This window comes from Emys orbicularis, chromosome 10 (genome assembly GCF_028017835.1).
Source record: "Emys orbicularis isolate rEmyOrb1 chromosome 10, rEmyOrb1.hap1, whole genome shotgun sequence".
NCBI classification, from domain to species: domain Eukaryota; kingdom Metazoa; phylum Chordata; order Testudines; family Emydidae; genus Emys; species Emys orbicularis.
Window position 1 is genome coordinate 55,812,140 of NC_088692.1, and position 55,806 is coordinate 55,867,945.

The window sequence follows — 55,806 nt, forward strand, 5'->3', positions numbered from 1 at the left end:
ACTGATGATACGTTGGAGAGGTTTTAGCTGGGGACTGTATGTGATGGCCAGTGGAGTTCTATTGGTTTCTTTCTTGGGCTTGTCTTGCAGTAGGAGGCTTCTGGGTACACGTCTGGCTCTGTTGATCTGTTTCCTTATTTCCTCGTGCGGGTATCGTAGTTTTGAGAATGCTTGGTGAAGATTTTGTAGGTGTTGGTCTCTGTCTGAGGGGTTGGAGCAGATATGGTTGTATCTCAGTGCTTGGCTGTAGACAATGGATCGTGTGGTGTGTCCCGGATGGAAGCTGGAGGCATGAAGGTAGGCATAGAGGTCGGTGGGTTTTCGGTATAGTGTGGTGTTAACGTGACCATCACTTATTTGCACCGTGGTGTCTAGGAAATGGACCTCCCGTGTAGATTGGTCCAGGCTGAGGTTGATGGTGGGGTGGAAGCTGTTGAAATCGTGGTGAAATTTTTCCAGCGTCTCCTTCCCATGGGTCCAGATGATGAAGATGTCATCAATGTAGCGTAGGTAGAGAAGGGGTATGAGTGGACGAGAGCTGAGGAAGCGTTGTTCCAGGTCAGACATAAAAATGTTGGCATATTGTGGGGCCATGCGGGTGCCCATAGCGGTGCCACTGGTCTGGAGGTATATATTGTCATCATATTTGAAATAGTTGTGTGTGAGGATAAAGTCACAGAGCTCAGCAACCAGTTGCGCTGTGGCATCATCAGGTATAATGTTCCTGACAGCTTGTATTCCATCTGTGTGAGGGATGTTTGTATAGAGAGCCTCTACATCCATGGTGGCTAGGATGGTGTTTTCTGGAAGGTCACCAATGCATTGTAGTTTTCTCAGGAAATCCGTGGTGTCACGGAGATAGCTGGGAGTGCTGGTGGCGTAGGGTCTGAGTAGGGAGTCCACATATCCAGACAGTCCTTCAGTGAGGGTGCCAATGCCCGAGATGATGGGGCATCCAGGATTTCCGGGTTTGTGGATCTTGGGTAGTAGATAGAATAACCCCGGTTGGGGCTCTAAGGGTATGTTGATTTGTTCCTGTGTAGGTGTAGGAAGTGTCCTGAGTAGATGGTGCAGTTTCTTCTTAGTGTATTCCTCAGTGGGATCTGAGGGAAGTGGCCTGTAGAATTTGGTATTGGAGAGTTGTCTGGCAGCCTCCTTTTGGTAGTCAGACCTGTTCAAGATGACAACAGCACCTCCTTTATCAGCCTCTTTGATGATGATGTCAGGGTGGTTTCTTAGGCTGTGGATGGCATTGCGTTCTGCACGACTTAGGTTATGAGGCAAGCGATGTTGTTTTTCCACAATTTCTGCCTGTGCACGTCAGCGGAAGCATTCTATGTATAGGTCCAGACTGTCGTTTCGACCCTCAGGAGGAGTCCATGTGGAGTTCTTCTTCTTGTGCTGTTGGTGGGAGGGTATCTGTGTATCAGTGTGCTGTTCAGTGTTATCTTGAAAGTATTCTTTGAGTCGGAGACGGCGAAAGTAGACTTCCAGATCGCCGCAGAACTGTATCATGTTTGTGGGGGTGACAGGGCAGAAAGAGAGTCCCCGAGATAGGACAGACTCTTCTGCCAGGCTGAGTGTGTAGTTGGAAGGGATATAGACAAACACTAAAAAACACTTTAAGGAGATCAGAAGCCTGTGAAAGAACGGGTGGCTTCAAGAGAGCAATTAAAGATGACAAGGACATTGCTGAGAAGCTAATATTTGTGTGTGTGTGTCTTCTTCCTTTATCACACAGGTTGCTGGAGAGAGATCTGTCCCAGACCGGTTCTCTTCTAGTAATAGAGGTACCATCGGGGCTTGAGATAGCAGCAGAGGCGGTCCCGGACCAAGCTGATAATTTACAAAGTAACTCCCCCAAACACTTCTTCGAGCTGGACTTCATCCTGCTCTTAGTAGTATAAGGGCCCTACCGTCAAACAAACCCCAACCCCACCCCATGACCCCTTAAACTCCACCCCTTGACCCCTTAAACCCTGCTCACCTGTCACCGGAAGTCCCGCCCCATGGGGGTATTACTTCTGGGGTCAAGGTGGTGGCCACCTTGACTGGAAGCAAGGTGTGTCATGTGACTCCTCTAGGAGCTCCTCCCACTGCCCTCTACCAATCAGGATGAGCTTTGCTCCCGTAGGACCGCCCGGAGAGGAGATTTGACCAATCAGGGGGAGTACCAGGGCAGGGTGACCCATCCAGAAGTGGGTCATATGACCCTTCTAACAACTCCTTCCACCTCCCTCTACCAATCAGGATGGGTTTCAGCTGTCGGGGACCACCCCTGAGAGGAGATTTGACCAATGGTGAGGAATTCTGGGGCGGGTGACCCGTCCGGAAGTGTTTCGTGTGACCCCTCTAAGAACTCCTCCCATCACCCTCTATCAGTCGCGACGGGGTTTCGGCTGCATAGGACCGCCCCGAGAGCAGATTTGACCAAAACAGGGCAGGTTCTGGGACGGGGTGAACCGCCCAGAAGAGGGTCGTGTGACCCCTCTAAGAACTCCTCCCAGCGCCCTCTGCCAATCAGAGCGCAGCACTATCACCCCATAAGTCCCAGCGCCGGGCAGAAGAGTCCATCTTTTACCAAGAACGCATGTTTTAGAAATCGTGGAAATATGGACTCCTTCACCACCCCGATGAGAACTTTGGACTTTGTTTTAGCCCCAAGGGTCTTCGACCATCCACAGAGAAAGCGCTACATCAGAGACAGTTCCGAGGAGGAGGCGGGAGTGACCGAGGGGAGCCCTTTGGCCCAGCCATTGATGGACACGCCGGAACCCAAACGCTGATACAAATTGTTGAAGAGGACTCCGAGGATGACGGCTATGAGAAGTTTAGGAGGAGGCTTGGCATGGAACTAACTGAGCCAGTGCCACGTCGTGAGCGTAAAAAAGTCATGCGGACTATTGTACGCGTTACTGTTTATGCTGTCCTTAAACACTGCCTTAGGGAAAAGCTTTTAGAAGATTGTGAGGGCTGTGTCATAGATGCGCCAGCCCAATGGCACCATGCCTGTGTGACTTGGACTTCAGTGGATATAAAGTGCAAGCTCCGGGGCCTGTGTGCTGAGCTGTGTTTGGAAAGTTTATTAAACATTGTTATTGCCGTAGGTTATGCTATGCAATGTCTGTGCCTGACCCAAGAACATTTAGCGCAAGGGGTGACCTTGTTAAATGCTGTTCAATTCAGTGGAGACCCTGACGGTGTTTTAAAGAAAACGACCAAACTGGAAGATGCCTGCTTACAGCGTTATATTGACCGTCTAGTCTGCACAAAAAGTTACAGAACCCTGCTTAAGAAAAAGACTATTTGTAAGAAATCTAAAGGGATTAAGTTAGAGAATGGTGAGGGGGCAAACATGCGATATAAAACTTGGTAGCTGTAAATTTAAAAAACAACAACAACATTGAAAAGGGCTTTGTGACTATCTGTGTTTCTGTTAGAAGGTCTCTGGCCCTTAAGTGAGCTAAAAGTTTTAATGAAGCATCTTAGTTTGTTTTCAAGAAGCTGTATGTCTTTTAAATAAAAAATAAATTGTTTGTGAGAACGTAGCTCTTGTGTTTTTGTTTAAAAGAGAACCATTTACCGCAAAAAGCTGAAATGTATGTTGTGGGAGGGAAAAAATCCTAAAAATGTGTTTACAATAAAACAAAAAACAAAACAAACAAACAAACAAAAAAACCACCAGGGATAGTTTAGACATGTGTTTGAGTACAATAGAGCTGACTTATCCTGTTGAACCAAATGGTTTTAACCACACCGCCACTGAATAGCCAGGGTGACTGTGATTACTCACCCTTGTTGTCATAGGGTTACATTTGATGGGTGTGCACCCACAGTAAGGGGAGTGGGTGGGTGAGGATGGTGAGTTCTGATTAATATGAAATGAAATAAAACCTCAGGAATTCGCAGATGCTATTGGACAGTTTAAATAGGACCCCAGGAGTTGGTAGAATGTTATGGGTCATTCGTTCTAGAAAACACCCCCACCCCAAACTTGAAGCATGAAAGAAACATGTTTTTAAAAAAAAAAACAAGCCCCAAGACGTTCATTGATCTCTGCAAAGGGACCCCACTTGGAAATGTTTAATACTGTAAGAAGGCCCTACAGAAAAATGTATTTTAACTAAAAGGAAAAAAATAAAGCCCAGTTGTGCAGACAACTTGGTTCCCCCACCCCAGATGGCAAAAGGGAATGCTAGGGGAGGGGTGCCTAAAGTCCTTAAGTATCTATTATTTCAGAGCTGTGGTGATTAAATTAACCTGCTAACTACTATTTTGAAGTCTGTTTGAAACAAAGAGTTAGATCAGGGGTCTCAAACTCAAATGACCACGAGGGCCACATGAGGACTAGTACATTGGCCCGAGGGCCGCATTACTGACACCTCCCCCCCACTGCCCTCGGCCCCGCCCCCACTCCACCCCTTCCATGAGGCCCCGCCCCCATTCCAACCCCTTCCCCGAAATCCCCACCCCAACTCTGCCCCCTTCCTGTTCCCAGGGGGTGCAGGAGGGGTGTGGGGTGTGGCGGGGGCTCAGGGCAGGGGGTTCGGCTGCAGGAGAGGTTCGGGGGGGTGGGCTCCAGCCCGACGCGCACCGGGGGCAGGGCAGGCTCCCTGCCTGCCTGTCCCCACGCCGCTCCGGGAAGTGGCCGGAACTTGGGGGAGGAGGGGCACAGGGGTCTGTGTGTTGCTGTTGCTTCAGGCACCACCCCCAGCAGCTCCCATTGGCCGGGAATGGGGAACCGCGGCCAATGGGAGCTGCTGGGGGCGCTGCCCGAAGCAAGAGCAACACACAGACCCCTGTGCCCCCCTTCCCCACGTTCCGGCCGCTTCCCAGGGAGCCTGCCCTGCCCCCGGTACACGTCGGGCTGGAGTCGCTCTAGGTAAATGCTGGGGGATGCGGTGGGGCCACAAGGAGCTTGCAGGCCGCAGAAAACAACCCCGCAGGCCGCATGTGGCCCCCGGGCCGGGTGTTTGAGACCCCCTAAGTTAGATGGTATTAAAACCTCAGGTATCAACAGAAACTCTCTTGAATTGCTGCTGGACTGCAAGAGGAGGAGCTTTGCTCCCTGTTTTTAACTCTGAAAATATATATTCTGTAATGCCACTCTTTGGCCATGCTGTCTTAGTAAATAATGGTGCCTGTCTTTATTGCAGTGTGATCTGTTTAGCATGGAACCAGTAACTTTAAGCAGCATTTCACAACTAGGCCAAGGTAAAAAAAAACATTTTTCACTATAGTTGTGCTTAATAATGTTAAATTAAAAAAAAACAAAAAACTTCAGGTATTACACAGGTTGTATAGGGATTAGGGGGTAATACTAACTAACATTTTTGCTTGTTCTTTAACCTGAAGGCCCAAACAAACATGGGGGGGAACAGAACAACCATGTGCCTTTTAAATGCATGTGGGTTTATTAAAAAGTATTTGGTTGCAAACTTGGTTTGGTGTGTTTATAAAGCTGCTGGGTTTTTGTGTGTGTGTTTGTGTTTGTATGTGTATGTGTGTGAGATAGGGGTCTGTGCAAGACATAGGTGTGACGGGTTGGATCACAGAAACCCTCTGGGAGCTGCCACCTGATGTGCCCAGACTACTTCTAGCCCTGCTTTCCCTGCCAGCTCAGGACTCCAGCACCCTGTCTTGCTGAGCCAGATGCTCCCGTCTGCTCCAACAAAGATCCAGGGTCTGAATTACTTGCCCCAAAGCTGCAGGTTTACCTGAAAGCAGCTAAGAGAAGTGTTCCTGTCTTTAACACTCAGATGCCCAACTCCCAATGGGATCTAAACCCAAATAAATCCGTTTTACCCTGTATAAAGTGTGACAGACCCAGACCAGTGGTGTACAGGAGTCTGGTAGAGGGCAAATATACTGGTCACTGGATGAGTAGTTTTCTGTTCCCTGAGTGACCAGAGCAGGGGATGCACTAGAGTAATCAGGAACCTGCTAGAACCAGTTAAGGCAGGCAGGCTAATTAGGACACCTGGAGCCAATTAAGAAGAAGCTTCTAGACTCAATTAAGGCAGGCTAATCAGGGCACCTGGGTTTTAAAAAGGAGCTCACTTCAGTTGTGGTGGGAGTGTGAGGAGCTGGGAGCAAGAGGCGCAAGGAGCTGAGAGTGAGAGGGTGTGCTGTGCTGCTGGAGGACTGAGGAGCACAACCGTTATCAGACACCAGGAGAAAGGTCCTGTGGTGAGAATAAGGAAGGTGTTTGGAGGAGGCCATGGGGAAGTAGCCCAGGGAGTTGTAGCTGTCATGCAGCTGTTACAGGAGGCGCTATAGGCAGCTGCAGTCCACAGGGCCCTGGGCTGGAACCCGGAGTAGAGGGCGGGCCCGGGTTCCCCCCAAACCTCCCAATTGACCTGGACTGTGGGTTCTCCCAGAGGGGAAGGTCTCTGGGCTGTTCCCCAACCCACATGGTGAATCTCTGAGGCAAGAAAATCCGCCAATAAGCGCAGGACCCACCAAGATAGAGGAGGAACTTTGTCACAAAAGCTTATACAGGGTAAACTCATAAATTGTTTGCCCTCTATAACACTGATAGAGAGAGATGCACAGTTGTTTGCTTCCCCAGGTATTAATATATACTCTGAGTTAATTAATAAGTAAAAAGTGATTTTATTAAATAAAGAAAGTAGGATTTAAGTGGTTCCAAGTAGCAACAGACAGAACAAAGTAAGTCCCCAAGCAAAATAAAATAAAATGCGCAAATCTATGTCTAAATGAACTGAATAGAGATAAGATCCTCACCAGGTCCAGAATGCTCCCTTTTACAGACTAATCTCCTTTTAGCCTGGGTCCAGCAATCACTCACACCCCTTGCACATTGTCCTTTGTTCCAGTTTCTTTCAAGTATCCTGGGGGGTGGAGAAGCTCTCTCTTTAGCCAACTGAAGACAAAATGGAGGGGTCTCCCAGGGGTTTAAATAGACTTTCTCTTGTGGGTGGAGACCCCCTCCTCACTCCTATGCAAAGTCCAGCTCCAAGATGGAGTTTTGGAGTCACCTGGGCAAGTCACATGTCCATGCATGACTCAGGTTTTACAGGTAGCATCCATTGTTTACATGCTACCTTGAACGTCCTCAAGTAGACTTCTTATGTGGATTGGAGCATTCCAAGATCCATTGTCCTTTAAGTGTTTCTTGATTAGGTACTTAATTTCAACATTCCTTTCTCCAGGAACTGACCAAATGCTCTACTAAGGTTATTTAGAAATCAAGCCAGTACACAGCCAACATTCATAACATTCATAACTTTGAATACAAAAATGATACATGCATACAAATAGGATTAATACATTCAGTAGAGCATAACCTTTACGGAGATATGTTACATGGCATATGTAGCATAAAACACATTCTAAGCATATTTCCATAAAGCCTTATGGGAGGTACCATCACAATAGGTGTGGGTATTTTAAAAGTATTGGTCTGATAACTGCTGAGCTGGGTGTGAGCAGGCATAGGTTCTTTAACATCTGGAGCAGAGATTCCCATGATGCAGTGCTTCCCTGCTTTTTCTGGTCCCAGAGTTCAGTGCGGTTCTCTGTTCTCCATTCTGTATGCAAATTGAGATGTCTCCCTGTCCCATCTTTCATGCAGATGAGGCTAGGAGAGTTGTCTCTGTTCTTCATTCTGTATGCTAATGGAGACGTCTTAATCTCATCACCCTTGTCAGGAGGGGTCTAGGTGTGACATTGTCAAAAACCCCAAACACGATCATATTGACGGTGACCCTTAAAGCCTTCCCAAAACGTATTTCTGCTCTCAGGTTCTTGGTTTTAATCAGGGAATAGTGATTGGCGCATTCCTGGTTGGGAGACAGGTCAAAGGCAAACAAGGTGTAACCCTGTGCAAACTCCTCACGGTCGATTAACAGAGAACGATCTTTCATGTGTTTACCAGCTGTCTGTACCAGATTCATGCAGGGCTGGCTCCAGGCACCAGCCCTCCAAGCATGTGCTTGGGGCGGCACCTGGAGGGGGGCGGCGCTCACCTGGGGAGAGCGGGGCCGCGGCGGGCTCGCCGCCCTCCCCCGGCGCTCCGGCCGCCGGGGATAGCGGGGCCGCGGCGGGCTCGCCGCCCTACCCCGGCGCTCCGGCGGTCGGGGAGAGCAGGGCCCCGGCCGGGCTCTCCGCCCTTCTCCCAGCGCACCGGCCGGCCGGGGAGAGCGGGGCCGCGGCCGGGCTCGCCACCCTCCCCCCAGCGCTCCGGCTGGCAGGGAAGAGCGGGGCCGCCCTCCCCCGGTGCTCTGGCCGGTCGGGGAGAGCGGGGCCCTGGCCCGGCTCTCCGCCCTTCTCCCGGCGCTCCGGCCGGTCGGGGAGAGCGGGGCCCCGGCCGGGCTCTCCGCCCTCCTCCCGGCGCTCCGGACGGCCAGGGAGAGTGGGGCCGCGGCCGGGCTCGCCGCCCTCCCCCCGGCGCTCCGGCCGGCAGGGAAGAGCGGGGCCTCCCTCCCCCGGCGCTCCGGCCGGTCGAGGAGAGCGGGGCCCCAGCCGGGCTCGCCGACCTCCTCCCGGCGCTCCGGCCGGTCGGGGAGAGCGGGGCTGCGGCCGGACTCGGTGCCCTCCCCTGCTGTGCTCCCCGCAGGGGAGCGACGGGAGGCTTTTTTGCCTGGGGCGGCAAAAAAGCCAGAGCCGGCCCTGGATTCATGTATTCTCTTACGCAGTGTCCTGCCTTGAAGTCTGGTTCCAGAGGCTTGGTTGGTATCTGTTCACCATCCACATACAAAGCCACAAAATTAATATCATAATGTTTAAAATGAAAGGGATTTTTAGTGTAACTTCCACTAAAGGCATCATTACCCACAAACCCTAGGACAAGCATATTGGGAACTGTCCCAAGAACAGGTTCTCCTGGTTACTGACCCTGCTGCTCGCGGGGATGCTAAACACTTTCATTCCCACACGGTCCACAGGGTATTTAGCATTAGCGGTAAGCAGGGCCTCCGCGTGCCCCAGATGGATACTCGGGGCCACCTGTACTTTCTTCACAAAAAGGGACGCTGATACAATGCGCAGTTTAAAGCATTCAGCCGCACTGCCCATTAAACAGAAAGCGTCTTTACTGCGCGTCAGTTTAATTTTCACATCTACTCTGTTCAACAAAAGTTTTTCTTGGAAAAACAGGTCGCTGTGTAGATGACCCAGCAGCTCTACCGTTCTGCTCTGGGCCGTCAGCTTTGCACGCCTCACAAACCCTAGATTCCCGCCATCCAACTCCATTTCTTCATGTTGTCCAGCAGTGTCTTTGTAAAACAGGCCGGTGGAAAACTGCGTGGCGAGGGTGTCGTCGCTGTAATTGAGCACCGATTCTATAAAGGCCCTGTAAGGGTAACAGTTGTTGCTTTGGCTTAGGAGGCGGTCTCCCAGCGTGACATCGAACTGACTGAAAATAGAGGCCATGGGGTAATTCACCAGGCCCACCACGGCGTCCTTGGCAAGTTCAGTTCCGTCTCCTTTTACAATCTTGCAACACAGGTACAGCAGCGTGTTGCTTAAATCCATATAATCTATGCCATTCCCTGCTATAAAAAAGTCAATGGGGGCAGTCTCCGTAAACAGCCCATAGAGGCAGCACCTCGATGTAGATGCTTTTCTCGATGCTGGTCTGCGCAGGGGCTATTTGGAACAAGTCTAGTTCGGATTTGGTGCACTCTTCAGACCCGCAGTGAACAAAAGCCATGTTGATTAAAATATGTCTCTTTTACCAGGCAGAGAGCGTCTCCTCTTTCACCCAGGCTTCCTCTTGGACCTTCGCTTATGGCCAGCCCTGCGTGTCAAAGCCCTTCTTTTAAAGGGTTTCGGGGGGCCTGTGCGTTGCGGGTATGACGCATTTCTCTTTCTCTTCCTCCTTTTAATGTACATCAGCCCCAATCCTGCCTGTGAAACTGTATTCCCCACCTTCTCCAGAACAGCACGGGAGACGTGACCTACCACGTCTTTAGCTATGTTCTGAGCGGCGGTTTTTACGTGGGGTTTAATAATCTCTAGCCCCCTCCTCAAAAGCGGTAGGGCTTTTCGAAAGAGGCTACGAAATATTCCACCCACACCAGCTCCATACATCACAGGGGCCCCAGGATATCCAGGAAGGGCATATCCAGCCTGGGCTTTATAATACTTCCTGTAGATGGTGGGGTGGCCGTAATTTTTTAGGATCGGCATAATAGTGTTTTGCTTTTTAGAAACCTCGCTCTCTCCGCGGACGCAGATGCAGCTTGACGATCACCTTGCCGAAGCGAAATGAGACGCGTCTGTTCTGATCTGTCTTTATTTCAATGGTGATGGTGTCGATGTGGTGTTTACTGACAGGGACGTAATGAGGTTTATCGTAGGTGATGGTAACAAACTAGTTGTTCCTTCCTCGGACAGGGACGCAGCGTAACAGGGGAACAGAAAAGTCCCCCACAAACTGGTGTTCTACGATATCCGTGTTCAGATACAAGGAGTTAAAACCCCCTGTGATGTTTGCTGAGAAGGGGAATTTTTGGATGCTGCGCTTGGGGCCCAAACCCAGAATGTTAGCTAGCTCCCCACCGGCAGAAAACATATATGTAAAATCGGCATTTAAGTCTAACTTTTCTACCCACAGGGTCGTAGTTCATGACCACCTCAGGGGGTCCGGGATGACGAGCCACGGTGCTGTGCGTATGATCCAGTAATTTGGGTGTGGTCGAGTAATAACCTCGTTGTAGGATGAAATTCCACGTCATATCTCCAAAGGTGATTTCGAAAGGGGTGTCTGTTGATAGTATTCCAGCTGTGCGGGTATTGTATTTCCACTAACCTCACCTCCCAGGCACCCGGGAGATCCAAGGGCTTAATTAGCCATATTGTAAAGTTCGAGCTGGTGTTTTGGGGAAAAACTGCAGAGCTGGCATTGCTGGGCAAAGTAATGTAAAACCCGCCATCGCTCATTTCTCTCTCTCTCTCTCTGTCTTTGCAGGAGGAATAGTTTTTGTTCATGTCTAAATGTCACAGAGTTGAGAAGCTTCCACCCAGCTGTTAAACTTATCGGGCCACCCCAACCATTTCACCAGTAGCTGCTTTTTTCTCCCTTTTCCTTTCTCCGCTAGAACTTTTTCAATCCTGTAAATCCTATCTCGTTTGGGGTTTACTTTTTGTAATTCTTCAGGGTAAAAAGATCCAGTAACTGTCTCACCCTCGTAATCTTTTAATCGGTATACAGGTCTCTGGCCCCTGGTTACAGCTTCATCCATTATGAATATCTCATCAGTAAACGTCTGTTCATAACCTTTTTCAAAAGCTCCTTTGGTTTTAGATAGTCTTACGTGGTCACCTTTTCTAAAAGGGGCAACAACTGGTTTTATTTTAAAACCATCTCCGTAAACCGTTTTCCATACCTTCAGAGAATTTGAAGGATTAACATCAGCGGGTCTGGTATGTATAGTTCTGTGAAAGCTCTGGTTGTAACTCTTTATAAAATCAGGTAACACGTCAATGTAGCGAAAAGTGTAATGGGCTGTAAAATATCTCCACATCCTAGTTTTTAAAGTTCTGTTAAATCGCTCCACAACCCGTGCTTTGACTTCATTATTAGTAACAAAATGGTGAACTCCATGCCGCTTTAACAATCTGCTTAAAGGTTTGTTTAAAAATTCTTTCCCCCGATCGCTTTGTAATTTTTGAGGCACGCGACCTGCGCTGAAAATAGCTTTAAAGGCCTTGGATACCTCACCACTCGTCTTGTCTTTTAGGCCTAAGGCCCAGGCATATTTGGATAGAATGTCTATCACTGTTAACATGTACTTAAAACCGCTGTTGTGTTTGGAGAACCGGTGCATGTCCACCAAATCTGCCTGCCATTGCGCATCCACATCTGAAACAATGGTCTTGTTTCTTTTAAAACGTATTCGAGCCGGTTTGTGTAAAGTGTAAGCATCCTGGTTTCAAAGCCAAGCACTTACCTGTCTTCTATTTAAAGTTTTACTATGCCTTTTGATCACTTGAAAAAGAGGGTTCACCCCGCCGAAGCTCCCAACTTCCCCGGGGGTGTAATATATTTTCTTTAACAGAGCCGTGTGTGTAGACATGACTGTTACTGGTACCGTCTTTTACTAACACAAGTATGGAGGGGGACACATTCATATTGACACATTTAAATAAGTTTTATTAATGGCCTGGTTTAACACAACCTTTTACAGCCGCCTGTAAAAATGGACGCCATAACCCCTACCATAAGGGAGTCTGAGCTGGTTCATTCTTCCAGTGTGTAAGTTCTCAAAGGCCTCTAGAAAGGCATCGTCGAGCTGTTGAGAGATTTTTCAGAAAAGAAACAGTGTAAGCACCCCCACTGCTTGTTTTTAGATTTACGTAATCCCGGGTCGGTTCCTAACCCCATTACACCCCATCCTCAACCATCACTTCTTAATCATTCCTTTACCTGAGCAAAGTCTTTTCCGTTCACCTGTTCCGCCGGTGACTCCTCCAAGCCATGATCGCCTTCCACCTCTAGGGGGGTGGACAATGAGAGGCCGTCACACTCATCGGGGTGCCTCACGAAGGTTTGGGTTTCGGGTCGGGTTCCTGCGTATCCATCAACGGTTGAGTCAAAGGGCCCCCGTCGGAACTGTTGCTGATGTAGCGTTTTCTCCACACAAGTCCAAAGGTGCTCGGGGGTAAAACTAAGTCCAAAGTTCTCACAGGGGTGGTGGAGGAGTCCATGTTTCCACGATTTCTAAAACACGCGTTCTTGGTAAAAGATGGCCTCTTCTGCCTGGCGCTGGGAGTTATGGGGTGATGGTGCTGCGCTCTGATTGGCAGAGGGCACTGGGAGGAGTTCTTAGAGGGGTCACACGACCCTCTTCTGGGCAGTTCACCCTGTCCCAGAACCTGCCCTAGTTTGGTCACATATGCTCTCGGGGCGGTCCCATGCAGCCGAAACCCATCGCGATTGGTAGAGGGCGATGGGAGGAGTTCTTAGAGGGGTCACACGAACCACTCCTGGACGGGCCACCCTGCCCCCAAATTCCTCCCCGTTGGTCAAATCTCCTCTCGGGGTGGGCCACAACGGCTGAAACCCCTCCTGATTGGTAGACGGAGGTGGGAGGAGTTGTTAGAGGGATCACATGACCCACTTCTGGACAGGTCACCCTGCCCCGGAACTCTCCCTGATTGGTCAAATCTCCTCTCGGGGCAGAGCTATGGGGGAGAAACCCATCCTGATTGGTAGAGGGCAGTTGGAGGAGCTCTTAGAGGGGTCACATGACACACCTTGCATCCAGTCATGTGGCCGCCTTGACCGTGGAAGTACTACCCCCATGGGGCAGGACTTCTGTGACAGATGGGCAGGTTTTAAGGGGTCAAGGGGTGGGGTTAGGGTTTGACTGACGATAGGGCCCTTCCTCCTGATTGGTAGAGGGAGGTGGAAGGAGTTGTTAGAGGGGTTACATGACCCACTTCCGGACAGGTCACCCCGCCCCGGTACGCCCCCTGATTGATTAAATCTCCTCTCGGGGCGGTCCTACAGGGGGCGAAACCCATCCAGCTCGAAGAAGTGTGTGTGGGGGGGTTACTTTGTAAATTATCAGCTTGGTCCAGGCCCGCCTCTGCTGCTATCTCAAGCCCTGATGGTACCTCTAGTACTAGAAGAGAACCGGTCTGGGACAGATCTCTCTCCAACAACCTGTGTGATAAAGGCAGAAGATGCACACACAAAAATATTAGCTTCTCAGCAATGTCCTTGTCGTCTTTAATTGCTCTCTTGAATCCACCCGTTCTTTCACAGGCTTCTGATCTCCTTAAAGTGTTTTTTTAGGGTTTGTCTATAGCCCTTCAGTTATTTGCTCTTCACAAGCCATCTTAGCACTTCTACTTTCCCGCTTACATGCTACCTGCTGTAATTTAGGCTTCTGTTTACTCCCCATCCTGCATCTTTTAAAGAACTTGTTCAGATCAAATAAACTCTTGATTCTTGCTATTATTAGTGGCCTTGCTGGTTAGGAGCTCGCTTCACTACAAAGCCAATGTAAAGAGCTCAAACTCCCTCTCCCTAAGCAAGAGCTGGCCCCCCGCAGTTTGTCCTCCGAGGGGGAGGGGCAGGAGAGTCGCTTTTTAAAGGGAGTTTTCTGACAGCCAGGGTCACATGTTGGGCGAGCCCAGGCCCTGCAGCCGGAGTGAAGGAAATTCTGGCTGCTGCAGCCTTATTCCTCTCTTGCTCTGGATTGGGGCTGTGAGAAGTGACGCTGGGTCTGCTTGCGGCCTGCAGTTCAGCCTGCGACTCTACGCCACCCCCTGCCCACCCTTCTTGGGCTGACTGCAGCCTCTCCAGGTATTTAAGCACCAGGCCTAGGCTAGCCTGCTCAGCACCTGGCTGGGTTCTGCCTAGTGAGCAGCTGGCAGGGTCAGCCTCTAACAGAACTAATGCCCGTGATGCGGGGGAGGGGTTGGACTGCACACTCCAGCCCTGGGATGTGTTTCCTCAGCACCTGGCTCTGTTTCCTCAGCTCTGGTGCAGCCCTTTGGGGCACGATCAGCTGTTGAAGACAGGGAGGCTCAGAGCTAGAATTTCGTATCCCCATAAGCATAGCTGGGGCGGGGTGGGGGGTTGGGGTGGTGTCAGCTGCTCCGTGCGTGCAGGGGCTCTTGGAGCTGCCACTTGCAGGGGGCGGGCAGCAATCCAGGCTGGGTTCTGCAGAGTTAGCACCAAATGAGGCTCGGAGGAACCCCCGGCCTCGCCCTTGGCTGGGGCTGCTCAGAGTCCCTCCCCGCGGCACCGCAGCTGGTGAGGGATTAGGGGGAAAAGTCTCCTCCAGCAGCCGGGTCTCCCACAGGAGGTGGTTTCCCTCCCTCTTGTGGAGTCCACCCCCGCTCTGCTTGCCACTGCCCCCTGCCTGCCAGGAACGACTCACTTCTGACTCCCAGATCCTGCTGACCAGCCATGGCTCCTGCCTGGGCCAGGATGGGGACACCCCACAGGGCAGGGAGTTTCAAACTATAGCCGGGGAGAAGATACCCCAGAACCAGCCCCGAGGGTTTTCTCCCTGCTCCTATGCTCTGCAGGTCACTCCAACTGGGTTCTGGCTCCCAGCCACCGTGTGATGTGGCTGCTGCCCCCTGCCCCTAGAACCCTGCCCCGATTTCCCCCCGCCCCTCCTCCCAGCACAGCAATACCCCTCAGCCGTGACTCACAGCAGGGTGGGTGGTCCAAGCCTCCTGCTCTTCTCTGGCTTCAATTGCCCATCATGTATCCTAGGGGAGGCAGGCGGGCCTGGTTATTTAACAGCATGCAGGGCACCAGCCACCGCTTGTATTTCTGTCTTTCAAGGTGCCCCCCACCCCCAATCCATCCGGGCAGAGGAGGGGAAGGAGCTGGGTGGAGAGTCAGTCTCCAAGATTATTAGGATCATTTTGCCTTTGGCCTCGTGCCCCACAAAGGCCGGGAGAGGTGTTGTGCACACAAGCCCCACTGGGAGTTGGCGTGAAGCACAGTGTGGCAGAGCTGCTGCCCTGGCTCTTTGCCTGCATGGCTGGTGGTAGCTGGGGTAGGCAGGGCTGGGGCTTCCTGTGAATCTCTGCCCTCCCTGTACAGGCTGCAGGGGGACCTGGCTGGGGCCAGTGCCTCGTGCGGGGTGGGGTGGGGTGGGGGGAACCAGGGTGAGACCTTTGGGAGGCAGGATCTCTCCCTCGGGCCTGCTCCTGCTGCAGGTGCCGGGCTTGCCCAGGGCCAGGACAGAGGAGACCCTCTGGCCGCAGAGCCCTCTCGCATCTGGCTGCAGGGAGTCTTGGTTCCCCCTTTGTCCCAGGGAGATGGGAAGGGGTGGGGGGGAGTTGGGTGTGTTTGTGTGTGGACAGAGGAGGCCAGCCCCTCCCCCCTGTTGGCAGTGTGCATGTGGCACTGGGCCCCGGACTCATGGGCCAGGGAGGGATAATAGGAAGTAGAGCTCCAGCTCTTTTCTTACCTATCAGCTGCTGGGCAGCTGCTGCTCTCAGGGCAGCCTTCTTGCTCAGCCTCCCTGGGCAGTCCTGGAGCTGGGAAGCCAAGAATCCAGTTAGTCCCAAGCCACACATCCTCCCCAGGCTGAGGGGAGCTGCCTGCTAGGGAGGTGAAGAACCCCTGGCTGTCAGAGCCCTCTCCCCCTTGACTCCTCCCATGGGACAGAGATGACTTGTACAGGAGCCATCCTCAAGGCTGGGGGATGGGGCTGAGTCAGTGAGGGGGCTCCCTGGAGCAGGGAAGCTCCCTGTGTGCTTAGGTCCTCCCACCCCCCTGTCCTGCAGGGCCCACACCCCAGAGCTCACTCACCAGGGTCCTGCAGGCTTCGTTCAGGAAGGCGGGGAAGGCGGGGGCCACCCCCTCAGCTAGCTGGCTCTGCACGAGCGTGCGCAGGGGCTGGTAACTGAGGAAGGGTGCGCAGTGCAGCAATGCCACCCTGCACGCCTGCCGGAGAGGGCGAGAAGGGAGCTGGGTGAGTTCCTGAGCGCAACGGGCTGCCAACTCGCAGGCTCTGCGTGGCTTGGGGAGACTCCGCTGTGCCGGAGCAGCAAGGAGCCACCTCTTTGCAGAACCTCCTCTGGCCTGACGGTTGTTCCCCAGGCCCCCACAGCCCCCATCTCCAGCTTAGCTGGGTTGAGGGGTTGAGGGGAGCCAGGCCCGAGTGCTGGGGCCGGGGAGGGACACTCCTGGAACAGGGAAGGGGCCATTCCCTGTGGGTCCCCGGTGGGCGGTTAACAGCACTGCCCAGTGACCAACGTACTTGGCCTCCCCTCAATCCCAGGCACTATTGGGGGCTGCTACTCGGCTGGGGCGCAGGTGGTGGTGGGATTTCTGCAGGAGGCTGGTCATTCCCAGACAGAAGCTAGCACACAAGTGAGGGCAGGGCAGCAGCAATGGAGACCCAGTCGGCCTCAGCGACCTGCCCTTCCCTGTGGCCCTGCTTGGGTTAGGTCACTTGCTAGGGGCCAGAGATAGACCTGGACCTGGCCACTAAACAGGGCAGGATGTAAAATGGAGCCACAGCTGTGGAGAGGCTGGCTGGGCAGGGAGGCTGGAGGTGCCTGTGGGGAATGGAGGAGGAGACGGAAACCCCACAGATCTACCCCACAGCTACACTCTGAGGGCTGGCAGAGCTCTGTGTGGGGTAGGGGAGGGCTGGATTAGTGGGGGGTCCTGGGTGCCACAGGGCAGCACTGAGGAGATCTGGGGCTTGGAGGGGGGAGTTTGCACCACCCTTACCATGTTGTTAGAATGCCCCCAGCCACTCCTGCCCCTATGAGCCCTCAGCTGCACTCACCTGGGCCACCTGGGGGTCCCCGTCCTGTAGGTGGATGAGCAGCGTCCCCATGCTCTTCTCCACCTCAGCCCCAAAGAGGGATGACTTCTTCGAAACAAATTTGCTTAGGTGGCCAAAGAGCTCCATGGAGGCCCGCCTCAGGTCGCTGTTCTCCTGCAGACAGGGGGCGCAGCGTGGTTAGAGGGGACAGGCTCAGGCCCTCACATGCTTTGGGAATCAGCCTGGCAGCTGCGGAGCCCGGAGAGGTTTCAGCTAGTTCAAATGACAGGACAATTCTTTGCAAACTCCCCTCCTTCCTGCTGGGCCGCAGGGCTGCTGAACAATTGTGGGCCCAGGGCCCAAGAATGATTGTATCCCTGCCTTCCCTAGCAGAGGAGCTGAGCTGCCCCACAAATCCAGGAATGTGCCTGCATCGGACACTGAGCCCCCTCCACGTGAGGGCAGGTCCTGAGCATCTCCCCCTGTGGGGTGCCCTATAGTGCCATGGGGCCTGCCCTGCTTGGTACTTACATCCTCAAAGAACGTTCTCGCCTGCAGGGCCAGCGGGACGGCGACGTGAGCCTTCAGAGGCACCTTGGGGTCCCGCAGCATCCAGCAGAGCCCTTCCATGGCTTCCAGAATGGTGCGGGGGTCGCAGCATTCGCACACGGCGCGGACAAAGCTCTCCAGGATCTGGTCTCGCTTTTTCCTGACCTGCAGAGAAGGGGTTGGATGCCGCTCGGTGAGCAACGCTCTGTCAGCCTGAGTGTAACCAGAGTCTGGGCAAGTCAGCCTACAGCCTAGTCTGCTCCATAGAAGCCACAAGCTGGGGAGAAGGGGAACCAGACGCTTCCTACCCAGCCCTCTCTGCCTAGTCTCCTGCCATTCCAGACCCACCTTGTCCGGGAACTCGGTCACTGCGTTCCTGAGGCCGTGCAGCGCTCTGCCTCGAACGTGGATGTTGCTGTCCTCTGTCCGCTGCAGCATGGCCTTCACAACCTGCTTCCGCATCGCCTTGGGCTCATTCTCCATCAGCAGGGGGCTGCCGAGGAACTAAAGGGACCGAAAGGAGCTGTCAGAGAGGGCTGGGCAAGGCCAGTGGGTCCTAGCCCAGCAGGAGCAAGGGGAAGGGAGTATGATCAGGGGCCAGGAGGTGACATAGATCCGTACCGACTGCTGTTCACGAGGGGGTGGCTTCAGCTGAGCTTAACAGAAGTGACATGTGCAGGGCAGAGCGCTCCCTCTGCTTCCAGTGGGGTGCTCCCAAATCCCACCACAGAGCCCCCAGCAGAGGGATTAATTTACAAGCAATACACCACCAGGACCATCTCTCATTGGCTGACCAGCTATTGGCCCCCTGTTCCATCAGCCTCTGGGCTTGGCTAACCCTCCCCCCGGTCTTCCAGGCTCACCTCTGCGAACAGGGCGGTGCAGGCCATGCGTTCGCCCTCCTGACTGGCCTGGAGGCTGGGAAGGAGAAGCTGTGGGATGCTCTTCAGGGCCAGGTTTGGGTGGGTCACTATGGCCCTGGGAGAGAACAAGAGTTCGTGTTGACGTGTGCATGACAACCCTGCACATGCCGGAATCCGGCCCGGTCCCGGCCACCCCCTCCCATCTCTGCCCCACTGGGCTCCAGAGCGAGAACGTGACTCCTCCAGCCTCTGTCCTCACCTGCTAAGAAGAGTGAACCCCTCGGGCTGGGCCTCCTCCAGCAGCTGCCAGCCTCGCTCCTGGTCCATTAGCTCCACAGCTGGCTGACTGCCCCTGAGGCGCAGCACCCGCGCCAGGGCCTGCACGGCCATGCTGGGAAGAGAAGGAGGCAGGAGATGGTGATGCGGGGATTCCTGCTCTCTGGGCGGGGTGGGGGGGGCAGGACTCCCTTGCTGCAGCACTGAAGGGATCAGGGTGAGCCTAGAAGCTGCCCCACTTCTGCCTTTGGTTCTCCCCCCGCAACTGTGGGAGCAGGGGGGAGTGTCTGCAGATGTGACCTTCACTCTCCTCCAAAGATGTGAAAATTGCCCCCCCCACCCCACCCAGGAAACTGACCCTGGGGAGAAAAGTACATGCAGTGCCCCCCTGAATGCCCTGCTGCCCTGAGCCCTGCCCCCCAGGGCCCACTGTAGAAAAGGGGTGAAGTGGCTCAGTGACAGGCCGGGCCTGTCCCAAAGCCTTCAAAGTAGACAGTAAATAGAGACAGCAGCCAGCTCTGCCCTGCTCCCCAGCTCTGCTCCCCCTCCCCCCGACCCCGGCTCAGCTCCCTCATCACCCTGCTGAGCTACCCACTCTGAGGAGCTCTCCGGTTCCCTGAGTATCCGGGAGCAGTTCTGCCCGCTCCTAAGCACGAGAAGCCTGGCTGATCTGAACCCTCCGTCCCCCGAAGGTGTCGGGGGTCCCTGGACAACGAAGGTCCAAGCAGGAAGCTTCCCCCTCCTAGGGGCTAGCCCAGACACTGCGTGGGTGCTGGGATCCATCGGCCCCACACATTACCTGCGTGGACTGGTGTCACTGGGCAAGTCCTGCTGGGCTCCCGAGAGGTGCCGTGCCGGGGGGCAGGCGATGGCGAGGAAGCAAGAGGCGAACAGATCGTCCTCGCGTCCCTCCAGCGTGTCCGCTTGCCCCAAGGCCCCGATCAGCTCCCACAGGCCGCATGTGGTCTGGAAGGGAAAAGATACAGTCAGAAGACCGTGGCCGTGCGCAGAATGCAGCCGGGAAAGAGGGCTGAAATGCCAGCGATGGGAACTTACCGCCGGGGGCAGCCGGGCTGGCTGGGGGCAGCTCCTGTCCTGGGTCTGTCCAGGGTTAGTCCGGCCCTTCTCCGGGCTGTCGTACAGCAGGATGTGCAGTACCTCCCTGGTCAGCATGGGGTCTGCACCTAGGAATCTCCAGATGGCCTTGATGTGGCTGTGACGGACAGAGGGACGGCAGGTAAGGAATTCACACAGAGGACGGGCCCAGTTGGTACACACCGGGGATGATGCCCTCCGAGGGGTGACAGGCCAGAAGCAGCAGGTTGAGCCTGCTGGTGGCTGACCTCAAGGCCCTTCAGGCACTGTCCAGTCCTAAGGGGTTCATACCCTCCTGCCTGGGCACTGCCAGGGGGCGCTGTGTCACAGAAAGGGATGGGTGGACGTGGCCAGACTCACTTCTCCCAGCTCGGGGGCCCCCTCCCTCCCTTGCTGCCTTCTCCTGATGGGAACCAGAGGGGCTGGGGTTAGAGCCCCCATGGGGGAAAGCAGTGACTCTGGGCTCAGGGGTGGGGGCTGGTGTGAGGAGGTGCCCACCCTTGGGAGGGGCTAGGGCTAGGTGCTGGGCTGGATCTCCTGAACTGGGGGAGGGGGGGCACAGAGTGGGAGCTGCAGCCAAGGAGAGCAGGAGCTCCTTCCCCATGGGGCAGAGAGTGGGGGGTTCAGGAGGAACAAGGCTCCAGTTCTGGCCACGCCATGGCTCTGGGGTGGGGGGTTTGGAGAAGGCTGTAAAATGGGCTCTGTGCTTGTCGGCTCTGGGCAGGATGCAGGGAAGGCGCTGCTGGCCCAGGGGAACCTGGCAGGCTGATGAATCGGAGAAGACCAGCCCCTAGGGGTGGGATGAGACGTCTAAAAGCGTGCGGTGATGGGGAAGATACCAGACTGGGATTCCAGGGGGGAGAGGGCATTTCCCAGCTGGGGGGAGGGGGTGCCCCTGCGGGAACATGCTCAGTGTAGGGGCGTCTGGGGGCAATGCAGTTAGGTTGGCCCCTCTCCTGCCTCAGCCTGGAGGGATGCCCTGCCGGGAGCGGGGGGCCATGCTGACAGAGGGGGTGACCCTGCTCACATGGGGTCTCTCCTGGTCTGTGTAGTGATGGGGGGGGGGGGGAGGCTGGAAGACTGTTCTGGCCTCCAGCCAGCCAAGCCATTGCACAGCCGAACCGGGATGGGGTGGACTGGTTAGCAGTGCACAGAACGAAGTGGGGGAGGGTGACAGCTGTGTTAGGAATAGCTCAGCTGGGGGAGCCCTGAGCCGGGGGTCCCAGAGCACACGGAGCCCTCCAAGGGACAGGGAGGCTAATGGTGACAGCATGCCGGGGCAGGGCTGTTCCCTGGGGGCCTGTGTGCAAGGGGAGGGGCTGTGCTGCATGTAACCGTGGTGCTGTGGAGTGACCCCATTAAGGGGGGGCTCGGAGGCTGGAGGGGGGTGTTCTATCCTTTCCCTGGGGCCGGCGCTCACCGTTTGTAAGGCCAGGGCATCTTCAGGAGGATGCTGACCGCGGTCTTGGTGTGTTGTCTGGCCAGTAGGTGGAGAATGTCTCTCGTCCCATCACTCAGCCGCCCCCCCCGGGGTGGGCTCAGTGTGTAGGAAAGAGCCGCCTGGAGATCCTGCACCTGCGGAGGCAAAGCAGGGGCTGAGACCCTACCCCCGCTGTGGGTGGGTGGCAGGCAAGGGCCAGGAGGAACTGGGCAGGCTCAGAAACAAGACAGCGGTCACATGGCCCGGCGGAGGCCATGGATAAACTCTCCTAGCGAGTGACTGAGCCGAGGGGGGTTCTGGGTTCGGTACCTTGAAACCCCCACCCGTGATCCAGCACCGTAGAACTAAGGGTCCCAATCCCGCTGCCCAGTGACACCCCACCCCCCGGATATCCTGGCTGTACCTCCCCTTGTGACAACATGCCTGGGCTGCTTCAGCACCAGAGTGGGATCTAAGCGTCTGGGATGCATTTCCATCCTGTACGTCAATCCATGCCCACTGGGCAAAGAGTCAGTGGACACGGGGGACCCCACCGCAGGCTCTGTTCCCCCAGCTGGGGGATGGGTCTGGAGATAGGGCACATTTCCCAGGGAGTGAGCTGGGCAAGCCAGACTCCTGGGATCAAAGCCTGAAAACCATTACAGGGCCGTGCCCAGCGGCCTCCTTGCAGACAGGGCATGGATGGGTCCCATTGATCAATGATGGTGAGAAAGGGATGTCTCCCCTCCACATCCTCCCTCGTGCCCCAGGAATTCTAGGCACGGGGCAAGATGGAGCTGCCCGAGATGTCAGCATGGTGCCTCCAATGCCCAGCCATTACTTGGCCCTGCAGCTCTGATTCTTGCTCTCCAAGCACCGCCTCCATGACGCCCGCCAGCTGGTCTGCACACTCCTCCTTCTCCAGCAGGCCCACCAGCAGGGTGAAGCTGAAGGGCATGAGGTCACTCGACTGCAGGTGCTTCGCGATGAGCTGCAGGGAAAGGCACAGGCCGAGTGTGAGCAGCGAGCCCCGGCTCGGGGAGGTGGGTTTGCTCTTCGGGGAACGGGGACAGAGGCACTGGCAGCCTGTGCCCAGGGCTATGTGAGTGGGCACTGGAGCCCATACCCAGGAATTTCCATCTGCCGGCTCCTCATCGAGGGAAGGAGACAATAACCCCCCTTTCCCATGTGTGTGTCTGTCTCTCCAGCCACAGTCTTTTACTCACCATAGCAACATGGACAGGGTTCTCTCTGCAGCTGGCATCCTTCTGCGTCTTGCTCAGCACGCTCACCACCGCCCCTGTCTTGGTGTAGACGACAGCTGCACAAGAAACCAGCAGTGCTCAGGCAGAGCTCTCGGGGCCGGATTCTTCCCCCTCCCCTTCGAGCCAGATCAGAGGTGCCAAAGAGCCAGACTCCGGCCGCAGCTGGGAACGACCAGCTAGGGTGAGCTCTCAGCTGGCTTCTGGGCCAACTGCCCACCCTTCACCCTGATGTAGAAGGTGTGTTGGGGCTGGAGTGGGATCAGTGGAGGTCCCAGATGGTCCCAGGCACCTGGTGAAGGGCAGATGCCAGGTCAGCCCGGTAGGTACCAACCCACTTCTGCTCTGTGTCCCTCTGGTCAGGGCTGCGATGAAGGCGCCATGTTCTCTCTGCAGCCCTGCTCGCTAGGTAACGGCCGGGGCTGTGAAGGCTGAGAAGTGGCGACTGCTTCCGCTCTATCTTACCTTTGCAAGGCGTGAAGAGCCAGTAGAGAGCCTGAGATGCCCAGTATCTGGTGGCCTCCTGAGCATCGAAGGCCTGGCTTGTCAGCAGCCCGGCCATGTAGCCCTGCTCTGCCATGGGTTTCAGGTCCTAATGGGCCACCAAACAGAAATTGAGGACATAGGTCGGGGCGAGCCCAGCTCTGTCTGTATTCCCCCCCCCCCGCTTCCCGTGAGTGCTGGGAGGGGGCGGGGGGCAGCAGGGTCTGCGCTGCTCACCTCGGTGATGGCTTTGAAGCGGTAGAACATGAAGAGCCGGGCGCTGGCTCTCACAGCTCGGCTCCTCTCCTGGGCCCGGGGAGAGCAGATCCACGGCTGCAAGTGCTGGGGAGCAGGGAGAAAGTGGTGTGAGCGGCAGCAATGCCGGGGCGACCTCCAGAACCTGCTTCCTGCCCCAGCAGGAAGAGGACATGGAGCATTTAACCTCTTCTCCTCCACTTCCGGACACTGGAACTCAGCGCTCCTCTCCTGTCTGGGGGGCGTTGGCACAGGTCTGAGGGTCTTGGGCTCAGCGCTTTGAGGATTCTCCCCATTGATCCTGTAGGGTCTCGGGGCTGTTTCCTTCAGGGGAACAGGGGCTCCAGGCCAAATGTAGGAGGCCAAAGTGACACCCCTGGAGCAGGACTAGGATTGTCTTGCTGGATCCCAGGGTTGGGTGTATGCCCCATGGGGACTGGCTAGTTCACAGCAGCTGGGAGGCCTGCTCAGCCCCCTCGGGATCAACTGGAGCCTTCCCTCTTGTGGTTCGGGTAGAACCTGACCAGCCAGCCCATCCCCAGATGGCCAGTGCGAATGGGCCCCTCCCCCCTCCCTATCATACCAGAAAGAGATGCAGTAGCGTGGTGGGGGTCAGGTGCTGCTCCAGGAATGTCTGCAGCACAAGATCCAGGCCCTCCCAGGGCAGTTCTTGGAGAGACTGGAGCAGAGAGAAGCAGGGAAGTAAATAGCAAGGGAGGTGGGGTGCACGAGGCAGGGGGACGAGTGGATCCCCCGGTCTGGAGCCAGGTGCTGTTGGTATTCGGGGTCCCTTTACCCAGGTGATACTGATCCCCCTGCACATAGACATGGGTCTCACCTGGACCACGGGCTGCCCTACCCCAAAGAATCCTTCCTCCCACCTGGGCTCCCCAACACATGTACTGAGCTGGGCTCTGGAGGGAAGGCCTCCTCCCTCCCGCTCTGGAGGGGCCCCAGCTGCCCCCCAACACCCCGCTGGCTCCCCAAGGGCTGAGCTGTTCATCCCGCTCCAGCCAATCTCTGTTTCTGTGGCAGGGCGAGTCATGGCCTGGCCGTGTGGCTGTCCCGAATCCATGCTTTGCTCCCTCTGCACCAAATGCTATTTAACGCTCTGGGCCAGAGCCTCAGCTGGTGTAAACTGGGGGTAGCTTCTAGTTCCCTGTGCCAAGAATCCAGGGTAATTCTGTACAGTCTCACAGACACTCACCTCTACAGCTGTTCTCCCTGCCAACCCCACTGCAGAGTTAACTGCGTAGCCACTTGTCACCAGCCCTTTGGAAAATAAACCGAGGGGCTGGATTCGGCTGGACACGCAGCTCTCTGCATCGGGCCAGGGTCCAGCTACTCAGCCAGGGGGGTGGCTGAGTTTCCCAGCCAAGGAGGCAGGTGGAAGCTGCAGCTTTGTCCATGCCTCACTAACCTCTGCCCGGATAGCGGAGCTTTTTGCCACCTCAGTCCCTCTCAGCTTCGCCAGGGCTGGGCGCTGAACCATGGTGCTGGTGATACAAGTGCTGATGGTCTCAGCCTCCTGTTCCTTAGACAGGCGAGGCTCAAATTTCCTGATTGGAAGGAACGGAGCAGACGGGGCCATTAGAACGGAGACAGGTCCTGGCATGAGTCAGGTTGAGTTTGATGGCACGAGGGACAGCTCCCTCCCTTAGCAGCAGAGCTCCAGGGGGCATCTCCAGCAGAGCCACCGCCTAGGGAATGGTCCTGTCTGGAGATGCCTATGCCCCCTGGGCCCGGCAGGGGCTCTGCTGGGGAAACTGCTCTCCAGGGCTGATCCCGGGCCCTGCTCTGTGGCTGCACCCATTCACAGCACTTCATGCTGACGGGAGGGGCTCCCTCTTACCAGGCAATACGCAGAGATGGGGGCTGGATAAAGTGACCCGGAGGCCGAGGAGGGTATGGCCCGTTAGTGAGCCACCAGGGAGAAACATCCTCCGGTTCTTATTGCAGCTCGTCCCTCCCCCACTTCCTCTCCCTCCATCTGCCCCTCCCCGGCTGCTGGGCTCCGCAGCTGAGTCAGGCCCCATGGACGTACCCTATATATGAGATGGCCAGCAGGGCATGCTGGTGATCGGGGCTCTGCAGCCGGGCCCGGTCCTTGACTCTGAGCATCTCCTGCAGCACAAAGCAGAGAGTCAAAGGCAAAAGAATTTGGGGGAGCCCGGTTCCTCAGCAAGACGTGGAATCTCCAAACGCTGTTTGACGCCCCCACCGACCCTCAGCCCCAGCGTGCAGTGCACTGGGGCACGGAGCTGGGAAGATGGCCTGGGAGCGGCCATGTGGCCAGAATGCAGGAGACATTCACCAGAGCCCCTATTTCGCCATTCCTGACGGCACATCTGGAAACTTCAGCATCTGCCACGGAGTAGGGAAGGGGGATCTGGGCAGAGGCGATTTTGTGACGGGGAGCATTAGAGTCCTGAAAAGCTGAGGTCAAATATTTTCCTGCAAACCAAGGGAGGGCTGCGCCTGTTAACTCCTCAGGATCATGTCCCGGAGTGAAAACCCTTGGAGTTAATCCCCAGGGCGCTTTCTGGGTGTCGGGCAGATCCCTCAGAAGTGGGATGGGGAATGGTCCCAGGTGTAAGCAGCATGAATCCGCTAATGGAAAATAGTGTCATTTCATTCCTTGGGCAGGAATCGCACCAGAAGAATCTGGCATCAGCACTGGGTTTGCAGTGCACAATGTAGAGCCCTGGGCACCGGGTCGCAAACCCAGCACATGGCCTTTAAACGCCAGAGACTGTGGCATGTGCATCTGCCCTAGGGACCCCTCCCAGGACCCAAGTATGCTCACTCACCAGCAGGGGGGACAGCACGGTGTATGTGTCCTGGCTCACCAAGGGAATCCTGCTCACTTGGGTGACAGCTTCTCCCACCAGCGCGAGGCTTCTCAGAAAAGCAGATCTCACCAGTGGGTCCTGGGCTCACAGGCAGGAGGGGGAGAGAACAATGAGGAAACAGCCACAGGCAATAGAGAGCTGAGACACAAGGCTACAGGGCGAGTCTCTACAAGGGAGCTGCTGTCCTAGGCGGGATTGCCCTCACGCCCTAAGGGAAAGGACCTGGTTTGCCGAGTGGAACATCTTTGCATTGCCTAGGGCTGTGGGTCTCCAACTATTTTTACTGATGACCCCTTTCACACAGCAAGCCTCTGGGTGTGACCCCCCTAATAAATTAAACACCCTCTCTAATATATTTAACACCATTATAAGTGCTGGAGGCAAGCGGGGTTTGGGGTGGAGGTTGACAACTCGCGACACCCCATGTAATGACCTCGTGACCCCCGGAGGGGTCCCGACCCCCAGTTTGAGAACCCCTGGCCTAGGGGAATATCTCTGGAGATGAATGCAAGGAACGGGCTGATTCCCAGAGGTGCTGAGCACTTGCAGTTCCCAGAGCTGTCAGTGGGCCCTGGGGCTGCTCAGCTCCCCTGACACTCAGGTCGTAATTGTCTGATCTGGGACAGGAATCTGCTGCTCTCTGCAGTTGGCTGGGCTCTCCCTACCAAGGCATCCGTTCTCCAAGGAGAACATTCAGTTAAACCAAAGTAGCATCCCCTCTCCTTTTCGCTGGGACGCGCATATGGGCATCGTAACCAGGGTAGGACTGAACGTCGGCCTCAAACCTCCGATGGCAAGAAAACAACCTAGAGTTAGCTCAAAAATCCCCCTTCAGCACCAGAGCCTGTCAACCGGGCTAGGGGCCTGAATCCCTCCGTGCGCCTTTTGTGCCCAGCTACACCATCGACTGCAGTGTGTGGGGAAACAGGCCCTAAATCTTTATCTTCTGATCCCTGAGTGCAGCACAAGCCTAGAGGTACCAAACACGGTACAGTCGTCTCTGGGACAATAGCACCAAGTGATGCTCAGTTACACTCTAACAAGGCCCAGATAGGAGTCCTTCCATTAGCTTCCATGGGCCTGGAATCAGAGAAGCTAATTGAGATGGGGCAGTCACAGAGAGTGGTGCTGTTCCCATGTCTCCTGTCCCTCCTGGGGCAAAGGGCCAGCCCTCTGAGCTGAGTTTATGCAAAGACATAGCTCTGTGCTGCTGTGCATAGTCCGGGTAGGTGCTGTGTGGGCGGTCAGGGGAGGGCTCTGACTTACGTGTGGGCTCAGAAAATAGTGGTGTCGCATGGGAGCCAGGATATTGAAGCCTATGGTCTCTAGGATGAGATCCGTGGGGCCTGAGTGGACCACGTGCCCATAGGTGAGGAGCAGGAGGCTTCTCAGCTGCTCGATGGAAGCTGGCTCCTGAGAATTGCAAAGGAAAGAGTGAGGAGAAGGGATGGCCTCCAGCTGCTCCTAACTTACAAATGGGGCCAGGGGAGGATTTTTCATCCAGCCGGCTTAGCCACCAAAGGCTACTCTGCTGAGCTGAATTGCCTGGACTCCGAGGCCCTTCCCAGCTCCCCAGGATTGGGTGGTTGAGGTGACCCGGCAGCCGAAGGGGACGCACTAGCAGCTGCTTTAATTCAGCCTAGCTCCAGAGATGTCACTGGGACTACAGTGGATTGCACTGGCCCAGAGCGTTACTGGGAAGGTGGTGGTGGTGGTGCGGGGAGAGGGGCGACGCAGGTTAATGTCAGACATGCCAGCCCTGGTGAGTCTGCCAGGAACGTCTGTGAAATAGCCCAGTTCAGGGGAAGACCAAGGGTCTGTTCTGCTGAGAAATGTGTCAGCTGGAGCTGATGGCATGGCAATGTCTTTTGGGCCCTCTCTGAGCCTTGTTTATGGGGCTGCGTGGAGCATGTCTGAGCTCCCCAGGAGATACCCTGGAGAGCTTAGACAACAGGACCCACCTTCCCCCCTGGATCCACCCCATTGTGCTGAGATTGCAACTCCACAGAGGAGTAAGGAAAGGGCTCCCTCCACGGAGGCTGAGCCACTGCTTGGAAATTCAGCTCTTCGCTGAACAGGCTTCTGGGAAGCAGGGTCCTCCCTGGCAGGTCCCTTTACCTGCAAAGGCTGGTGAAGGGATGGATGAAAGAGCAGAGATGCTAGGTGGGACCGTACCTCCAGAGAGCCACCGGCAGAAGGCTGGAGCTGCACCCTGCTGACAAACTCTTCCCAGTGCTCCAGGATGGCGAAAACCTCGTATAGCTGTTGCCTGGCACACAGCCCAAGCGCTCGGGCGAATCCCTGAGAGACAGAAAGATGGAGGTTGGGAATGCTGAGCAACAAGCCAAGGGGCCAGGATGGGCTCTCCAAGTCATTGCCATGGGCATGGGTATAAGGAAGATCTTTTCAATCCACTGGACCTTGTCCAAGGCAGAACATACACATGTAGCATCAGGGGATTGACAAAGAATGAGGGATCACTTGACAGTGGAGGAGCAAAGACCTCACCTCTCTTTCCTCTTCTTCTCGGAAATCGACCATCTCCACCAGAAGCCATAGCTGGGGCTTGATGCTCTCTGCTGGAAAAAACATCAGCACGGTGCCCCAGCACTTGTAGAGAAAGCTCTGCGAAAGAGACACCATCATGCTGGATGCATTGGGCACAGCCTGGCATGCACAGAGCCCACTGGGTATAGTTGTCTGCTTCACTGACCCCAAGCTGCCCCTGGTTAGCGACTGCTGTTCTGAACTAGGCACTGAACCCCAATTCCTTCCAGGACACTGACCTTGTCACCGGGCCGCTTATCACCGTGGGCCAGCTGGCGCCTGATACTAGTGATGAAACAGCCCAGCCAGGTGTGGTCCGAGATGAAGAAGAGAAGGTCTTCCAGGAACTGCCAGGGAAAGAAGAGCCAGTTAGAACTGAGAGGGGCCAAGAAACTGGTCCTCTCAATAGCTCCAGCCAGGAACCCACCACAGCTGGGAGGGGAGGGGAAGAGGGAGCGTGCACTGTCACCCCCCACGTCTCTCCTAATGCTTCTGAATCCTTGTGAGCTGCCCCTGGTGCTTCTCCAATTGCATCTGCTGGACTCAGCCGCTTCCTCTGTCCCACAATGTAGTGCTGCTGAGGGGCCTCTTAATCCTGCCTCAGCGTGGAGGGGGCTGGACTAGATGACCTCTTGAGTTCCTTTCCAGCCCTCCATTTCTCTGACCCTTACCTGCAGCAGCTGCTGCTCCCACTCCCTCTGGCAGAAGCAGGTCTTGTGATCTGGAAGAGATGGGCAGGTCAGTTTCCTTTGTGTTTAGACCCTTCTACTGAGGAGCAGCCTTCAACTTGGCTCTTATTTGGCAGGGGGTGGGGAGGAGCTGCCGACTCACGGGCCCCGAGGGGACCCATGGCTCTTTGAAAATTGCTGATGGACAACAATGCTCCTCAGACCCAAACCCCTTGATGTGAAATACCCAGGAGTTCTGCTTTCCAAGATCCTTCCCCAGGGTGTGAGATGTCGAATGAAGGTTAGATACGGTCCTGGAAAGGATCCTTCCTGTCTAGGCATGGGGGGCTGGGCTAGATGAACCAAGGGATATGATCCTGACGTGATCCTCTCTGATTCCAAGGTCACAGCATCATATTATACTGGATTCAGAGGGAGGCCCTGGCCTCTCCCTCTCTGAGCCCAGCATCACGGTGTCCCCTCCCTTTGCTCCTGCAAGGGGAGACACTCCCTCCTCACCTTCCACATAGAGGAGCATTTCCGTCTTGTAGCTATTCCAGAACCAGCCCGACCCGGCCTGGAACATGCTCATGAGCTGGAAGAGGAGGAACATGGCTGCCCTTCTGACCTGCACCGTCATAAACGAAGACGCACCGAGCACCTGGCGGACAAAGAGGCAGAGGTGGCTGTACCCCTCCCTTGCGAGGCAGTGTGAGAAGGGAGCTCCCTACAGGTGCAGGGGGAGAGCTCAGTGATGGAGGGACGGAGACAGCAGGGAGGTGGAGCTGACAACCAGGACAGGATTGAGATGGATATTTCAGTTGATCAGGGACACTCCATGGACCAGCTATTGGCTCCTTCCATCCTCTCACTCCTGGGCTGGCTCTAGCTCAGATGAAGGGAGACAGGATTATCCAGAGGCCGTCAGGCAGCTGCTGGGTCAGATCCTTGGCCTAGGTTAGAGCAGCACAAGGGGAGCTTGAAGCAGCCCGAAAGAGGCAGCTGGGCCATAAAGGGAATCCCCAGCTGCCCCTTGGTAAGGGAGGATGCTGGAGGCCAGGGGGCAGGAGGGGGCCTGCACAACAGTCCCTAAGGGCTCATTCCAGCTGCCTTCTATTGGAGCCGTCCGAGGGCTGCACTAACTGGTGCTGGGGGACCTGGTCCAGCCCCAGGATCGGGGAGCCAGGAAGGTGGCTGGCTCAGAGAGCTCGCTGGTTCTGTTAGATGCCGAGAGGCGCTGGGTCGATGTGCAATGAACGCGAGGAATGTGACGAGCCAGCTCCTCTGGGGGCTGCGGGGAGAAGAGCCACCACACACTGCATGCCAGCTCCAGGAGCGGCCCCTTCCCACTGAGCATAAGGAACCTCCTGGCGGCGGGTTACTCACCAGCAGCCGAGCCAGCAGCTCCTGGGGTAGAGTGGACTTGGGGCTTGACCGACACCCTGTGAACAGAAAGGGGGGGCATCCCATCAGGCTCTGGAGGGATCTTTTGCATTCATCTCTGAGCTCTACCTGTGCCCTTGACGGCTGGCTGTGTCCTTGCAGTGAGCCGGAACCAGAGCCAAGAGCTGATCCCCACCCTCACCTGGGGGCAGACGCCTCTCGCTACAGAAGGACTAAGAGCGGGTGGATAAAATACTGGGACTCACCTCTGTTCGCCTTGCCACACCTCCTGGCCAAGGGCAGCCTGCCTTCCTCCTGCATCCTCTTTACCACCTCGACCGAGGTCTGCAGGAGGAGAGGCAGGGCTGGCCCATGGGCTGCTGGGCTCAGTTGAAGGAGCAGCCCAGGCCATAAAACCTGCAGAGCAGAGAAAAGCCATCTCAGTACGGAAATAGCCTTTTCCTGCACCAGCTCTCTCTTTCCTACACTAGACAGGACCCCTGGCCTCGCCACCACCAGCCAGACCTCTCTACCCAGCCTGAACCATGCAGCGATCCCCACCCCCTCCCCCTTCACACCTATCAGTGTCTGCCTCCAGCACCAAATCAAGTGACACATGACTGACCCCCCGCCTTTTGTTGAGTGTAGCATCATCATTGACAGCACAGTATTTCCTAACTCCAGTCCCACTGGGAAAGGCTGTGTTCTCACGGCAGGAATGCAATACACCAGCTTGATAAATAAAGAGGAGACTAGGAAACCCAATACTATCAAGTGAAACCATGACAGGCGCTCAGGGAGGTTTGAGCTCTGACCTTCACATCCCCACACAGACCTGCGCCACTTGAAGCACAGACGCAATTGCTGTCTGCTGTGTGGACAAGAGGGGGACTTAACACACACTGTGCCAGAGGGTTACACAACTCTTTGCTAGACAGTATAGAACAGTGGAGATCAGGAATCCCCGGGGGTCTATCCCCACCTGTAGTAACTAAAGCACGTATATTGGGCATGCTCAATCTGAAAGACAGTGTAGCTGAGTGCACAATACTTGGGTCTGCCTTATTAGAAATGTGGCTTCTAGTCTCAGCTCTGCCTGAAGTGACCGTGCGCAACCTCGCTGTTAATTTGTTCAGTGTGGGAAGGGGGCTGGCTAATACTTGACTGCTTAGGCTTGCGTTCTGACGCCTGGGTCAGTAATCAGGTCTGTGCAGTGTGTGGAAACCTAAGCAATAGTCAGCAGAGATGAGATTTGGATGTAGTGTCTCCCAGCTCAGTGGACTCTCCCGTAGGCACCAGGGTAGTGTGGGTGAGAGGCAGGAACTCCTGGGCTAGGGTTGGCTTTTGCAAAACAAGAATGTGGTGGGCTGTATAGACCCCACCCTGTAACAGCCAGGGAAAAGTTAACAGAAGGACCAATGAAGAGGGACTGAGCTATGGAAGCTGCAGAACCAGCATGACTGACCACAGGGGATACTTGAGCGGAAGAGCCCCTGTGACACCAAACGCTGGCGTGCAGGGGCACTCAGCCGGTGAGTGTTCCCTGTTCCAAAGACCGAGGTCTGGCTCGGATCCGGGGTCCATTTTACCCAACCCCATGATGTTCTGGAGCGGGGAGGCTCAGATAAATAAGTCTGGTTGGGGCCTGTCTCATCGAAAAGCTCAGACCCAGAGAGGCCTGTGTCCAATGGAGAGGGGCAGGGTCACTTACATTGGCCGTTCTGGGGGAGTCAGCCAGGGACTGCAGGGTGCTGGAGCAGAGCTGGCGGACCTCGAGCTCCATGGTGCGCCTCCCGTCTGCTTCCTCCTGATGGTGAGAAGTAAGGGAGACACCAGGGAGATTTAGATTCGGTGGAGACCTCCGTGGCACGGTAACTCTAGTGGGCATGGCAGGGGGTGAAAATGGGGCTTGAAGAGAAAAGGCGCAACCCTGGTTGTGACTGTGCCATAAGCAGCCCAGGGTCTGTGTGGAGCCAGTTCTAGGCTCCACCCCTCTGCCTGGTGAAAACCAGATCCATCATGGCTTAGTCTCCTAAGGTGGATGATCACAGTGAGGCGAGAGAAGGAGGAAGCCAGGGGTCCTGCCTTCCCTGCGCGAGGGACAGAGCCCGGATGGCAGCTGGGAGAGGGATCAGAGAGAATGGGCTGGGAGGAAAAAACACTGTCTTCTATTTGTCAGCATCTTCCATCAGTAGACGGAGGGTGCTGTCCCCAGTTCCATCTGCTTCCCAAGTCCTATTTGCTGCCCATCGCCTGCCCCTCCCCATCTGCAGCTGCCCCCCTTCCCTATCCCTTGACCCCATGTTCTGCCCTGTTCACGGACTCCCGTCACTAAGGTCTCTGCGGATTCTTACCGTGCTGTCGAGGGTCAGGGTGCACTGACGCACCAAGAAGTCAATTAAGGGTCTTGAGGCAGATTTCTCCAAGAGCCCATGCGCCCCCATTGTCCTTATAAAATAAGCAAGGGCTTCTCTGACCTGCCAGACCCAGACAGAAACAGAAATAATTTGCACACAGTGTGGAGGGACCTTGTCCCCTCCCAGTCCAGGCTGGGATCCTTTCTCAGCGGGGGGTTTGGTGAAATACTGCTAGGCAGCCCAGAGATGACAATGCAGCCGGAGCCCTGCAGGGATTCTCTCCCCCACCTTCTGCCCTACACTATGGAGCACTGATGGGTCATGTGTTTCGATGCACAGGGTCCCGGCAGGCTCTGCACTGGCAGGCAGACATTCACTAGCTTTGGCCGCGTTGGCCATGGTTCCAGACTCACCCGTATGCTTGTGCTCTGCAGGATTGGCCCCAGGGCTATGAACAGCTTCTCGGTATTGTGCGTCATTTCGGAAACTGTAAGAGACACAGACACACGGCTCGGCAGGGCTGATGTTAAACCTGGGTGTGCAGGGACCTGAGATCTCAGGAACCTTAGAGCAACCTCAATGTCCCTACATGACCCTCCTGGCAGGTTACTCCCATGGGTAACCAGCTGCATCTGCCCACGCTTGCAGTTCCAGCAGTGACTGTCCTCTCTCATTGCCGCAGCATCGGCTGAGGGGCTGCAGGACTTGGATTATCTACTGCAGACAGGTATAAATGACCCCAATGAGGCCCAGTGCTAAGCGCTGCTAATTGCACAAGAGGCCATAAGACATCAAAAGACGAGGCCTCGCTGTGGGGTCACTTACCGTTGGATCGGACTATCCGGTCCAGAATGAAGAGACTGGCACAGGTCTCCTCTTCCTCGTCCTTGTTCAGCCTCCTGAACAGGAACACAAGCAGCTCCACCAGGAACAAGCGAGCTGCAGGAAGAGGAGTGAATCAGAATGGGGTGGGTGAATCATAAAGGGGAAGGGAATATAGTTCTATGCCTGGGCTCTGAAATTCTGCAGGCTCTGGGAAATCTCCTTCTCTGGGAAAGGTGAATGGGTTTCTTACCCAGATGGACCAGAGAGTCCAGGGCCTCTCTCCGCTCCTCCAGGTGCTCTCTGGGGAGATGACACACCTAAGGGAAGAAAGCAACACCAGCAAAGGCAAACTAGATCAAGTGTCTCTCAGGCCAAGCCCTCGGATGGCAGAGTGAAGGGGTGAGGGTGGAGAGGCAGATTCTAATTCCCATCTAAAGAACAGGCCAGCAAGCTGGATCAGTCTATGAGTGACGCCGAGGCTTCGGGGGCCTTGGCTCATGTAGAAGCAGAGTTTGACGGGTCAGGAACCGAAGATGTGGAGCGTTGGAACAAGGTGCGGGATGCTGATGTTCCTGGTCAAAGGGGGTGGGGTGAGTGGGAGGAAAAGAAACCAAAGGAGAGTTCTCCAGGATCCATCCCCCAATGGGAACAGGATGAGGCAGGGACAGCTCTTCCCACAGCCTACCCAGTTTAAGCCAACAGGCCCCGGGATTTTGCCTGAGTGATCCCAGCATCTCTTACCATGGAGTAGAGTGCTGGGAAGAGGGTGCCAATGTCCTTCCTCAGGGCAGCCTCATCCATGTCCCTCACGCAAGCAAGGCCCTGTGCAAGAGAAGAGACGCAGGACATGGCGATGACGTGTCAGGCAGACAAGCCCCAATGTGTAGAGTCTCCATCAGCAGCTGGGTTACCACAACCCAGACTTGGAAGGAATAAAGTTATGGCCCTGGTGGAGAGCAGCTTCCAGCTGGTGCCGGACTCTCCCTTCTCTGGGAGAGGCATTTGACCCCTTGGTTTGCACTAGCCTAGTATCACTTATGGTTGGTTCAACAGGATAGTTGTACCTGGCGCCAGCTGGGGTGGTGTGTGCTGAGAGGATGGCAGGGATGGCGGGGCCCGGTTTGGAAGAGCGGGGCCTGCCCTGATTACTTATCACTACTGATGTTATGGCAGCGCCCAGAGGCTCCAGTCAGGATCAGACCCTGTTGCACTGGGTGCAGCACAACGCAGCCAGAGACAATGTCTGTCCTGAAGGGCTGACAGTCTAGAGACCCACGCAGACAGGTCAGGGATGGGGAGACAGCATCCAAGGGCTCCTCCCTGCCCCCGTGCTGGGCTGAGGAAACCACGTGGGAGCTTGGAAGGGAGAGCTTAATGTCCCTTCATGCGGCCTTACCAGGGGCCAAGGATCTGGCCCATTGTCTCTGCCTGCTCACCTCCTACAATGGTCACTTCCAGAGTGTACCAGGGATGTATACTCCTGCTTTCTGGCCTTGGGCCAGCCACTTCCCCTCCCGGAGCCTTGCTCTCCGCAGGTATAGGCTGGGCTAACAGCTAACCCTGCCCCGGGCCCAGGGAGAGGTGAGTGCGCGGGACACTCTGGGGAGAGGTGAAGCTCAGGATTATTTCTCTCCCTGGTTCCCTAATGCAGCCCATTGCTGACCAGCCAGCAAAGAAGAAAGAAAGCAGAGCCAGGTGCTGGGAATGGAGTCGCCTCTCTCCTCCTGTCTGCAACACCTGCCCTGGCAACGGGGGGGTCAGAGCATGTTCTCTAGGGCCAGAGAATGGCAGTGAATCTGGGAGCAAGAGATGAGGAAAGGGGGTCAGAGCCTTAGAGGGTCAGTGTGTCGTGGGAAAGGCAGTAGGGGGCGGGAGTCCAGGCTGAGTTGGTGATGGAGGGAACCTTGTACCATCTGTGCCATGGGCACTTCCCCAGTGTGCTGTGGATTTCCCGCTCTCTCCTCACTCACTGTGGTCTTCCTTGGCATTTCCTCCTCCTTGCTGATTGGGGCGAGCTGTCCCCTGGGTGACAAATAGGCCTTTCGCTTGGTGCCTAAAATGAACAGAAGGAAACTAAGGTTGCTCTTAAGCAAAGTAAGCAGTCATGGGATTAGAGGGAAGGTCCTCTCATGGACTGTGGCTGGTTAAAAGACAGGGTAAGAATATATTTTCAGTTTTCACAATGAGGTAAATAGTGGGGTCCCCAAAGATCTGTACTGGGGCCTTTGCTGTTCAGGGGTAAAATGGTGAGGTGGCAAAATCTGTGGATGATACAAAATTACTCACCATAGTTAAGTCCCAGGTAGACTGCAAAGAGTTACAAAGAGATCTCACTAAACTGGGTGACTGGGCAACAAAATGGCGGATGAAATTCAGTGTTGATGAGTGCAAAGTAATGCACATTGGAAAACATAATCCCACATACAAAATGATGGGGTCTAAATTAGCTGTTACCACTCAAGAACAAGATCTTGGAGTCATTGTGGATAGCTCTCCGTAAACATCCACTCAATGTGCAGCGGCAGTCAAAAGAGCTAACAGAATGTTGGGAATCATTAGGAAAGGGATAGATAATAAGACCGATAATATCATAAAATGACTAGGGAAGTGTTATTTACCCCTTGACAGAACACATGAACCAGGGGTCAGCCAATGAAATTAATAGGCAGTGGATTTAAAACAAACAAAGGGAAGTATTTCTTCACGCAATGCACAATCAACCTGTGAAACTCATTGCCAGGGGATGTTGTGAAGGCCAAAAGTATAATTGGATTTTAAAAGAACTAGATAAATTCAAGGAGGATAGGTCCATTAATGGCTATTAGCCAAGATGGTCAGGGATGCAATCCCATGCTCTGGGTGTCCCTAAACCTCTGATGGCCAGAAGTTGGAACTGGATGACAGGGGATGATGGATCCCTTGATAATTGCTCTGTTCTGTTCATTCCTCTGAAGCACCTGGCATTGGCCACTGTCAGAAGACAGGGTACCGGGCTAGATGGACCATTGGTCTGACCCAGCATGGCCATTCTTATATTCTTATGAAGAGCCACTGGGGAGCTGAGCTGGTAGAGGGAGCTGCCTGGTGGGTCAGTTCCCCCTTTACTGGCACCCAGGCTGCCCGGTGATGATTCCAGTGCTGCCCTGTGGCAGCAGGGCTTTAGCCCAGCGTGGGATGGCACGGAGGCTGGCGTGTAAGGTGGAGCAGAGGGCAGTGGCTTATGTGCATGTGCAGAGCAGGGCACAGAGCCTGGGTGGAGTCTCTTCTTGCCCTCTCAGCACTGGGGTTTGGCTGTCACTGTGGCTGCTTTCCCCCCTTTATTCCTGGCACTCAATACTGGGCATGGGCCTACCTGCATCAGGAGGCTCAGCACAGAAAGTGCTGCAGTGGCTGCCCGTTCCTGCAGCCAGGGTTTGTGGCACCGGGTCTTGTTTTTGGGCCGCCTTCTGCTCCTCTGTGTCTGTGGATACAGGCAGACGGTGGGTTAATTTCCCGCAATCATGGTCACTAATAGAATGCCCTGGGGGCGACAGGGACATACAACTGTGTGGGAACTGTCTGCACCTTATGGAACCCCTGGCGAGGGATTTCCACCAATCACTGCCCAGACAGTGTCATGTTACTTAACACTGAGATCGGGCATTTCCTCTTCCAGTCCCTTTACAAACATTACCCACACCTTCCAGACCCCAGTGAAGATTGTCAGTCTTGTTAGCCCCATTATGAAGCTAGGAAAACTGAGGCACTGAATGATCCCGTGTGCACTGGGATGGAACTTCCTGATGGGACAGAAATAGACATGTGGTGATTTGTCACAGCGAAAGGCTGTTGACTCCTACCTGGGACAGAAGAGTCAGTGGGGCCTGGCTGGCTGGAGTCCAGATTTGTCCTGTCCATTCGGAAAGGTGTCCATCCTGTAATTCAGAAGGGCAGTGGTGGGGTGAGGTGTCATGTGACTGATTCTATGTAAGGGCAATAGGAACCAGAGAGGAACTGGGGTAAATCTGTATCGTGGGGGACGCTTCTGGGCAGAATTCCTACTCACCAATAGTCTGAGTCAGTCTTTGGCAGAGACGGTCCAAAAGCCCCATATTGACTCCTAAGACAAGAACCAATGTAAACAGATCACAGGAGTTTCTCTTCTACTGCACAGACCTCAGAACATTCACACCTCACTCTTGGGAGGCCAAGCTAGTGCTCTGGTGCCCGGTGCTCTGCATTGCCATGTGGAATGAGACCCAGGCTCAATTCTCTGGGCTGGTCTGCGGCTCCCAAGATGGCTGGAATTGCTCCAGGTGGGGGGGAACCTCCATTTACATGGGGAGGCTCTCTGCTTGACTAGGGGCTTTGAAGGGGATTCCATTGGGTCCCCCTCAGCCAGAAGGACGTAACTCATGAGATGGAGAACCCCAAGGAGACAGAGACATTGCAAGGCTCGGATGGAGGTAGATGTACAGAGCTGCAGCACTGAAATGTGGGATCCCCCTTCCTTGGGGATAAAATCTTTGTGGTACCTCTCCTCTTCCTTGGGATTCAGCAAGGCGGCTCTATCACCTACAGCATTTGGTTCCATGAGGTATTTGAGTTTATGAGGTATGTTCTGACCAAGAAGTTACCTATTCTGGCCCACCTCACTGCACAGCTACCAAACCAGCAGTGCTTGAGACAGAATCTGATCATGACTCACAAAGCCATTTGTAATATACATATGAAAAACGTGGGCATCTCAGTCATGAAAAATGCATTGGTGTCTGTTTCCAGGAATGGAATGTGTGTGCTCAGTAGCACCCACAGTTCCAACCACAGCCGTGGTTGCTTGACACACAGTCAGCCAGTTACAGATCACAATGATCGTTTGCACAAGCAGTCACTGCAACTGCTTAGCTAATTGCTGCAACCGTGCACACGAGTTAATAAGCAGTTTTTCATAGATTTATAGACTCTAGGACTGGAAGGGACCTCGAGAGGTCATCGAGTCCAGTCCCCTGCCCTCATGGCAGGACCAAATACTGTCTAGACCATCCCTGATCGACATTTATCTAACCTACTTTTAAATATCTCCAGAGATGGAGATTCCACAACCTCCCTAGGCAATTTATTCCAGTGTTTAACCACCCTGACAGTTAGGAACTTTTTCCTAATGTCCAACCTAAACCTCCCTTGCTGCAGTTTAAGCCCATTACTTCTTGTTCTATCCTTAGAGGCTAAGATGAACAAGTTTTCTCCCACCTCCTTATGACACCCTTTTAGATACCTGAAGACTGCTATCATGTCCCCTCTCAGTCTTCTCTTTTCCAAACTAAACAAACCCAATTCTTTCAGCCTTCCTTCATAGGTCATGTTCTCTAGGCCTTTAATCATTCTTGTTGCTCTTCTCTGGACCCTCTCCAATTTCTCCACATCTTTCTTGAAGTGCGGTGCCCAGAACTGGACACAATACTCCAATTGAGGCCTAACCAGCGCAGAGTAGAGCGGAAGAATGACTTCTCGTGCCTTGCTCACAACACACCTATTAATGCATCCCAGAATCATGTTTGCTTTTTTTGCAACAGCATCACATTGTTGACTCATATTTAGCTTGTGGTCCACTATAACCCCTAGATCCCTTTCTGCCATACTCCTTCCTAGACAGTCTCTTCCCATTCTGTATGTATGAAACTGATTGTTCCTTCCTAAGTGAAGTACTTTGCATTTGTCTTTATTAAACTTCATCCTGTTTACCTCAGACCATTTCTCCAACTTGTCCAGATCATTTTGAATTTTGACCCTATCCTCCAAAGCAGTTGCAATCCCTCCCAGTTTGGTATCATCTGCAAACTTAATAAGCGTACTTTCTATGCCAATATCTAAGTCGTTGATGAAGATATTGAACAGAGCCGGTCCCAAAACAGACCCCTGCGGAACCCCACTCGTTATACCTTTCCAGCAGGATTGGGAATCATTAATAACTACCCTCTGAGTACGGTTATCCAGCCAGTTATACACCCACCTTATAGTAGCCCCATCTAAGTTATATTTGCCTAGTTTATCGATAAGAATATCATGCGAGACCGTATCAAATGCCTTACTAAAGTCTAGGTATACCACATCCACCGCTTCTCCCTTATTCACAAGACTCGTCATCCTATCAAAGAAAGCTATCAGATTGCTTTGAAATGATTTGTTCTTTATAAATCCATGCTGGCTATTCCCTATCACCTTACCACCTTCCAAGTGTTTGCAGATGATTTCCTTAATTACTTGCTCCATTATTTTCCCTGGCACAGGGATACCTCAGTGGTTTGAGCATTGGCCTGCTAAACCCACGGTTGTGAGTTTAATCCTTGAGGGGGCCATTTAGGGAACTAGAGTTTAAAAAAAAAAAACTGTCTGGGGAGTTGTCCCCCTTTGAGCAGGGGGTTGGACTAGATGATCTCCTGAGGTCCCTTCCAACCCTGATATTCTATGACTCCACAGAAGTTAAACTAACTGGTCTGTAGTTTCCTGGGTTGTTTTTATTTCCCTTTTTGTAGATGGGCACTATGTTTGCCCTTTTCCAGTCTTCTGGAATCTCTCCTGTCTCCCATGATTTTCCAAAGATAATAGCTAGAGGCTCAGATACCTCCGCTGTTAGCTCCTTGAGTATTCTAGGATGCATTTCATCAGGCCCTGGTGACTTGCAGGCATCTAACTTTTCTAAGAGATTTTTAACTTGTTCTTTTTTTATTTTATCTTCTAAATCTACCCCCTTCCCATTAGCATTCACTATGTTAGGCATTCCTTCAGACTTCTGGGTGAAGACCGAAACAAAGAAGTCATTAAGCATCTCTGCCATTTCCAAGTTTCCTGTTACTGTTTCTCCCTCCTCACTGAGCAGTGGGCCTCCCCTGTCTTTGGTCTTCCTCTTGCTTCTAATATATTGATAAAAAGTCTTCTTGTTTCCCCTTATTCCCGTAGCTAGTTTGAGCTCATTTTGTGCCTTTGCCTTTCTAATCTTGCCCCTACATTCCTGTGTTGTTTGCCTATATTCATCCTTTGTACTTTGTCCTAGCTTCCATTTTTGATATGACTCCTTTTTATGTTTTAGATCATGCAAGATCTCGTGGTTAAGCCAAGGTGGTCTTTTGCCACATTTTCTATCTTTCCTAACCAGCGGAATAGCTTGCTTTTGGGCCCTTAATAGTGTCCCTTTGAAAAACTGCCAACTCTCCTCGGTCATTTTTCCCCTCAGTCTTGATTCCCATGGGACCTTACCTATCAGCTCTCTGAGCTTACCAAAATCCGCCTTCCTGAAATCCATTGTCTCTATTTTGCTGTAGTCCCTTCTACCCTTCCTTTGAATTGTGAACTCTATGATTTCATGATCACTTTCACCCAAGCTACCTTCCACTTTCAAATTCTCAACGAGTTCCTCCCTATTTGTTAAAATCAAATCTAGAACAGCTTCCCCCCTGATAGCTTTTTCAACCTTCCAAAATAAAAAGTTGACTGCAATGCAGTCCAAGAACTTATTAGATAGTCTGTGCCTCGCTGTGTTAATTTCCCAACATATATCTGGATAGTTGAAGTCCCCCATCACCACCAGATCTTGGGCTTTGGATGATTTTGTTAGTTGTTTAAAAAAAGCCACATCCACCTCTTCCACCTGGTTAGATGGCCGGTAGTAGACCCCTAGGATGACATCACCCTTGTTTTCTACCCCTTTTAGCCTAACCCAGAGACTCTCAACACTTCCGTCTCCTATGTCCATCTCCACCTCAGTCCAAGTGTGTACATTTTTAATATACAAGGCAACACCTCCTCCCTTTTCCCCCTGTCTATCCTTCCTGAGCAAGCTGTACCCATCCATACCAACATTCCAATCATGTGTATTATCCCACCAAGTTTCGGTGATGCCAACAATGTCATAGTTGTATTTCTTTATTAGCACTTCCAGTTCTTCCTGCTTGTTAGCCATACTTCTCACATTTGTATATAGGCATCTAAGATACTGATTTGATCTTGCCTCCCAGTTTTGCCCTGACCCTCCTTTCTCTCTGCCATTATAGCCCACGCTCCCTCCTATTTCCGACCCATCTCCCAGGTCTCCATGTTCTCCACTTACCTGTGGGCTTTGCTCACCTGTCCCCGTCAAAGCTAGTTTAAAGTTGTGGACATCCTTCTGAATTTTGAGGCTAATGAGATGTTTACTCTCATAATAACTGTTGTGATTCTCTAATATAGCACCCTGGTTAATATACCACTGTTCACCCAGAAGGATCCCACAGGAATTATACTGTTTGCACAAGCTAGAACTAAACATTATGTTAGTTTATGTGTCATTATATAATGCCTGCATCTGTAATTTTCACTCTGTGCATCTGAAGAAGTGTTTTTTTACCCACGAAAGCTTATGCCTAAATAAATCTGTTAGTCTTTACAGTGTCAAGGGACTCCTTGTTGTTTTTGTGGATACAGACTAACATGGCTGCCCCCGATACTAAACATTATGTTGATTCTGTAAAAGACAGTGCAGATGAACAGCAACTTTGGCCTTGGAAAGGAATTCTGGCTGTGTATCACGCCGCTTTCTGCCTACCTGGACCAGGAGACTCTGTGACAGGTGGGTTGCCATCTCTGGCTGACACTGCAGTCTCTTGCACTGCTGTGTCTGTCAATAGAAGAGAAGGGTTAAATTTCTCCATTAAAGGTCTCTGGTTGAACCGCCAGGGGAATGATGTGAATGATAGTGCTGAGGGGAAGGGAGTTTTCTGTACCCAAAGCAGCAGGTTCCAGTCCTCTTGTGACACTTCAATGAACCTGATTTCACTGAGTAACAAATACAGTCACACCTGGGTCACCAAAGAACTTTCTCAGTTACAGAGAACACCTGTGTGACCCAGAAAGGAGCGATTCTCTAAACAGAGGCAAAGCCACCCCAGCTCTCCTTCTCACTGTCACAGGTTGGGGCCAACAATCACAGCCCCCGCCTCCCACACGGTGCGCAATGGGGTCTCAGCAGTGCAGGGGGTGGGGACTAGTTTGCAGCAAACACAGCTTGGAGGATTTAGAAATCTAGCGCGTGCAGTGCCTGGGGAGGGAGAACCGCAGGGAGATGGAGACTCCAAGAGCCCTCCCCATTCAGGCAGTGCAGACCACAAGGCCTCTGGAAAAGTCGAATGCCAGGCACAAGCAGAACCTCAGTAATGGGAAGGAGGGGGCCGACCCACTGGAGGGAGTTGGCAAAGGGCAGGTATAGCCTATAGGTAGCGCCCTGCCAAATTTACGGTCCATTCTTATCAATTTCATGGCCATAGGATTTGAAACTCAATTTCAGGTTTTCAGATGTTTACATCTGAAATGTCACAATGTTGTAGTGGGGGTTCTGCCCCAAAAGGGAGTTGCGGAGGAGTCGCAAAACTGTTGTAGCGGGCTTGTGGGATTGCCACCCTCACTTCTGCGCTGCCTTCCGAGCAACCGGGGTATGTGCCCGGAGGGGGGTCTGATCTCCCCCGCGAGGGCGGCTGTGCAGGGGAAGTGCCAGTTCCATCCCTCCCCAGCCCAGAGGGGACTAGCAGCTGGAGCCAGGGGCATGGTAGTAGCCTGCCCTTCCCCAACCCTCCAATAGCTAGATTTCATGGGGGAGGTCTGATTTCATGGTCCATGACTTTTTCATGGCTGTGAATTTGGCCTACCTATGGGATGGTTTAGGTTAAGAAATAAGTAGAAAATAGGTCTGGGGCCTAAGTTAGCTTAAGTGTAGAAGAGTTTAGAAAACTGAAGTTGTTAGTGTGAGGAAAGTTAGCCATAAGTTGGAGATCCTGTTATGGGAAAGTAAGAGTTAGCAAGGACATGGCCCGGGGTTATGCTACTGTTAGGTTTTGGTTATAACTGGCTTAAGCAGGGCTTTTAATGAGTGTTTTTGAGAATTGTGACTGTTTTATTAAAATGTTATCTATACTAATAGCATGGGAAGGATATTGGTGCAGATGTTAATGTAAACCACGTGTAATGTAAAGAGTCAATAAGGAGGCGATGGAAATATAATTAGTGTAAGGGGCAGTTGCACGTTCAATAGTATGAGAATGGCTTCTACTGGGAGTTGTTTTGTTAATTCGGTGAGCGCTCCAATTAACGCCCCAAGGGTACCATTATGTCCCAGGGTTCTAAGGCTGTACTTCACGCTGTTGTCAGTGGACTGATCCCGCATTGATCCACAATACAACAGTTAGTGTTGACAGTGTAGGTGGTAATTGCGCACCTGTTTGCTTAACTAATCGTTTTATTTTTGAATGAAGTTTGGTTTTATCATTCATAGTGTCGCCTAAATACATTTTCTGTAACTGACCTAGTGGCTTGAACCTGGGTTTTGTTGCAGCCTTATCTGTAACAACTTACTATGAATTGGAAACATTTCAACATGAAGGTTCCAGAAGGTTACGCAGGAAAAGGGGTGAATCTGAGGAGTCGGTACCCCTGTTTCCTACTTACCTGAAGCAGGCCCAGACAGGGAAGGGCTGCAACACTCAGTTGCTGCTGTATCCTCCTTCCCCTGGTCTGTGGCTGTGGATAAGTGCAAAGGGGTGGGGGTCATTTCCTCCTTTCCTGGTCACTGATAGAAATCCCAGGGGGGTGAGGTAGACAATACATATGTGTGGGGAACTAATCACACTGCAGGGCACCTCTGGAGAGGGACTTCCACCAGTCACAGCCAAGAGCATTTATATTGCACACCCATTGCCAAGGCATTTGACAAACACCTCACCCCACAGGTAGGGAGCTGAGATAACATGGGCAGGGGCAATAGAGGCCAGGGGGAAATTTGGGGAGAATCTGCCCCAAATTCTTCCCTAACCAGCAGGATTCCATTAGAGATTTTAGCCCAAGAGGCCAGGACTTCCCCAGCTCTGCTTGTCCCCGCTTCTCTAGTTAATAACAGATCTCCCTCAGGAGACAAGGAGAGTGCAGACAAGGCCGGGATGGCAGTGCTGCATTGGGGTCCCATCAGAGAATTCCCTGCCAGTCCAGAAGGGCTAGAAATGTCTGGGGGTTTAAATAAAGCTAAAATGCTGCAAGGAAACTTGGAGAAAACAAACCTCCTCCATCAGGAGACCCTGACTCCCCAAGCACATGGAGATTCCATGCAGATTCCCAGTGGTCCCCTGCAGGTAGCTCTGGACAGGACAGCAATGGGGGGAGAGGAGGGTCCATTTCTGGGGAGAATTCCTACTCACCTCCAGACCGGAGCAGCAGTCGGCGGAGGTGGCCGTAAAGATCCATATCGGCTCCTAAGACAAGAACCAACATGAATGAGTCCCTGGGGCTTCCTTCCCATGACACAGACCCCACCATACTCACACATGGTTCTAGGTGGGCCAAGGGGACCCAGGTGTAGTTCTTTTGCTGCCTGCCTGGCTGGAGACAAGACTGCTATGAGGTGGTGAGACCTCAATATTGATGTAAAATTTTATTAATAGCATTATTATCACTTCTTTTTATAATGTTAGGTCATTACAAACATGTTTGTGCCTTTACTGAACATTCAAACATTCAAACATAGCTATAAATATATTGTCACCAGGAGGCTTGAAAATAGAACAGTAGCCCAGTTTTAGTTAGCTAGGTTATAAAATGTTCACGCTAATCAAAGAAATTGCAGAAGTCTTCAGCTTTCTGTCATCCAGAAACATGCAAATGTCCAGAAAATAACATCTCCTTGACCACAAAACTGTTTATGTCCCCCAAGAGTGTCTGTACAAACTTTAAAAGGCAGCTGTGCTCATTTTAATCTGCTTTAACTTTTATACTAGTTTCTTTCTGTGCTATGTTTAAAATATGTGTTGATTATTGGCATTTGTGCTTTGCACAAAATATTTAAGAGAAGTTTAATTGCTATAACAAACCGCTTGTAACTCTAAGGAACTTGGGTCAAGAGTCAAACCAACCAAAAGAGTGTTTTATCTACACCAGAACACTTCTGTCTTCTATAAGCTGCCAGTTTATTATAGATCTAATCCTTTATCTCAATAAAACAAATGTTATAAAGAGAAATGTTTTAGGAAAGATCTGGCCCTGTAGGAGAAGGTGAGGATGTTATTTATGTTGGATATTCCAAAATGAATGTAGGGATGTGTTAGAACAATAAATCTAGGCTGTAAAGTGGGCTCTACCAGCCCCTCTTTGCAAGAAAACCCTCTGCTTGTGTCCTTAAAACTTTAGAGAAGAATGCGTGTAGTTGAGAAAAAGTTTTGTAGAAAACCTTAGTTGATTTCTAAAATATTGAAATGGCAAACTGTTTTGGAGGGCATATTTGCATATTTGCAAAGTATTCTGACTGAATGCAAAGTATCTAATGTGGTTTTCTAATATCATTACTACGTGTGGTAAAATGCATTATGTACTAACATGAAATCTAATGACCTTGCTCAGCTGATTACCAATATAAGAAGACATTTAAGTCTAGACTATTTATTATATTAATGGGGAAGTAATTAGTTACTGGCAGAGCTCTAGCCACTCCTTCCCCCAACTCAGAAAGATAAGAAGAATCATCATCAACAATTGTTCTAGAGAATCAACAACTTCTTCAATCGTATTTAAGCTAAAGACTCGTTAAGAATGATTTAATTTTAAAAGACTGCTTCGAGAATTAAAAACCTGTACATAAACCACAGGTTTGGACTTTTTAAAAACAGAATTTCATTTCCTGTTGAACCCTAATGAAACTGAAGAAATATCTCAGAAAATGAACTGAATAAGTTAAGAGTTAAAAGACTAAATTTGAAGATGTTCTGAGAATCTCTCCAACAAAAACAAAGGAAATATAACTGTCAAGAAAAACGTACAACCCTAACACATATACACATTAACAAACTACCTGTCCATAAGATGAAGAGGCTCCATGAATGTAGGGAGCCGATGAAAGGGTGAGAGAGGTGTGTTTTTCTAAAATTGCACGGAAATAGGGAAGAGACGAGTATAAAAACTCTAAGTGAGCACCCTGCACACGCTCTGCTACCCTGCTCAAACTCAACTCATCCTCTCCCTCTCTACAAGCAAGCTGACACAGACAGAAGAGAGAAGACTCGGGAAGAAACCAGCCCAAGGAAACCTCCCCAAAACTTCAGCATGTGTTGGTAAGAGAAGTTAACTAAAACCCTGCCAAGGGATTAGAGTTATAAACTCTTGTAACAGTTTTGTTGTGATATGGAAATGCTGTTGTAATTTAAGATGTTAACAGTTTCTCCTGTTAACCACTAAATGCTTAGACCATGCATTTGGGAAAGAGACAAGGGCTAATCATTGGGAAACGGAGAAATAGTGGGATTTAACTGAATTTAAGATTCTAAATATTTTGTTAATTGGCCAGTCTCAAGACAGCTCCTTAAATGGTTTCTTCTAACTAAGTAATTTTACTACTTTCTTCTATTTCAGAGGATTGAGTTAAAATTGCTTATTTTGCCCATCTATATAAACAGTCTAGTTATTAATAGGATCCGCCTGCTCTTAAAATTATGTTGCCCATCCATAAACAGTCTTAGTATCTATGACTCACAATAATTTTGGGAAAGAAGACCTTGGTTTCAATTTACCAAAAGAAAAGTGCCCCATCAAAGGCAAGCCTGCTCACAAAGGTGTAATCTGTTAAAAGCTCTCCAGAGAGAAGGATACAGATGAGACTAGACAGAAATCAGCCTTTTATCATTTGTGTTCTGTCTTTTGTTGTTTTGTTTAGTGTTTTCTTTTCTTTAAATAGCCATGATTAATAACAGTGATTATTTTGCTTGGCTTTAATCACGGTGTCCCCTAAGGTATGTAAAAGAGCCCCTGTGACTAAACTAGTGGAGTCACACCCTGAATTGTCAGAAAAAGAGAGAGTAAGAACTAGCCTAGCATTTCTTGTTTCTCTAAACTAAATATTTGTACTAAGTTTTGGGATAAAATTACTTGACATCCAACACAATTTAAAATGACCCCTTTCCACCCCACACCGAGTTCATGGCAGTATGGACTGGTTTAAATCAGAGCAAGTCAAATCAATGATTTTCATTGTGATTTAAATCAGCAAGCACAGGAAATCTTGATTTAAATCAGTGATTTTAAACTTGTTTTCCATTTTTGCTTTTTAGATATTTACCTAAAGAAAGGCTGATTCTCAGAGCTTGGTATAATTTCGTACTTCTTTTTCCTAACCCTGAGGATACACTAGGAAAGGTCCCTCACCCCTGTGCTGGGATGGTCGAGCCACAGAAGAATTTTGATGTCTCACATATAATCGCAGATGACAGTGAGGATGTGGATTCCTCCACGAGTTCTGTGTAAACAGATGCTATGCGCTCCAAAAAACGCTCCCAACTGTCTGAAAAGCAGAGCCCAGACAGCCGTGTGCTCCCTCCTCCAGCTCCCAGAGCACACTGAGCCACAGGCTGCCTGCCCCCTTTGTGACACAGGGCCACTGCTGACATCACAGAGGCAAGGTGGGCTGGGGCTGTCTGGCTAGGGCCCTTGGGGTTTGCATCCCCCAGATTGGATTAAGGGAGGATTGCTCTTGGCTTTTGTTGGGAATTTTAATCCAAGGGAGCCCCGGGGCCTCCCCACAAACCCTGTCTGTATAATGTGTCATGAGAAAAGGAGATTCAACCACAAGGTGCAAAATCATTCTGTGTCAGTCCACTCCAGTATCTTGCCTCTTGCAGCAGCAAAGGGGAAGGTGAAATCCCCACAATGCACCTGGCCAGCGTTGCTATTCTCTGACATATGGGTAAAAAATTCCTTCCTCACCCCTCAGTGACCATGGAATCCCTGAAGCATGAGATTGGACTGGCCGTCTGTCTCAGCGTGAGGCGCTCCAATTGTTAGTCCAGCCACAGCTGCATCGGTGCCCTGGGCCGAGAGAATAAAAGGGCTGAGAAGATTCTTTCCTAAGGATACACACAGACACTAAATCCCATTCCTAAAGTCTGCAATAAAAGGCAGTCAGAGCGCAGGACCCGTGGGTATTTATTGAGTCCCAACAGCATGCTGGGGGCTGTACAACACAGGGGAGGGCACAGGCCTGACCCCAAAGAGCAGCGAATCTCTTGCTTGGTTTATTTGATTTCCCATTCTCCTGAGCAGGATCTTGTTTACGCAGGAACTTGAAGGAAGAGAGGGAAGTTTGGGGCAGGAGAAAGGGAGAATAATGTTAGCCTGAGGAGCAGCATGGCAGGGGGTTGGCAAGGGAGAGCCAGGGAAGGACACAAAGGGAATGGCTGGGAGAGTGGCGGGGGAATGAGCCCGGAGAGCTAGGTGGGGAAGAAGTTTGCAAAGACCCAACAAGAAGCTGCACTCGGGTGCTGAATGGAGCTGAGCGAATCAGTGACTTTTCAGTTTGGGGGCCAGTTGGAGAAATAAATGTTGGTTCGGTTTGGCCTGAAACAAAATTATTTTGGTTTTTCGTTTCAGGTTGTTTGTGGGTGTTTTTCAACCCTCCCCCCACTTTTTTTAAAGTTGCCTCAATTTCAAAATGAAAAGTGACAACATTTTGCTGTGGAATGGTCCAAACAGACTGGTTTGACTTTTAAAACAAAACATTCCCTTTTTGTGTGTGGCTGAAAGGATTTGCTGAATTCGCACCCAGTTTGGGTGGCCCTGAGAGATGCATTTTTGGGGAATTTGCTAGCTCTAGCGTAGGACCTGCGAGGGAGCCAGGGGAGGGATCAGAATGGGCTGGTCTGACGGGTGAGATGATTTTACAGCGGGCTCTGAAGGGGAATGAGAGGAGATGTGGGGGGAGGGCAGAATTAATGGGAGGGTGATCAAGGCCTGGAGCAGGTGGGCTGGAGAGGATGAGGGGGATTGTAGAGACATGGTAAAGGAAGGTAGGGTTACCATATTTCAGCAAGCAAAAAAGAGGACGGGAGGAGCCCCGCCCTAGCCCCGCCCCTGTCCTGCCCTAGCCCCGCCCCATCCTGTCCTAGCCCTGCCCCTGCCCTTCCCACTTCCCCACCTCAGAACCCCCAACCCTCCCCCCGCTCCTTGTCCCCTGACTGCCCCCTTCTGGGACCCCTGCCCCTAACTGCCCCCCAGGACTCCACCCCCTACCTAAGCCTCCCTGCCTCTTGTCCCCTGACTGCCCCAACCCTTATCCACACCCCAACCCCCAGACAGACCCCTGGGACTCCCACGTCCCATCCAACCACTCCCCACTCCCTGACAGCCCCCCCAGAACTCCCGACCCATCTAATCCCCTCTGCTCCCTGTCCCCTGACTGCTCCGATCCCTCTCCCCACTCCTGCAACCTGACAGCCCCCCCCCCCAGAACTCCCAAACACCCCCCTCCCCGCTCCTTGTCCCCTGACTGCCCCCTCCTGGGACCCCTGCTCCTAACTGCCCTCCAGAACCCCACCCCCTACCTAAGCCTCTCTGTTCCTTGTCCCCTAACTGCCCCCTCCTAAGACCCCCCCAAATGCCCCCCAGCACCCTACCCCCTACCTGTACCCTGACTGCCCAAAACCTTATCCACACCCCCACCCCCAGAAAGCCCCCCCCCGTCTCTTGACTGCTCCCTCCAGAACCTCCCTGCCCCTTCTCCGACCCCTTGGCCCCCTTGTTGTTGGCCTTCGCCTAAAGTCTCTGTGAGCTTGCTCAGGAACGGCCTTTGCCGTTCCTCCCGGCACTCTGGGGAGCAGGGGAGGAGGAGCGGGGGAGAAGCTCCAGACTGCCGGAGGTGATCTGCGAATGCAGGGAGGGAGGGAGTGATCTCAGCTGCAGGGGGAGGAGGGGCTCTCTCTGGCTGTCGGAGCCCCATGTAAGTGGCACCATCCGGCCGGCTGCCCTGTTAGCTGCGCGCGCTCTGCATGGGGGCGGGAGAAGTCCGGACATTTACAAATTCCCCCCGGACGCTATTTTTAGCTCAAAAAGCCGGACATGTCCGGGGGAATCCGGACGAATGGTAACCCTATTCCAGGAAGGACTGTTCAGGAAGGACAGGCAGGGCAGAAAAGGTCGGGGAGTTGCATTGTAAGTAAGAGAGCAGTATGACTGCTCAGAATTCCGGTATGAAACTGCAGAAAAACCTGAGAGTCTCTGGATTAAGTTTAGAAGTGTGAGCAACAAGGGTGATGTCGTGGTGGGAGTCTGCTATAGACCACCAGACCAGGGGGATGAGGTGGACGAGGCTTTCTTCCGGCAACTAACAGAAGTTACTGGATCGCAGGCCCTGGTTCTCATGGGAGACTTCAATCACCCTGATATCTGCTGGGAGAGCAATACAGCGGTGCACAGACAATCCAGGACATTTTTGGAAAGTGTAGGGGAGAATTTTCTGGTGCAAGTGCTAGAGGGACCAACTAGGGGCAGAGCTCTTCTTGACCTGCTGTTCACAAACCGGGAAGAATTAGTAGGGAAGCAAAAGTGGATGGGAACCTGGGAGGCAGTAACCATGAGATGGTCGAGTTCAGAATCCTGACACAAGGAAGAAAGGAGAGCAGCAGAATACGGACCCTAGACTTCAGAAAAGCAGACTTTGCCTCCCTCAGGGAACTGATGGGTAGGATCCCCTGGGAGAATAACGTGAGGGGGAAAGGAGTCCAGGAGAGCTGGCTGTATTTTAAAGAATCCTTACTGAGGTTGCAGGAACAAACCATCCCGATGTGTAGAAAGAATAGTAAATAACAGTGAAATCCTTGCTGATCTTAAACACAAAAAAGAAGCTTACAAGAAGTGGAAGATTGGACAAATGACCAGGGAGGAGTATAAAAATATTGCTCAGGCATGCAGGAGTGAAATCAGGAAGGCCAAATCACACTTGGAGTTGCAGCTAGCAAGAGATGTTAAGAGTAACAAGAAGGGTTTCTTCAGGTATGTTAGCAACAAGTTAATGTACTCAGTGCTTTTTTTGCCTCTGTCTTCACGAACAAGGTCAGCTCCCAGACTACTGCACTGGGCAGCACAGCATGGGGAGGAGGTGACCAGCCCTCTGTGGAGAAAGAAGTGGTTTGGGACTATTTAGAAAAGCTGGACGAGCACAAGTCCATGGGGCCAGATGCGCTGCATCCGAGGGTGCTAAAGGACAGGGCCGGCTCCAGGTTTTTTGCCGCCCCAAGCGGCGAAGTGGGGAAAAAAAAAAAAAAAGATAAAGCCGCGATCGGCGGCACTTCAGCGGTAGCTCTGCCGCGCCGCTTCATTCTTCGGCGGCAATTCGGCAGCGGGTCCTTCACTTCGAGAGGGACTGAGGGACCCGCCCCTGAATTGCCGCCAAAGACCCGGACGTGCCGCCCCTTTCCATTGGCCGCCCCAAGCACCTGCTTCCTGCACTGGTGCCTGGAGCCAGCCCTGCTAAAGGAGTTGGCGGAGGTGATTGCAGAGCCATTGGCCATTACCTTTGAAAATTCATGGCGATCGGGGGAGGTCCCAGATCACTGGAAAAAGGCTAATGTAGTGCCCATCTTTAAAAAAGGGAAGAAGGAGGATCTGGGGAACTACAGGCCAGTCAGCCTCACCTCAGTCCCTGGAAAAATCATGGAGCAGGTCCTCAAGGAATCAATTCTGAAGCACTTAGAGGAGAGGAAAGTGATGAGGAACAATCAGCATGGATTCACCAAGGGCAAGTCATGCCTGACTAACCTAATTGCCTTCTATGACGAGATAACTGGCTCTGTGGATGAGGGGAAAGCAGTGGATGTGTTATTCCTTGACTTTAGTAAAGCTTTTGATACGGTCTCCCACAGTATTCTTGCCGGCAAGTTAAAGAAGTATGGGCTGGATGAATGGACTATAAGGTGGATAGAATGCTGGCTAGATCGTCGGGCTCAACGGGTAGTGATCAATGGCTCCATGTCTAGTTGGCAGCCGGTATGAAGCGGAGTGCCCCAAGGGTCGGTCCTGGGGCCGGTTTTGTTCAATATCTTCATTAATGATCTGGAGGATAGCATGGACTGCATCCTCAGCAAGTTTGCAGATGACACTAAACTGGGAGGAGTGGTAGATACTTTGGAGGGTAGGGATAGGATACAGAGGGACCTAGACAAATTAGAGGATTGGGCCAAAAGAAATCTGATGAGGTTCAACAAGGACAAGTGCAGAGTCCTGCACTTAGGACGGAAGAATCCCATGCACTGCTACAGACTAGGGACCGAATGGCTAGGCAGCAGTTCTGCAGAAAAGAACCTAGGGGTTACAGTGGACAAGAAGCTGGATATGAGTCAACAGTGTGCCCTTGTTGCCAAGAAGGCTAACAGCATTTTGGGCTGTATAAGTAGGGGCACTGCCAGCAGATCGAGGGACGTGATCGTTCCCTTCTATTTGACATTGGTGAGGCCTCATCTGGAGTACTGTGTCCAGTTTGGGGCCCCACACTACAAGAAGGATGTGGAAAAATTGGAAAGAGTCCAGCAGAGGGCAACAAAAATGATTAGGGGGCTGGAGCACATGACTTATGAGGAGAGGCTGAGGGAACTGGGATTGTTTAGTCTGCAGAAGAGAAGAATGAGGGGGGATTTGATAGCTGCTTTCAACTACCTGAAAGGGGGTTCCAAAGAGGGTGGATCTAGACTGTTCTCAGTGGTAGCAGATGACAGAACAAGGAGTAATGGTCTCAAGTTGCAGTTGGGGAGGTTTAGGTTGGATATTAGGAAAAACTTTTTCACTAGGAGGGTGGTGAAGCACTGCAATGGGTTACCTAGGGAAGTGGTGGAATTTCCTTCCTTAGAGGTTTTTAAGGTCAGGCTTGACAAAGCCCTGGCTGGGATGATTTAGTTGGGGATTGGTCCTGCTTTGAGCAGGGGGTTGGACTAGATGACCTCCTGAGGTCCCTTCCAACCCTGATAGTCTATGATTCTATGACTGGCAAGATGGGGCAGCAGCCTGGATGTGGGGTTGGGGGAGGGGGAAGGGTAGAGTTGTAGCTGACCCCAAGGTTCAGACCGTGGGGTTGATGGAGAGGAGGGTGGCTGTGGGGCCGGCACTAGGAGGGGAGGGTGTGGGGCAGCTGGGCAATGCAGCTCTCCCAAGGGCTAGTATGAGGTGGGGGCAGAGAGGCAGCCATAGCTTGGAAGGTTTTTGTATTCGGTTTAATGGAATATATTGGCCTAGAGATTGAAAGGTGTTAACATGACTCCTGCCACTGTACAGCACTAAACAGTGAAAGGCTTGGGATTTTGGAACACACAGACATTGGTCTGCTTAGTCTCCCAGCAAACACCCCCTTAAAAATCTTTGTAACCTTTTATTAAAGACACAAAACAAGAAGGAAACAGTTCACACATTTGAAATGTAGGGTATTGAGTGAGGCTTTTGTTTTAACAATATTCTTTTGCTATAGAGAGTTTTTAGAAGGGAAAAGCCCTGTCTGGAGGTCTCTTTGATGGTATTAAAGATGGTAATAACTGTCCTTTGTTTTTCTCTTTGTTATTTTGGGTTTTTTGTTTGCTTTTGTTTGGTTGGTTTTGGTAAAGAGAAGGAGTTAGTTGAGATGGGCTGGATCTGTTGTTGCAGACGGCTGCTGTTTCCGAAAAGACAGAACAAGCCAAAAACACACAAAAAGGGGAAGACTGAAAAAGCAGCTTCAGTTTCTGGTGTTGACTTTCATTTGCAGCCTTACTGCTGGCAAACTAAAGGCACAGCACACGGTCCCATCAGCCACTCTGAGACCTGGCAAACTTGTACCAGCATTGGGCTGCTTAGAATATTGCTTTTTGCTGCCTCTTTAATCACAGGATCACAGCAGTGTTGCAAAATATGCAGTTTTGCCCAGCTCAGCCAGACTCTTACTAAACAGAAGGCAAAAGGAGAGGGAAAGGAAAGAGGAGAAATAGGAGGGAAGGAAAATTGAAGGCAGGGGGAGGCTGGAGGAGGCTGTTCTTGTACTAGGTAAGTGCCCGGTGGGCATGGATCTGTTTGAACCAAGTGGCAGCAAGACAACCTGTGATTATCCCTTACGCTCAGAGGGATGACCTGGAGGGGGCTTGGTTCCCAGAGGACCATCCACATTTGGGGTTCTCTACCCCCGAGGGCTGGCATTGGTGGGGTTCAGGGAAAAGCGACCATTGGATGCCAAGGCAGCCCATGGAGCAGCGGCTCACGTGACTGAATCGCTCGTGAGGTCGGGCAGGGGAGGGATTCCCCTCCGGGCACATCGACGGGGACCACGGAGGTGATGGCCGTCTCTCAGTGGCATTGGGGACAGGCCTGCGGGGCGGGGCGGGGGGCTCTGCCTCACCTCTCACATGGCTCAGTGGCTGTGGTGGGGGGAGGTTCAGGGGCTCTCCCAGGGCCGCTCACACGCAAGCCTGGTTTGATGGGGGGTCCGGAGAGCTCCAGGGAGGACCACTAGCCTCCCACCCCCATTGGAGAGACACCCAGGACAGTGAGAGCAGCGGAGTGGGGGTGGGGGTGTTGGGCGAACAGGTAGCTGGAGGAAGGGCTCCCCCTTGTGGCCTGGATTGGCCCTGCTCTTCCCCTCAGGAGCTGCCAGGTCAGCCTGCAGCCCTTGCCCAGGTGACTTCAGTGGCACTGTCCACATGAGTGACTGGGCGTGAGCAGGTCTCTCCGGGGCCCCAGGCTCCGAGGGGATTGTGTTCCCGGGACGCCGCATGGGGAGAAAATGCCATGCCCACCGCTTGGGGTGAGCCCCTGCCCTCCTCCAGATTCACACCCCCTGGGCCCCACTCCGGACTCGCACCTGCCAGTCAGGAATCGGGGTCTGCAGCGGAGCCAGTCTCCAGGCAACCCAACGAGCACAGCTGGCTTGCAGCAGGCTGCCTATGGATACCGCGCTTGAGGGGTGGGGAGAGCCAGCAGACAAGCTCTTA

The 55,806-nt window shown here is 52.7% G+C and overlaps 1 protein-coding gene across 1 annotated transcript; it reads right to left on the reverse strand.

Annotated features, from left to right (window-relative positions):
• Positions 1 to 7,637: 7,637 nt before the first annotated feature.
• LOC135885072 (maestro heat-like repeat-containing protein family member 1) lies at positions 7,638 to 45,295 on the reverse strand. Its single transcript, XM_065412704.1, has 37 exons — positions 45,250 to 45,295; positions 37,410 to 37,517; positions 36,028 to 36,110; positions 34,799 to 34,879; positions 34,308 to 34,374; positions 34,058 to 34,171; positions 33,646 to 33,719; positions 33,230 to 33,352; positions 32,587 to 32,682; positions 31,142 to 31,292; positions 30,879 to 30,934; positions 30,012 to 30,153; positions 29,496 to 29,545; positions 29,064 to 29,171; positions 28,786 to 28,902; positions 28,453 to 28,578; positions 27,544 to 27,690; positions 26,236 to 26,355; positions 25,470 to 25,549; positions 24,846 to 24,984; positions 24,009 to 24,104; positions 23,408 to 23,512; positions 23,153 to 23,279; positions 22,652 to 22,746; positions 22,267 to 22,416; positions 21,426 to 21,580; positions 19,967 to 20,123; positions 19,710 to 19,876; positions 18,894 to 19,025; positions 18,635 to 18,749; positions 18,120 to 18,275; positions 17,754 to 17,936; positions 17,244 to 17,396; positions 16,256 to 16,390; positions 15,912 to 15,981; positions 12,395 to 12,462; positions 7,638 to 7,805 (listed from the first exon to the last, which is right to left on the reverse strand). Exons 1-37 carry the CDS (start codon positions 45,293 to 45,295, stop codon positions 7,638 to 7,640), a joined length of 4,260 nt encoding a protein of 1,419 aa, XP_065268776.1.
• Between the last annotated feature and the right edge of the window lie 10,511 nt (positions 45,296 to 55,806).

Coding starts and splice junctions, on each gene's coding strand:
- LOC135885072 (XM_065412704.1), bottom strand. CDS start 45,295: ATGGATCTTTACGGCCACCTCCGCCGACTGCTGCTCCGGTCTGGAG. Junction 30,154..30,878: donor AGCTGCTGGCTCGGCTGCTG/GTGAGTAACCCG, acceptor TTTGTCCGCCAG/GTGCTCGGTGCGTCTTCGTT. Junction 12,463..15,911: donor AGCTGCCCAGCAGCTGATAG/GTAAGAAAAGAG, acceptor CCACCCCCCTAG/AGGTGGAAGGCGATCATGGC.